At 37.8% G+C, this 72,089-nt stretch overlaps 3 protein-coding genes, 1 long non-coding RNA gene and 2 pseudogenes across 4 annotated transcripts; 3 read left to right on the top strand and 3 right to left on the bottom strand.

Annotated features, from left to right (window-relative positions):
- Nucleotides 1-2,060: 2,060 nt before the first annotated feature.
- LOC145768725 (uncharacterized) lies at nt 2,061-3,116 on the bottom strand. Its single transcript, XR_014288971.1, has 2 exons — nt 2,997-3,116; nt 2,061-2,431 (listed from the first exon to the last, which is right to left on the bottom strand). It is a non-coding gene; the product is annotated as an uncharacterized LOC145768725 (long non-coding RNA).
- Nucleotides 3,117-17,239: 14,123 nt separating this feature from the next.
- Nucleotides 17,240-20,633, bottom strand: LOC145769319 (uncharacterized). The gene is made up of 4 exons (XM_082580915.1): nt 20,343-20,633; nt 19,784-19,931; nt 19,235-19,341; nt 17,240-17,606 (listed from the first exon to the last, which is right to left on the bottom strand). Exons 1-4 carry the CDS (start codon nt 20,592-20,594, stop codon nt 17,352-17,354), a joined length of 762 nt encoding a protein of 253 aa, XP_082437041.1. The 5' UTR covers nt 20,595-20,633; the 3' UTR covers nt 17,240-17,351.
- A 3,029-nt stretch (nt 20,634-23,662) lies between these two features.
- Nucleotides 23,663-24,806, top strand: LOC145769150 (zinc finger BED domain-containing protein 5-like; annotated as a pseudogene).
- A 236-nt stretch (nt 24,807-25,042) lies between these two features.
- LOC145768104 (zinc finger BED domain-containing protein 5-like) lies at nt 25,043-25,714 on the top strand. The gene has a single exon (XM_082579575.1). It carries the CDS (start codon nt 25,043-25,045, stop codon nt 25,526-25,528), a length of 486 nt encoding a protein of 161 aa, XP_082435701.1. The 3' UTR covers nt 25,529-25,714.
- An 11,158-nt stretch (nt 25,715-36,872) lies between these two features.
- On the bottom strand, nt 36,873-37,796 carry LOC145769151 (protein CFDP2-like). The gene has a single exon (XM_082580742.1). The coding sequence runs from the start codon at nt 37,794-37,796 to the stop codon at nt 36,873-36,875; it is 924 nt and encodes a 307-aa protein (XP_082436868.1).
- Nucleotides 37,797-44,185: 6,389 nt separating this feature from the next.
- Nucleotides 44,186-48,384, top strand: LOC145768315 (dynamin-like GTPase OPA1, mitochondrial pseudogene; annotated as a pseudogene).
- The last annotated feature ends 23,705 nt before the right edge of the window (nt 48,385-72,089 follow it).

The following is a 72,089-nucleotide window of genomic DNA, read 5'->3' on the forward strand; positions in this document are numbered from 1 at the left end:
GTGATGGTAGGCGTTGTATGATTGGGACATTGACAGTGGATACGCAATCGTGTAGTATGTGGTTCGGATCAGCACAGGCTTTATTTACCAACGAATCAGATAGGCTACCGTAACGTGTTCCGTATTTGAAGAACCTGGTTTGCGACATATATAGCATCTTAATTGATTACGTACAGACTGGAAATTTGATTGAATAGACCAGTTAAGGCAGTTATGCTGACAAAGGTTATGTTTTGTTTATTTCCTTTGTGTTGTAATTTCCTGTTATCTTAAGCATGCCGTTCTTTGAAGATCAATTAGTCTACTTTGAGACTACTAGCAGACACTAATGCATTAACCGGTTAACCACTACCTTTGTTAGCAATTATCTTTTGTTGTTATTAGCATTACAGTTCATAATCAAATGCTGTACTCTATGTAGGGTTGTGAATTATCTTAGTTATGATTATTTAGTTTGATAATGTCCCAAGTTAAGCGTAAATGGGGTGGAATAAACTGCTGTTTACCACAATGTAACAACACTACAAATATGGGATTTTGTTACTTGTACAAAGTTCCAAGTGATGAAAAGAAAAGGTTTTCTGTTTCAACAGCACAGTGGGAAAAACAGTTTCATCAGGTAAGATCAACACAATAAAATAGTATAATTTTATGCTGTATGTCATGATGGTTGACATTAGTAAAAATTAAGAGCTTATGCCTAGTGAATCACATAATGTGTCACACATATTATGTTTTTTTTTAAATTTAAGCAATAAGCATATGGTGCTCACTGCTACTTTACTCGTATATTGAGAAGATTCACTAATCTAGCATCCCTGTGTAGTGTGTTTGTTTGTTTGTTTATCTTTATCCTGCATTGCGGGAAAGCGGACTTGAGCGCTATGCATCGGTGTACGCTTTTCGACGTACACCTGACCCACGCTGCAGCCGACTGCAATGTCTGTTTCCGGTTGTCTACTCTACTTATGACTTAAATTTGGTACTACCCATTACTCGAAATCGATCACTAGGTAGAGGCAATTATCGTAAAGTTTCTTGCCCAGAGAAACAACAGTAAGTGCGGGTGGCTGAAGTCGAACATGCAAGCTCTCGACTGCGAGCCCAACGCGCTAACCACTCGGCCTCGGCCCCAACGCGCTAACACTAGTTAATTAGTAATGAACACGTGTGCTAATTGTAACATACATTGCTAAATGTTATTTATGATAGGTCATTGATTTTCAGATTTAGTTGGGGATGTCAATAGAGAGAATATGCTACTAAGTAAGGCTTCAGATGCTCTTCTCGTATCGTCCTTACCAGCAATAATTTGGGAAACGTCTGCTACTGGCGCAGATTATGTACCATACTTGCAAGAATAAAGCAGGATCCTCTTGAACATTACTTCGGTCGACAGCATCAAAGAGTTGCATGTGATACTGCGTCTACAGTTCGAATGTTTAGCAGTACCGCCAAAAGTTTAGATATTGTAAAGCACTCTGCAGTGAAGAGATCTAATGTTGAGAGTGAACATTAGACTAACCACTCTGGCATACTGCGCTTTACTCAAAACTGCATAAAACAGTGATTGAAATTGGCACTTTGAGAATCCGTACCTGCATTGAAGGAACTCCGTATCTACAATGCATACTGTATATTCTGGTACAGTAAACCTCACATATAACATACAGTATGGGTATATAAACGAGAATTTTAATCCGCATGGTTTCTTATACTTTTTAGTTCATTCGAATGAATGGGGATTATAAAAGTGGTTTACTGTACTTTCACTGCAACTACATCATTGCCGCATTGGCACCCTTCTGTGTACTTTTTACAGTATTTAAGTTACGGTATAATAGAAAGCCTATTTTATTCTTTATTAAAGTAATGTGCTGTGAAATCAGCTTGAAAAGCATGCTACGATGTTTATTGTACAAATCAAAAACGGATAACAAAATACAACAGGAATCCCCCTTCAATGTTTGCTTTTAGAATTGTTTATACTTTTCGGAGTGCTAGGCCTACGAAGTGCACTGTTCGGCTTATGCAATTGTTTAGCTGTTTTGTTTCTACCATGTAAGAAGTCTTGCAGTGGTAAGTAAAAATATGACTCCTCATACGCATACAGCACTTTTTTTTATAAGTTCAGTTTTTTTTTTTATTTCTGACCATCACAGCGAAAGCAATACATGTCAACATAGCAAGGGTCTAGAAAAGTTCTTCAAAAGCGCCATCGTAGAGGTTCCAGTTAATGAATTGCTGTATACCTTCCACAGTCCAAGTCCGGCAATAAGCTTTCTTTACATTTAGTTTACAATACTCATGATATGCATTAGGCAGATTAAGGTTGTTGATTTCATTGAGCAATATGTCAGTGTAATTCCCCACTTTTCGAAGAAAATTCCCCCTTCATAGGCGAATTTCCACCATCCAAATCTTCATTCAACTGTAAAATACAAATAAATTCAGTAGCCTAATGCACCATCTTCATCAAGTGCCATTAATATCTCCGAACTAAGGTGACCATGTGATGCCATTGTTCTTTAGCATACCAGTAATGTAAAATAAGTCACGTTCAATTGCTATATATAGTATGCAAAAAAATGGCATCCAAAGAAGAACGTTCATTACTGGTATCTCAAAATTATTGAATTAATGCACTTCTAAAGTAGCACCAGCATAATCGTGTATATTGCATAATATGCTTTTGAAAGCTAACTTTTTCAACCTGAAGGCCCTGAAGCAGTTAAGTATTTCATTGGTTAGATTTCCAAATTTCATATTGATAATATTATTATTACAATTTATTTGCATCACACCAATAAGTCCATATTAATTACCATACATGCAAAAAGACAAAAAAAAATACAAGAATAATCACAATATAATAACCCGGTTAACAGATAATGCTGTTGCGGAGAATTGTTAACCAGTAAGCTTTAGGTTTAGATAGTAATAACTATATTTGGTTGAATAGTATTTTGCATGTAAAGAAGTCAAGCTCAACATACCTTATCGAAAAATATAAGATGTTCTTCACTCATGTCTTGAAGAGCTTCCAAGCATTGTGACAACATTTTAATGACTTTTAAGAATTGTATAATTGTAAACCTTTTTGTACACTTATTGCTGCATTGTAAGAAATATATATATATATATATTATATACTGTATTTATGAACATTCTCTATTTGTATTAAGCATATAAATTGTTTTCAAAATCAGGAATGACAGGCCCACAAGTAACATGCTAAAATGTAACATATCTGAAATATTCAAATTGTCAAAATCAACAACTTGGCAGTTCATTTTAAATATGTGAATTAGTTAAGAAATTGGGATGCAACCTAATGCCAAGTTGTTGATTTTGACACGTTATGATAGCCTATAGGTATTTTGTAACATATGTCAAGCAGATCACAAGCAATTAGTAACGGTAGCCACTTCAACAAGAAAAACTTCAGCCATGCCACTGAAACCTCAAGCAGTCATAAGCTAGCCTATGTTTTCTGTGATGTGAAAAAGGGCGAAAAGAAGATGATACAAAGCAAAGTAGTGGTTAACCGGTTACTGCATTAAACCAGTGTTTGCTAGCAGTCTCAAAGTAGACTGATGACCTACAAAAAAATGGCATGCTAATAAAAAATTACAACACAAAGGAAATAAACAAAACATAACCTTTGTCAGCATAACTGCCTTAACTGGTCCATTCAATCAAATTTCCAGTCTGTAGCCTACATAACCAATTATGCTATGTCGCAAACCAGGTTCCCCAAATATGGAACAAGTTACGGTAGGTACCGTATCTGATTCTGCTGTATCTTCCTTCAGCCTAACTAGTTTTAAGTTAAATCTCAGGACTTTTAATATTTATGACATTGTTGCTTTAAATTACTGAACCTACATACTTACCGGTACTCAAATTTGTCTTGCTAATGCTCTTTGTTTATACATTATTTTTGGGAGCGGTTATTTTGAGTATCACAGATTGAAACCTATCACCGTTTTGTTGTATCACATAATAAAACAACTTTATAGACCTTTTTAAAATAACTGTCAACTGAATTAATCGATCAAACAATGTTTTTGGAAATGATGCTGGCTAAGTAGCATCTGCCAATTACGGTACTAATTTCAAGCCTACTTCAGCTTAAAGCTTTCACAAATATTTAGTAATTAATCCCTTCAATTAGTAAGCTGATGTATATACTTGGTACATTGAAACTTATGAACTTTAAAGACCACTACTTCAAACTATAAACTAATCAATTCCTTAGTAATTTGAAAACTCACATCATCTTTTAACTACTTGTAGTCATGCTAAACTAAGCCTCAGAAAAGTAGACCAAACGAATTTTTCTGGATAATAACTGTAACTAACATCCTAAACATTCTACAATAGTTTAAAACAAGTCTGCAACCACAATATCATGCACAGTTTCGCCGTTGATAGTAGACAATATGCCTGTATTTGCATACCTTCCAAGCAGATTCTGTGATTTAACCATAGCTCTCCTAGGTGGCGCTGTAAACAACAACCTCAGGCAGATTTGCCATTGACTTTCCAGACTATGTATATAGTGACTCTGGGCGGCTTATACTGAACCACGATCGAATCGCCTTGAAAAATGCATTGGAAAAAAGCTTCGTCGAGCGGTTACGTTTGAACAACGATTGCTCGTTTTGTTGATTAGATATAAATGTGAAAGTTAACATATGAATAAACCAAGACATACTCTTTTAATTTGTGTTAATTTGATATTTTTATTGTAAAAATTGAATTGCGGAGAATTGGTACAAAATAGTAAAGTTTAAGTTAGCGCTAGATCAATATAATGCCTACTTTAAACTTGCAACCAATTAAATCGGATAGATGCAGTATCGTGCTTTCCCACGATGGTAAAATTTCTCAAATCCGCGCAGAAATAAGAAAGCTACAACACATTTGGTGGAGGCAGTATTCATCGATCACTGCAAACTGTGGGCGGCTTATACTGAACCACGATCGAATCGCCTTGAAAAATGCATTGGAAAAAAGCTTCGTCGAGCGGTTACGTTTGAACAACGATTGCTCATTTTGTTGATTAGATATAAATGTGAAAGTTAACATATGAATAAACCAAGACATACTCTTTTAATTTGTGTTGGTTTGATATTTTTATTGTAAAAATTGAATTGCTGAGAATTGGTACAAAATAGTAAAGTTTAAGTTAGCGCTAGATCAATATAATGCATACTTTAAACTTGCAACCAAATAAATCGGATAGATGCAGTATCGTGCTTTCCAACGATGGTAAAATTTCTTAAAACCGCGCAGAAATGAGAAAGCTACAACACATTTGGTGGAGGCAGTATTCACCAATCACTGCAAACTGTGGGCGGCTCATACTGAACCACGATCGAATCGCCTTGAAAAATGCATTGGAAAAAAGCTTTGTCGAGCGGTTGCGTTTGAACAACGATTGCTCGTTTTGTAGATTAGATATAAATGTGAAAGTTAACATATGAATAAACCAAGACATACTCTTTTAATTTGTGTTGGTTTGGTATTTTTATTGTAAAAAATGAATTGCGGAGAATTGGTACAAAATAGTAAAGTTTAAGTTAACGCCACATAAATATAATGCCTACTTTAGATTGGCAATTAATCCATTCGGGTAGAATAGATGAAGCATAATGCCATCCAACGATAGTAAAATTGTTAAAATCCGAGCAGAAATGAGAAAGCTACAGCATATTTGGTGGAGGCAGTATTCATCGATCACAGCAAACTGTGGGCGGCTTATACTGAACCACGATCGAATCGCCTTGAAAAATGCATTGGAAAAAAGCTTCGTCGAGCGGTTACGTTTGAACAACGATTGCTCGTTTTGTTGATTAGATATAAATGTGAAAGTTAACATATGAATAAACCAAGACATACTCTTTTAATTTGTGTTAATTTGATATTTTTATTGTAAAAATTGAATTGCTGAGAATTGGTACAAAATAGTAAAGTTTAAGTTAGCGCTAGATCAATATAATGCCTACTTTAAACTTGCAACCAATTAAATCGGATAGATGAAGTATCGTGCTTTTCAACGATGGTAAAATTTCTCAAATCCGCGCAGAAATGAGAAAGCTACAACACATTTGGTGGAGGCAGTATTCACCAATCACTGCAAACTGTGGGCGGCTTATACTGAACCACGATTGAATCGCCTTGAAAAATGCATTGGAAAAAAGCTTCGTCGAGCGGTTACGTTTGAACAACGATTGCTCGTTTTGTTGATTAGATATAAATGTGAAAGTTAACATATGAATAAACCAAGACATAGTCTTTTAATTTGTGTTGGTTTGATATTTTTATTTTAAAAATTGAATTGCGGAGAATTGGTACAAAATAGTAAAGTTTAAGTTAGCGCTAGATCAATGTAATGCCTACTGTAGATGAGGCATCATGCTTTCCAACGATAGGAAAATTGTTAAAATCCGAGCAGAAATGAGAAAGCTAGGAGGCACTATTCACTACAAATATTTAAAAATCAATAGCCTTTCCGCTTTTACTTCTATTCCGCGTTTTTGCACCCTTCCTAAAAGTAGTTGGGTTTTTTTTGCATGACGTCAGACATTTTAATGACGTCACTGACCAAGGCGGCCGATGCTTAACCAGCACCCAATTTTAGAGATACATATTTACCAATGTCAACTCTATTTAATAACCTAGAAATAAATTATTCATATAAATAGAATTGAGAATAATACATTACAAATATGCCCGCAGTTCTTATGGTACCCTATGCAGAGTCACTATATACATAGTCTGGAAAGTCAATGGCAAATCTGCCTGAGGTTGTTGTTTACAGCGCCACCTAGGAGAGCTATGGTTAAATCACAGAATCTGCTTGGAAGGTATGCAAATACAGGCATATTGTCTACTATCAACAGTGAAACTGTTGATGATATTGTGGTTGCAGACTTGTTTTAAACTATTGTAGAATGTTTAGGATGTTAGTTACAGTTATTATCCAGAAAAATTCGTTTGGTCTACTTTTCTGAGGCTTAGTTTAGCATGACTACAAGTAGTTAAAAGATGATGTGAGTTTTCAAATTACTAAGGAATTGATTAGTTTATAGTTTGAAGTAGTGGTCTTTAAAGTTCATAAGTTTCAATGTACCAAGTATATACATCAGCTTACTAATTGAAGGGATTAATTACTAAATATTTGTGAAAGCTTTAAGCTGAAGTAGGCTTGAAATTAGTACCGTAATTGGCAGATGCTACTTAGCCAGCATCATTTCCAAAAACATTGTTTGATCGATTAATTCAGTTGACAGTTATTTTAAAAAGGTCTATAAAGTTGTTTTATTATGTGATACAACAAAACGGTGATAGGTTTCAATCTGTGATACTCAAAATAGCCGCTCCCAAAAATAATGTATAAACAAAGAGCATTAGCAAGACAAATTTGAGTACCGGTAAGTATGTAGGTTCAGTAATTTAAAGCAACAATGTCATAAATATTAAAAGTCCTGAGATTTAACTTAAAACTAGTTAGGCTGAAGGAAGATACAGCAGAATCAGATACGGTACCTACCGTAACTTGTTCCATATTTGGGGAACCTGGTTTGCGACATAGCATAATTGGTTATGTAGGCTACAGACTGGAAATTTGATTGAATGGACCAGTTAAGGCAGTTATGCTGACAAAGGTTATGTTTTGTTTATTTCCTTTGTGTTGTAATTTTTTATTAGCATGCCATTTTTTTGTAGGTCATCAGTCTACTTTGAGACTACTAGCAAACACTGGTTTAATGCAGTAACCGGTTAACCACTACTTTGCTTTGTATCATCTTCTTTTCGCCCTTTTTCACATCACAGAAAACATAGGCTAGCTTATGACTGCTTGAGGTTTCAGTGGCATGGCTGAAGTTTTTCTTGTTGAAGTGGCTACCGTTACTAATTGCTTGTGATCTGCTTGACATGTTACAAAATACCTATAGGCTATCATAACGTGTCAAAATCAACAACTTGGCATTAGGTTGCATCCCAGTTTCTTAACTAATTCACATATTTAAAATGAACTGCCAAGTTGTTGATTTTGACAATTTGAATATTTCAGATATGTTACATTTTAGCATGTTACTTGTGGGCCTGTCATTCCTGATTTTGAAAACAATTTATATGCTTAATACAAATAGAGAATGTTCATAAATACAGTATATAATATATATATATTTCTTACAATGCAGCAATAAGTGTACAAAAAGGTTTACAATTATACAATTCTTAAAAGTCATTAAAATGTTGTCACAATGCTTGGAAGCTCTTCAAGACATGAGTGAAGAACATCTTATATTTTTCGATAAGGTATGTTGAGCTTGACTTCTTTACATGCAAAATACTATTCAACCAAATATAGTTATTACTATCTAAACCTAAAGCTTACTGGTTAACAATTCTCCGCAACAGCATTATCTGTTAACCGGGTTATTATATTGTGATTATTCTTGTATTTTTTTTTGTCTTTTTGCATGTATGGTAATTAATATGGACTTATTGGTGTGATGCAAATAAATTGTAATAATAATATTATCAATATGAAATTTGGAAATCTAACCAATGAAATACTTAACTGCTTCAGGGCCTTCAGGTTGAAAAAGTTAGCTTTCAAAAGCATATTATGCAATATACACGATTATGCTGGTGCTACTTTAGAAGTGCATTAATTCAATAATTTTGAGATACCAGTAATGAACGTTCTTCTTTGGATGCCATTTTTTTGCATACTATATATAGCAATTGAACGTGACTTATTTTACATTACTGGTATGCTAAAGAACAATGGCATCACATGGTCACCTTAGTTCGGAGATATTAATGGCACTTGATGAAGATGGTGCATTAGGCTACTGAATTTATTTGTATTTTACAGTTGAATGAAGATTTGGATGGTGGAAATTCGCCTATGAATGGGGAATTTTCTTCGAAAAGTGGGGAATTACACTGACATATTGCTCAATGAAATCAACAACCTTAATCTGCCTAATGCATATCATGAGTATTGTAAACTAAATGTAAAGACAGCTTATTGCCGGACTTGGACTGTGGAAGGTATACAGCAATCCATTAACTGGAACCTCTACGATGGCGCTTTTGAAGAACTTTTCTAGACCCTTGCTATGTTGACATGTATTGTTTTCGCTGTGATGGTCAGAAATAAAAAAAAAAACTGAACTTATAAAAAAAAGTGCTGTATGCGTATGAGGAGTCATATTTTTACTTACCACTGCAAGACTTCTTACATGGTAGAAACAAAACAGCTAAACAATTGCATAAGCCGAACAGTGCACTTCGTAGGCCTAGCACTCCGAAAAGTATAAACAAAGTATAAACAATTCTAAAAGCAAACATTGAAGGGGGATTCCTGTTGTATTTTGTTATCCGTTTTTGATTTGTACAATAAACATCGTAGCATGCTTTTCAAGCTGATTTCACAGCACATTACTTTAATAAAGAATAAAATAGGCTTTCTATTATACCGTAACTTAAATACTGTAAAAAGTACACTGAAGGGTGCCAATGCGGCAATGATGTAGTTGCAGTGAAAGTACAGTAAACCACTTTTATAATCCCCATTCATTCGAATGAACTAAAAAGTATAAGAAACCATGCGGATTAAAATTCTCGTTTATATACCCATACTGTATGTTATATGTGAGGTTTACTGTACCAGAATATACAGTATGCATTGTAGATACGGAGTTCCTTCAATGCAGGTACGGATTCTCAAAGTGCCAATTTCAATCACTGTTTTATGCAGTTTTGAGTAAAGCGCAGTATGCCAGAGTGGTTAGTCTAATGTTCACTCTCAACATTAGATCTCTTCACTGCAGAGTGCTTTACAATATCTAAACTTTTGGCGGTACTGCTAAACATTCGAACTGTAGACGCAGTATCACAAGCAACTCTTTGATGCTGTCGACCGAAGTAATGTTCAAGAGGATTCTGCTTTATTCTTGCAAGTATGGTACATAATCTGCGCCAATAGCAGACGTTTCTCGAATTATTGCTGGTAAGGACGATACGAGAAGAGCATCTGAAGCCTTACTTAGTAGCATATTCTCTCTATTGACATCCCCAACTAAATCTGAAAATCAATGACCTATCATAAATAACATTTAGCAATGTATGTTACAATTAGCACACGTGTTCATTACTAATCAACTAGTGTTAGCGCATTGGGGCCGAGTGGTTAGCGCGTTGGGCTCGCAGTCGAGAGCTTGCATGTTCGACTTCAGCCACCCGCACTTACTGTTGTTTCTCTGGGCAAGAAACTTTACGATAATTGCCTCTACCTAGTGATCGATTTCGAGTAATGGGTAGTACCAAATTTAAGTCATAAGTAGAGTAGACAACCGGAAACAGACATTGCAGTCGGCTGCAGCGTGGGTCAGGTGTACGTCGAAAAGCGTACACCGATGCATAGCGCTCAAGTCCGCTTTCCCGCAATGCAGGATAAAGATAAACAAACAAACAAACACACTACACAGGGATGCTAGATTAGTGAATCTTCTCAATATACGAGTAAAGTAGCAGTGAGCACCATATGCTTATTGCTTAAATTTAAAAAAAAACATAATATGTGTGACACATTATGTGATTCACTAGGCATAAGCTCTTAATTTTTACTAATGTCAACCATCATGACATACAGCATAAAATTATACTATTTTATTGTGTTGATCTTACCTGATGAAACTGTTTTTCCCACTGTGCTGTTGAAACAGAAAACCTTTTCTTTTCATCACTTGGAACTTTGTACAAGTAACAAAATCCCATATTTGTAGTGTTGTTACATTGTGGTAAACAGCAGTTTATTCCACCCCATTTACGCTTAACTTGGGACATTATCAAACTAAATAATCATAACTAAGATAATTCACAACCCTACATAGAGTACAGCATTTGATTATGAACTGTAATGCTAATAACAACAAAAGATAATTGCTAACAAAGGTAGTGGTTAACCGGTTAATGCATTAGTGTCTGCTAGTAGTCTCAAAGTAGACTAATTGATCTTCAAAGAACGGCATGCTTAAGATAACAGGAAATTACAACACAAAGGAAATAAACAAAACATAACCTTTGTCAGCATAACTGCCTTAACTGGTCTATTCAATCAAATTTCCAGTCTGTACGTAATCAATTAAGATGCTATATATGTCGCAAACCAGGTTCTTCAAATACGGAACACGTTACGGTAGCCTTTCTGATTCTGCTGTATCTTCCCTCAGCCTAACTAGTTTTAAGTTAAATCTCAGGACTTGTAACCTTTGTGACATTGTTGCTTTAAATTACTGAACCTGCATACTTACCGGTACAGTAGCCTACTCAAAATTGTCTTGCTAATGCTCTTTGTTTACAAATTATTTTTGGGAGTGGCTATTTTGAGTGCCACAGATTGAAACCTATCAACTTTTGTTGTATCTTTATACACTTTTTTTAAATAACTGTCAACTGAATTAGTTGATCAATCAATGTTTTTGAAAATGATGCTGGCTAAGTAGCATCTGCCAATTACGGTACAAATTTCAAGCCTACTTCAACTTAAAGCTTCCACAAATATTTACTAATTAAACCCTTCCATTAGTAAGCTGCTGTATACACTTGATACATTGAAACTTATGAACTTTAAAGACCACTACTTCAAACTATAAACTAATCAATTCCTTAGTAATTTGAAGTCACATCATCTTTTAACTACTTGTAGTCATGCTAAACTAAGCCTCAGAAAAGTAGACCAAACGAATTTTTCTGGATAATAACTGTAACTAACATCCTAAACATTCTACAATAGTTTAAAACAAGTCTGCAACCACAATATCATCAACAGTTTCACTGTTGATAGTAGACAATATGCCTGTATTTGCATACCTTCCAAGCAGATTCTGTGATTTAACCATAGCTCTCCTAGGTGGCGCTGTAAACAACAACCTCAAAACATGACTTTCCAGACTATGTATATAGTGGCTCTGCCCTATGTGTCTTCATCATATTGATATTTAACGTGAAACAATCTCTTACTTATGTAGCCTACAAACTGAAATTAATTTCTAGCTAAAAATAACTGAAAGGACCTAAGCAAGGTTTTTTTTTAAGGTTTGGTTTGGGTGACCGCTAAGTAGTTTTAAGAGAGCGCAAACGTTTCATTTAAATACCAAAAAATAGCCATATTTGCTTAAGACATAGCGAGAAACAACCAGTACTTTTCTACTGTAGTTGCAAGTCCAAATTTTGGGAAAACGCTGGAGAAATTTGGGGGACCGTTTGGGTCTCCCAAAACACCTTAAAAAACACTGGACCTAAGTACACAGAAAATTATTGGTACAGACAGCATCACCAATCAGTGGAACACTGTTTTAAAGAAGTGAGCAGCAATATGCACCAGGGTTGCCAGGTCCACTTATGGAGAAAACGCCAAACAACTGGTCAAAAAATGCCAAATGACCTAAAACATGCCAAATAGGCAAAACGCTGAAAAATCGAAGATTTCTTCATTACTAAGTAATGGATTCGATAAAAAATGGATAAAACTGCAACAGAGCTCAGCCTACACTTGCTGCTATTGCACAACCTAGCTATCTTCATTCTTGAGAGTACCGTATTCTTCAAAAAAAAGAATTTAAAAAAATGCCAAACAGGATTTTTTCATGCCAAACAACATAAAAAAATGCCAAATTTGTGAAATTTGGCATTAAAAATGCCAACCTGGCATCCCTGATATGCACATTGCACAATGCAGGAAAGGAATTTTATCACAAGCGGACAGTCGAAGAAATATTCCTGAAGTAGGGGATTTCCAAAACGTTGCTGACAGATAAAAATTTTGGTGAGACAAATATGAACCATTGAACCAATCAGAAATTGTAGGGACAGCGTTTCAACCAATCAAAAAGTTACAGGTAAAACGGAGAAAAAAAATCTAAATGACTTGCTAGCCGTCGGACACAGTAAATAAAATCAGGCCAATTTATCATTTTTGTCCGAATTTTAGGCCACCTGGCAACCGTGTTGGTAATGGTATGATCGCGAGCCAAAGCAAGATTAGACTACACCAGATGAAATTGAAATATATAACTCCATAAAAGGGGACCTGAAATGAAAAATGAAAATTTTTTAGTGATTCTTGTGTGTTTAAGTATTATCTTTTTAGAAATTTTTTTTGATAAACCTTTTTGTTTGGTAAATATAACGAAAAGAAATTCGGCCACCGGATTGCGCAATGTGTCTCGTGACGTGACGTCATCGACTGGGCTGCCACTCGATGACGTCATCGGGTGGCAGCCAAGTTAACAGCTTCACGCATTTGCCTTGGAAACGTCGCATCGGTCAATTGTATATTGAGTGTAATAGAAGATCAGCACAAACATTTAAACAAGATGTCTGAAACCAGACAAGGATTTCTCTTTGAACCAAAAAGACGGCGACTTCTTCTTTCGTATGAGAGGTTGTTTTTGGACTACATTTCGTTGGGGTCAAATGTCCGGGCATTCTTCGAGCAGGCACTTGATTGTAGAGTCCTCCAGCGTTGACAGGCCAACTGCCCTTGGAGGAGTAAACGTCGGGCAGTGGTATAGGATGTGATCTGCTGTCTGTTCCTCTGCACCACAGTTGCATGCAGCAGATGTTGATAGGCCCCATTTGTGCATCCAGTAAGCAAAGCGCCCAACACCCGTGCGGAGGCGATTCAACCGTATCCAGGCAGGTCGGCTAAGCTTCTTTCCTGGTGGCATAGGTCCAGCGTCGGGAACAAAGGTGTGGAGTCTGGATGTGTTGTCTGTCCACTCCTCTTGCCAGGTGTTGGCGATCCAGGATGAGGCACTGGTGTTGTGCTCCAGCAAAGATTGTGCTTGAGCGACAAAGGGGCTTCTCGATTTGAGGCGTTTCTTTATTACCGATCTGGTGATGTAGCTGTGGAGCGCGTGGTGTGGCTCCAGTGATCGGCGGGCCAGGGAGAGTGTGGCAGCTTTGCGGCGAAGCTCAGCAGGGGCGATGCCTGAAAGAACTGGTAAAAATTCAGTAGGTGTAGGTTTCAGGCATCCCGATACAATACGCAAGGCGTCGTTGATGGGTTTGTCGAGCAAGTGAGTATGAGCACTACGACACCATACAGGGGCGCAGTAGGCCTACTCCGCGGTGGAATGGACAAGAGCCAGGATAGTGGTGCGCAGAGTTGTTGCTGTCGCACCCCAGCTCGTAACTGCCAGTCGACGAGTCGGCGACTTGACAGCGAAGAACATCATTCTGATTCGTGCTCTGACCTGACACCAGTTCGGACAACAGTCGGATGGAAAATTCGCATTGGTTCTCTATTGACTAACTTAAAATAATAAAAAAGAAAAATTACAACTTTTTCTGGGTCGCTCAGAATCAGAAAGCTTATACAAAAACTGAATTCTGTGATTTTCACACATAACTTGAAGAGTTAAAGTTTTTAACTACAAATAGGCTACGTCAGCACACAAACCAGGTCACTGAGCCTAAAAACTGGAGTTCCGTTATCCCGTTAGTTGCTGAAGAATTTGTTCTTGATTTGTATCAATCACTGCACGTCGCTGAGTTGAGAGCTGTCTTTGAAGTGTTTTGTCCAAACGCATAGTTAACAATCGCTGTTTATAGTAAGTAGGCTATTGTTGTTCCTCTGTTTACAAAATCGGTTGCTTTCACTGTTTCTTGGTTTGATTGGTAGGTTGGAATCTTACAAGGCTTGGAGGAGCAATCGCCTCCCCTAAAGTTTATCTTGCCTCCACAATAAAATTAGTTTTGAATGCTACATTGCATTGACATTGTCTGTGTGTCACATCTTTTGAATGACTTTTCATAAATGTTTAGCTGCAGCCTTAGTTATATTTTAAACAAACTCTGTATTTTAAATACTAAAATGTTTGCCTCCCCAACAGTTAATTTTGCCCTCGTAAAAAAAATGTTCTAGCTACATCACTGTTTGATAGGTTATTCCTGGCAGTTTTGCATAGCCTTCTTATGTAAACAAGACGCTTTGACGCAGGCCCGATTATCGAGATTGGAACAATAAAGTTTCCGGCTGTCGATGTGTTATTTATCTGTGATTTATTCCATTCATTATAGGTGCCTTTGAATGGAAAGCTGGCCATGAAATGCATTGTTAATTAAACGCACACACCCACCGAAAGGGCGAAAGCTGAGCCAGGCTACTGCTGGGATTTTGAGGTTTCTTCCTCCTCTATGTCGAGCGCTTTACCAAGTCGAGCTATCGGGTTTCTATAGCGTGTGATGATTGGTTGTGAGAATGTTTTTCTTTAGACTGAAAAAGCTTTTTCTGACTTAATCCTCGCAGTTTCGCGTAACCTGCGTGGCTAGAGGCTTAAAAGTTTAAACCAATGACACATGAACCATGGTTTTCCTTCTTATTTTTTACAATTAGGTCATTTAAAAATTGGCGAAAACACAAGTTTTAAACGAGTTGAAGAGACCTGGCTGATTGATTGAATTCTCATCGGATTGAGCAAGCTTCTTCGAGAGCTCAACCCTAGCAGTTTCGCATGGTAATAGCCTACTAGAGGCTTTAAACTACTGACGCAGGTCCGATCACTCTGTTTAACAGTGTGAAGTTTCTGAGTGTTGAAGTGTGGTCTGTGAATTGTTTCAAGTTATACAGCAAGTGTCTATGAGTTATACAGCAAAGATCATCGTGATGTTGGCAGAAAATCCAATTTTTCCTGCAAGAATGCTGGGCTATATGTGATGTCTCTGCAGCGCCAGAGAGCTCTGTCTCTGACGTCACGCGCTCCACGTCACTAGAATTGTATTCCAGAAGATTCTGGCCCTTGAGCACATACCGCGGACTGCTCTTCACGTCTCGAAAATTCAACCTAGCAATCAACCTTTTGTAAGTAAGGCGCTTTGCCGAATTCCAACTGTATTTCATCGACACGTAGATTTGCCGTTGTGTTGCGTTATATGATCGTGTGGAAAGCTCGCAATTCCAAACCAGAACCTTTCTTAAGAAGCTTAAACCATGATTCTGCATTATTTTTACTATTATTATTACTAGACTGTTGCTATTGCTTCATTTTATGCTGCAAACATCTTCATCAGAAGTCAAACGGCCACCCCGTTTGCCTTCTTGCGGGGGTGTCTTGTAGCGCCTGCGGCTTTTTTCGTGTTTGCTTTAGTCTAATTGCCGTTGTGAAATTTGTGCTTGGTAGGAATTTGAAACGCTGGCTGAAAATTAGGGCGTTTCTACGGAATTTGCACCACTTATCAGGGTTTGATTTACATACGTAGTTTTACGTTGTTGTAGCGTTGCGCATTTGACACATGCTGCATTGCTTGAAGCAATAAGCCTCCTTTAAATCAATCGTTCAGCCTGAAACACAGTCAGTTTGTCAGTTTTCAGTATGGTTTCTGTCGGCCAGTTGTGTGGTGCCTTATTTTCTCAGTCAGTTTGCCACGGATTCCTTTCTTGGAAGTCACGGTGTTAGTTTAATTATGGTTGTAGTGTAGTTTTTTTTATGTTCTGAATTAGTTTAACTCGTTTTATTTGAATTCAAGGCATTATTTGGCTACAACGTTCCGACGTGGAAGTTCATTCATTTCTTTGCAATAAACTCATACTCGCAAAAGGAGCAAAGTATTGTTTTCAAGATCATCCCCACTACACGCTAGTACCCGGGATGTTGCTGTAGCAGCTACAGCTAGGTATGGGCAGATGTTCAGACCACTCGAGGTCCGCTTCATCTCAAAACTTCTGCTGCTACTATTGAACTTGAGGCATCAAACCCAAGCTAACTCATCTGTTGACGTCATTATTTGCAAAAGTCGTAGGCCTATTTTCTGTTTGTGCTGTAGCCTACTTCGCACTTCTTTCCTACACGTTATAGGCTACAGCAATCGACACGCCAAAATTAAACTGTTTTGTGTTTTTCTTTTGTTAAACATAGTTGCAGCAAAAATTTTAAGTTGTCAAACAAAAAAAAGTAGTCGACCGAAGTCGGCCTCAGTTTTATGTACCCTACTTGTAAAAACACTGGCGTAGCATTGGTAGGCTAACCGAGATTGACAGAGTATCTAAAGTTTCCACTTATTGTTGCTGTGACGATGCCTGCTGACTATACATCTCATCCACTCATCGTCGCAGCACAACTTTTTAGCTCTATAAGATCAAACCCAGAAAGTCTACCCCGGCTATCTCGAACGATAAATGTTGAGTCACCATTTTTATATGCAATTATATTGAAGGTCATCATATTTTCATAACAAGGATCAAATAAAGAAATTAAAAGGCACTGGGCAAGAAAATTGTAAAAAAATGTAATAAAAACAAAAAGTTAGGCTATGTTAAACTAAATCAACATGAAAGAAGTTTGTACAACAGTGTATGCTATATAACCAAGACCACATAATAAAGCACAAAGGGACATTGTAATTTCGCGCTGGATCTGTTTGTTTCCTGGCTTTTCTTTATCTTCCTTTATGATTTCACCTCGTTTGTTTTTATGAGGGAAAGCTTGTTCAGGAATTTGGCAACCAAGAAATTTACACAGTTCTGGCCAACCTTCAGAACACTTGTATACAAGCAGCTTGTCTTTTGGAGCAACCTGGTAAACATAAGTTATAATAAAATTGCGTAGATCGTTGCAACCTGTGCAAATTATGAATTATACAATACAGATAAACAGCTTTGTTCAATAAAATTTGAAATGTTGTGATTAAAGCACCAAAAAAGTAAACAAATCCTTATAAAGTATTTGTCAAATGGTAGGCCAATCATTTTTCTCTTCAAACACATTAGCCAGAATCTAAAAACGACTTCGCTAAACAGCAGAATATGTACGCTATGTTTCATGCTACTATGTACATAAGTTGTAGTCTATGCATATTCGTCACTTCATAGCAATACTATAATTAAATTATCTCATGCATGTGGTTACCAAAAAGTTAATGGGCTGCTCATCAATAGAAAAGAACCAAAGTAAAAGGGATGTAATTTTGTAGTATCTTATCAATGTTAATATAATCAAAATAAAACCATCCGCAGATACTACAAAGCCATTGTAACCCCTTGTTGTGTTTAGAAACGTATGGGTTTGTGTAGATTATTTCCCTTTTCCTAAGATATAGCATAGATATCTTACATATATGTATACAACATATATGTAAGATATCTATGGATATAGTGGCTGATGAGTAACAAAAACGCGCGAAACTGTCTTTGCAAGCAATGACGGATAAATACGTCAGGTGAAGCGTACGCCAAAATGTCTGTCACAGTTCCGGTTGTCACTTATGAAGGTTGTGCTTGCAATTAATCAGCAAAACTCGCAATCGTAATTCTATATTCTTCGCTTGACAAATTACTCAGAATAAGAGTCAAAGGAATTAAATAAGTTGGAAAGTGAAAGCTAACTAAATTTCACGATTTGAAAATGAAAAAACGTTTAGTTAATCATTCGGCAATCATATAAATGATAGACAAAACGTTTTTATTTGGAATCGCGGCAGCAACGTAATCAATGTCTTAGACCAGCAGCCAAACTAAGTTTTTTTTTTGCTACAAATGCAATTTGTGGCACTAGGCAATAGGCATGCCCTCAGCAGTAGGCTATAAAGCTACAACCATATAGGCTATGCTGCACCACAGCCGCTGTTCGGCATATATTGTTTTTCGTTATGATAATCGGAAATAAAAACAATGTGATTGAATTAACCGATAGCAATGTGATTGAATCGGACAACAAACAAGCAGAATTTTACAATATAAACGTAAAAATTTCTTCAATAAATTTTCATTTTTTGTCATCAGTAGAGATTGCTTTTCATAAAAAATAAAACTAAAATAATTTGCCTTTATTTTGACACCTCTTGTATTATATTTTTCCCACCTTTCCTATTATCTAATATCGAGTTTGTGTCAGAATTATTGTTTCCAACTATATTGCTAACATGGTAAAGTTTTTCTAATTCTACTTTTATTTATTTTTATGCTATAGCCTACTTTTTCTAATTTCTTGCTTGTTCTCATTGAAGATAATATCGATTTTCTGGTTGCAATTGTTTGGAACCGATAATTTCAATTTATTTTTTTTATTTTTTTTGTGCTAAATTACAGATAAAAGCTGTGGTTTCGTCCTGCTTGGCTGTGTGCTTTTGTGATACAATAAAAGCGAACTTTCTGTCATAACTCTGTCAAAATGCAGATTACAATCATTCAAGAAAAAGTTATTACCTGCATGACACGTGCGTTGTGATTTCTGTAAGAGATTCTTAATGCTTGCTCATTGGGGATGTATGTTTGCCAAGGGCTTATTGGCACCGAGCCAAAAGCTATTCGAACTGAAAACACAAAAATTATATGCATTAATGGTAACTAAACATAACAGGAAAACACAAAATTCGAAGCTGGCAACAGTTTTCTGTCAGCTAAAGATTTGAAAGATTCAAAGTTATCAATAGCAATAAAATTGTAAAAATTGCTTTTGAAAGCAGTTGCACTTTTGTAACCTATTCTCTGGTTCACGAGATAATGTAGTCTATATTAGATCGCACACTATGGTTTCTTTCAATCTACCTTGTATGCGAAACCGCAACAAATGCTCTATCGCTCTTCAATCAGTTAAATCAGGTCTGATTAAACGCATATCGAAAGAATACATAGCCTACTTAGATGCAAAAAATGTGAGAACGAAGTGATTATAACTATTGCTGGTGTGAACCTATAAAATTCATGCACTACACAAAACAACAGAAATTTCATTATTTATTAAAATTTTCTCACTTGCGTTATTGAGAAAAGATTGCAGTTTTGAACAGTGAGGCGACAATTTGCTGATCGTGCTGTATAGGCCACAGTTTGCCAACATTTGCAACTGGTTTTTCATGCTGCTGTACCATTCGTCTTCTGAGTCCCGAATCATCAAAAGAATCTAAGAAAAAGCAACAAGATTAGCGATTGTATGACATTCTTAAGCGTAGTTTTTGCTGCTTGTTTACAGCAAAAATGTAAGTAGCCTTAGGAACAACCTATTACGTTGATGCAAAATAGAAGCATAAAAACAATTACACTTCTCAGGGTGCAATGAACATCCTTGAGAAAATGTCCTTATCTTTCTTTCTATGAAATCATTTTTGAATATGCCTGACCATTTAATGGTTTCGTTTCTGTTTTGTTATTTGCGATTTTGGGGCGTGGTTTTACGATCACAATACGTAGCACCAAAGTGGCGCCTCATATTGAGTGGGTACTAGGTAGGAATACATTCATCATTGTTTTTCAAATTTAGTTAGCTGAAATTTATCAAATTGAAGTTATAACACAATTAAATATGTCTACAAACTTTTGCATCTGGAAAAGCTTTGTGCATTTCTTCCCAATAATAACACGCCGGAACATCACAAGTTGCATCGATCTTTGAGTACATCTTTTTGAAGTCTTTTGATGTGCCTCCAACAGTCATTATTCTTGTCCATTCGTCATGGAAGTCATGAAAATTCTCTTCCACATCATATACGGTATATCCAAGTATTTCAAGAGCGACTTTAATGCTCTTCGTACCTGTCTTTGGCATTCCAGCCAGGATTACTTTCATTTTGCTATTATTACGCTTAAAGCTTTTACATGTGTCAAATTAAAGTAATATCTGTGACACAAATTCCTTTGTTAGAGTGTAAAATAAGTTAACAGTTAACTAAATATTAGGCTAGTAATAAAAAATACATTCCACAAATTACAAATTCGCTACATATTAACTACTTTATAATCAAGCATTATCGTTGTTTAACAAATTATTGTTTGTACTTTTGTAACATCCCTGTCAGGCTCATTGCCCACTTACCACGGTCTGCCAACGCCTATTGACATCGAATTTATGTCTTTAAAAGTTGGAATGTCATAATCACATAACACATCATTAACTTTCCCAAACAACGCAAACCATGCTTCGGTTTCATCGGTTTTTAAATGCTCTGCAATGTTGCAGGCTATATATACACTGACAGGCTTTTCTCTCATTATTGCATTTTCAAGTTTATTTTGAGAAGAATACGAGCTTACAGGCATGGAATCGATGGTGGTGGGATGACCGCAGATTTTTGTGAACTGACTATCTTTTCTTGGAAGTGATAGAAAGCTTCAAGTCGACCTAAATCTAAGAAAACGGAAAACGTCGTGAGAAAGGGGAAAATGAAGAGATGTTTACTTTGCCACGTCGCAAGAAGGCCATAAATTGGAAGAGACAAACTGGATCTTCACCTAAACGCATATGCGAAAAGATACTTTTGTTTCAAAAAAATACTTAGAAATTAGTCTGAAAACTCGACATACTGTATTTGCAAACTTGAAATAAGCAAATTTTTCCATGAACCTGGAAATTAACCTACTCCCTTTCACACCTGATTGGTGCGTCTGCAAAACAAATCTTGGAAATCAGCAAAGATCATCTAAAACCATGCCGCTATCTACTGTGTTATTTTGTTTTTGTCTAACTGCGTAGTGTTAAATTAAGCCTATAGCATCATTGTAAATCAAAACGATTGATCAAGAAGTCTAATCAGTTACCACAAATCACTAGACTGTAAACAGTTTCTACCATATTCTGAATTTCAACGTCGTGTTTTGTCTAAAAATAACCGGTATTCTATCTTCATTTTAAACAAAAATAAACCAGGAATAACCACATGTTCAACATTCTTCCGATGCATTTTGTCACAGCAACTTGGTACAACGCCTTATATGCTTTATAAATCGTGTTATGGTGTTTCCTAGCCACAGCAATGCTATGACTTACAACGGAAACTGGTCATGTCACATCATCCGCGTGCATTCCGTTTTGAACTTTCAGAGTGAAAAGCACCGTCCTTTTGTTCAGCGGCTGAATCCTTTTAACCACTTTTTAAGCATTTTTAAAATTGATAATTGAAAAAGTGACTATCGATATTCCAATTTGATAATTTCCCACTAAAAAGCGTTCATCTTTTGTATGGCATCGGCCATCGGCATCGGCCGAAGATTGAAAAGTTTTTGGCCGTGGTCCGAAAAGCTTGACCACCCTTAATTTAGAGCCTGGCGGTTACAAAAATTCTCAGCCTTCTTTTCCTTTACTCTTTGCTTCTTTTGCTTACAACTTTTCGTTTACCTTTTCTATTTATCTCAGGGGTAAATTCACCCCAAGTTAAAAATTCTTGGTTTAGTATCAGTGGCGGATTCAGAACGTAATTTATGGGTGGGCCTAGGAAGTATCTTGGCGAGCCTTCACCAATAATGCCGCTGCGGGCCAGCATACAAAAACTTAGTGTTACCAAATATCTCTTACAAATGCTGTGAAAGAGTGATGCCACAGACAATTCAGTGCCACTTGGCAGTTCTAGTGTTTAACATTAACATGTTTTTTTTTCATGAATCTGATTTCGGGTGGGCCCACTGTCAATCTGGGTGGGCCTGCACCAATCAGGCCCACCCGGTAGATCCGCCTCTGTTTAGTATGTTGATGTTTTGTTAGGTTGGTCAACGTGAGGTTGGCTGTTGAAGTACACTTCCGAGCTAATTTATTATTTTCTCATTCATTAACTTTGCTCCAGTATCATATGCAAGCCATAACGTTCCAATACACTGACCGACTTGTCTTCGCTCCGGACAGCAAAAGCCGTCATTTTTACATTGATTCAACGTGACGTCACATGAAATCAATGTACTGTAAAATGACAAATTTTGCTGTCTGGAGCAAACTTTCACATATTTTGTAAATTATAGTAAAATTCTTAACAGTTGTGGGTGAAAGTAAAGAGCTAAGTATTCGTGAAACGTCACCTTGTTTGAAAAACAATTCTATCTAATTTGGGAAGAACTCATCAGAACAGATGATTAACGTTCCAGTGAAGTTTTCCGGAAGTCAAATAGTTTTCTTGATTTGATCACGCACACAAAAATTATTGTTGTTATGCTTGCACCTTGTTTAAACGTAGTTTGCCGTTTGCACAATATAATAAATACGTGTGGTGCTGGTGAGTCATGAGAGCAAGGGGCTTAGCAGCGTAATAAATTGTTTCATGGTAACCATGCCCTGAGGAGATAGGCCTAGATCACACCATCATATCCCAAGGTTTTATTCCCACCCCAAAAAGAACATTTTTTTTAAAAACAAACTTTTTGCCATCTGCTTAGAAGTCATGCTTTGCAAAGTATAAGTTCAAACGTATAAGATGCTGAGAAAGCAGATTCACAATGGCGAAAGCTTTATCGTTTATCTAAACCAGGGGTTCCCAACCGGTGGTACGCGTACCACTAGTGGTACGCGGTAGCTTTTCAGGTGGTACGCGAGCAGCTCTCCGTTGCATGCGATATGTAGTAGTATTGTCAAATAAAGTAGGCCTATTGCAACAATTATTTAATTTTGAGTTTCTAAAATATGCGAACAACACTTTTATTTCTTTCCGTACTAAATTCTCTGCACTCAGTAAGCTACTTTTGTCGATCTTGCTCCCTTCTGTCATTGTTATTAATACAACGCTGCTGTGCGAAATTAATGGTGTCTGTGACGAAACTATTATGTGTGCAATGTGGTCTGTGCATTTGCAGAATTGCGTTTATTTTGATGTTGGTTTTCTGACGTCTAGTGGCTGAATCCTGAACAGCATTACATTTTTGACTAAATATTTGAAAATGTCGAAGCGAAAGTATAGCGCAGATTATATTAAGTATGGCTTCATTGCTATTCAACATCGTGGAGATAGCTTACCTCAGTGCGTGATCTGTATGAAAACCCTTTCAAATGCAGCTTTGAAACCAAGTTTGCTTAAGCGGCATCTTGAGTCTAATCATGCAGATGCAAGATGAATCGAGATAAGAGTTATTTTGAGCGACTTGGGGAGAACGTGAAGCGACAGCGCATGGATCACACAGGCCAGTTTTACCGAAATAATGCCGGAATTGTGAAGGCATCCTATGAAGTATCTCTTCTGGTGGCCCAAAACAAAAAATCTCATGTCATGGCGGAGTCACTCGTTTTGCCAGCAGCAAAGATATTAGTTAGAAATTTGATTGGAGAAGAGTCAGTGGCAAAGTTGGATAGTGTATCGCTTTCTAACAATACTGTGAAACGACGCATTGAGGAAATGTCAGTTGATATCACTGACCAAGTGCAGGAGTAAGAGATTCGAAGTTTGGATTTGCCTTTCAACTTGATGAATCCACAGATGTCACAAACTGCTGTCAACTGCGTGCCTACGTCCGCTTTACACAGAACGATGCTGTAAAAACGGAATTATTGTTGAATCATGAGGTGTCCACTACATCAAAAGGAAAAGATATTTTCAACTCTTTGGATAATTTTTTCAAGGAAATTGAACTGGAGGGGTGTACTATATCATGTACTATATCATGTACTAGGGGTGTACTTGGTATCATGGGCCAATCCTATAGATGTTTGCTGGTACACCCCTTCATTTTCTTTAAATTGAACTGGATTGGGGAAATCTTGTCGGATGTACGACAGATGGGGCTCCCTCTATGCTCGGTAGAAAGTCTGGATTTCAAGCCCATGTCAAAGCTGTGTCACCTCGCGTCATAAGTGTTGACTGTTTCATACACAGGTTTGCTCTTTGCACAAAGGTTCTTCCTGCAAAGTTGTTAATGTGCTTGAACAGGGTAGTCAAAATCGTAAATTTTGTTAAAACATCAGCTTTAAATACTCGATTGTTTAAGGTTCTTTGTGAAGATCTCGGCTCAGACCACGCTTGTCTCCTCTATCACACAGAAGTGCGCTGGCTCTCTCGAGGAAATACAACTAAGCGTCTTTTTGAAATGAGGAATGAATTACTTTTATTTTTCCAACAGAAAGACCATGAATTTCAAAACGATCTGGAGGACGAGGAATTCATTGCAAGATTGGCTTATTTGTCAGATATATTTGAAGCTTTCAATCATTTAAATCTGTCATTTCAAGAGCAAAACTGCACTGTCGTAGACTTTGTTTCAAAACTGGGAGCTTTTATCCGAAAGGTGGAATTATGTAGGACAAATGTGGAAAACAAGCGCTATGGTATGTTTAAATTTCTGTCAGCCCTTGAAATGGAAATCAGTGATAACTTTTCCAGAGAAATTACCCAGCATCTCTCGCTGCTAACTGCTGAATTGCAGCATTACTTTCCAGATACCACAAGCTGCCCATACATCACAGATCCTTTCTCAGTGAACCCAGCCGACCTACCTGTCGGTACAGGGGAACAAGAGGAACTGATAGACATGCAGGAGGATCAGACAGCAAAAAAACAACGCAAAGAATGTTCTGCAATAAACTTTTGGCTTAGTATGGCTTCTTCATACCCAACGCTAGCTTCCCACGCTGTTCCACAACTACTGATTTTTCCTTCTACTTGGGAATGCGAGCAGGGATTGTCTATTCTTATGAACATCAAATCAAAAAATCGAAACCGACTAAGTGCCCCTGGACATGACTTCAGATGTGCTATTAGCAAAGTTATGCCACGCATCGATCAACTGGTGAAAGATAAACAAAAATCTCATTAAATTTAGTTGTATTGTGTTTAGTTGTGTCTTTTTCTTTGTTATTCTGATGCGTTCTGTGCTGTGTGGTGTAATGGACTCTGTGATGTTTTGTTGGTAATTTTGCTACTTTCGCTGACTTTACATCCAGATTCATCATCTTGCAAATAATTTAATATTGGATCAAATTAGTTGTTTTGAAAATAGTGGTACGTGTTGACAATCCGTGGTGGCTAAGTGGTACAAGAACATAAAAAGGTTGGGAACCCCTGATCTAAACATTGCGTTTCTGAACATGACTGATTTTATGAAGTACCGGGTATATCTAATGTGGTGGATCCATTCTAGTCTTACACATTTTTAGCCTTCGGTAATCTAAACCTTCGCTTTGTCTTACCTCTAAAGCAGGGATGTGCGTATGTCTAAATGCTCACAAATTTCTTAAAACAAATCTTTGCTTGACGTTTGCAAAAAGACAAACAGAAACTCTAAAGGTTATTCGCAGTCTTTGCACGTTAAAAAAAGAAACTCTTTTCTATGTTCTATTTTTAAATCACGCTCAGTTCGGTCAAGCACTTGTGGGTGTGTAATGCACTAGCATTTCACTGCACATAATTGCCAGCATTTCACTGCACACAATTGTCGGAGCCCTTAAAACCCAATGATAGCGCAACTTAGACTATACGTACAGCCTGTTCTGTGGAAATTGCATGTCAGCTACGCTTCCTTTTATAAGTTTATGCTTTTAAGGTTCAAACAAGGTAACCATATGCTCCCAAACCATGGTTTGTCTCAAACCAATCACATTTACATCTCAGTTTAATCGTTGAAAGTTGTTACATTTTGGAAAATACTATTTTGTGCAGAACCCCGCTGGATATATCGCAAGTGTTTATTTGTCTTTTTATTTCTTCAAAAATAATGAAAACCTTTCCTTACTTCAAACTATCACAAGACTGTAAAAAGGCAAAGACTAAAAGTTAAAGTAAACTTAAAGACTAAAAGGCAGAGTTAAGTTTATGACTTTGGAAAGAAAACAAAAAGCGAAACCGTATTCTGCGGATAGGATACGACACAACACAGTTCACACACCTCTTATGTTCTGATTAGTTGATTTGATTCATCCATAAACTTCAGATTTAGTTTGGTTTTCGAACCCTTCTACAGTAGGCCCTATGCTATTTCAATATAGACGAAATGCTTTACTCTACTAAAATGCAATCCAAAGTACATAAACAGATTGGTTGGCGGGTCAACTCTTTCCAACTGAAAATGTCATCACGTTAAAATGTTACCGGTTTGTGGTCGGAAAATGTCGCTGTGCGTCGGGGTTTAGAAAATTTTGAAAGATGGTTTAAAACGAACCGAGCTGACCTTTTTCGTGGCGTCTCTTTATAAAAAGTTTGTAATTTCCCTTTCAATAAACCTGGAGTAACTCACGCGGCGGAAGCCAATCAACTCATTTGACATTTTCTGCAAAAGCGAAACAAGCGAAGTCACTTTTGCTTGAAAGGTTTTTCTTCAAAATAGGCTACTGTTTATCGAAGTTTAGTAAAAACGTAGGTTACTCACAAAAAAAAGTAGTAAAAAAAAAAGTAAAAAAAAAGTAGGTAAAAAAAAGTAGATTAGGCTACTCACAATTGACTACACTTTAACACTGACTTACTCCAAACCAAATACAATTAAAATCATATGCAAACATGCAGTACATTGTTTAGTGGCTGTACTTTGCAAACGTTGTAGTACAAGGTTTGGCGGCTATGATGCAAATTTAAGATAGTAATTTTCAAACACTGTTTTATCGATGCATATTTCAAGTTTTGGTTTTGCCATCTTTTCCCTTTGTTGGTGCCAAATTCGTGTGTTTACTTCTTCGTTCTCTGCATGTTCACGCCAGCAATAAAAAATAAAATTTAATTTAATTGAATGCAAACACGACTACTGCAGACTACTATAGCGAAGCAGCAGGCTTGTTACATCATAGACTGAAAACAAATAAAGATTGAGTACCCTTTATCGATTTTGCTTATAGGCTACCATTTTGGCATTTCATCTAAGTGTCATTGAAGGTTTTTGTAGTTGGATGTTTGCGTGCTTTCGATAAGAACTGAACCAGCGACCTTCAGAACAGATGCTTAGCTATACCCACTTCGCCACGCCGTAGTAGGCTTTGTATTTACATTTATTGTCGTGTGAGTTTTAAATTGATTTTACATCATTGAATCATGGACAGATCATGCTTACAATTATTTTAATATAATTATCAAACAAGTTAGTTTAACTTTACGTATGGCTATAAATAACATCCAACTCATTAAAGATTTACAAAAAATAGCTAAATTATAGTAACCGTGCCTTGAAAAAGCAGAAACACTTTGACAAAACATCAATAACACATTCATTATTCACATCGGCTACCAATAAATCAAAATATTTTTCCAAATTTGTGGTTGAAAAATGAAACGTCGACTCTACAAACATCATGTCATTTCAACTTTTCAAATCTCCAAATGCTAAAGTTTGTTTGAGGGTACAATGAAGGCCGATACTTACTAGCTGTTTCCTCTAAAAATTCTCAACCCAAATGTGCAAATGCTGCCAATGCGATGACACACCAGCTTGTCTTTAAATATCGGTGTTTGGTAAACGTCTTTTTTTTATTGAAAGTAAAAACGCGAAAAAAGCTTTAATTTTGTGCAGGAAAATTGTTTTTTAACATGTTCAAACTATATTGACAACGTATTTCGATACGAGCAACTTAGGAAAATTTTCTGTAATTCGTCAAGCTGAAGCTGAACAAGTTTCAAGCTCGTTAGGATCGGTGCAGTGTCCGACCTGCTTCTGGTTTGTAAAAAAAGTAGAAGAATGTATTTTCTTTCAAAACCAAATTTTTTCATTTGATTTTTCTCAAAAATGTTACATTGAATAGGATGTTATTGCTCGACATTTTTTCTTACTTTTGTTATAAAGGTAACAACCGTCATAGCAATTCTCAAATAAGAAAGAGCAAGTTTTTTTTTTAAACTAGCATTGACTACAGGAATTTCTTGCAAACATAAACAAAGGTGATCTATAGACTATCAGAAATAATTTATAAACATGATTTCTGAAAAAATGTAAGAAATGGAAGGTATCTCATCAAATAAGTTACGTTTCTGAGAAGCTATTACAGTCACCGTGCTGTTGGATTTGTAGACGACCTGAAAACCAAGTTCAACTAAATATATTGTCTGAGTCACCTTCCTTGTAACGTGATTTGAGATCAATCCGTCAAACTGTGGGCTTCTATTTTAGTAGTTTAACATTCCAAGCAAGCGATTTCATTTCTGGCAACGTGATCATGAAGTTTGAGGTGTGTCAAAATTGTTTAAAATTTTAAAACTAATAATTTTTTCAACCATAAACAGACATAACTCAGCAACAACATTACATTTAACATTATAAAAGCAAAAAACAATAAGCAAGCTTTTTCGGCTAGTCATACAACCCTTTTCAAGCCTATCAGAAAAATATTTTAAAAGAAATACTAAAAAATCATACGGTATCACAGCAAAAATATAATTTCTTGCAGGCTTGAAAAGGGCAGAATGACTAGCCGAAAAAGTTCGCTTATTGTTTTTATTTTTTATAATGTTAAATGTACCGTAGTGTTGTTGCTGAGTGATGTCTGTATATGGTTGAACAAAGTTACCTCTCTACCCAAATTGTATAATAACTTTTTGATTCCGATTTTTTCTTTGAACGATCTAAATTGAAATTGTGACCATTAATCAGTTTAATTTTGTTAAGACTAACACTTCAACTTGTGAAAATACCAACAAACCTTTCAAGCACCGAGCAGCCTATTCGTTTGCACAAAAAAGCAGTCAGATTAAAGTCATCCGTATTTTCAAAGTTTAAACCTTCCAGCTGCGAATCAAAGTAGTCCACGCTGTATTTATGCCACTTCGCTGTCTTTTGTTGAGAAAATAAATTGATTTATACTCAGAATACACGTAGTCAGATTTTGTAATCGACATTCTATTCTCTGAGGTCCGTTCGACCAAGAAAGCATTCTATTATCATATAATTCTAATTAATGAAAACGAATTTTGGAACGTCAATTTTGTACAGAGGGTTGTTTGTTGTTAAAACAAATACACCAATGAAATCAATGCTTTTAGACGTTGATACGATGTAACCTGGGATACCTAGCAATCAATATTTTAATCAAAATCTTTTTTCTTTTTAAATTTAAACATTCTTTTTTGCTGAATGTTTATAAAAAGAAAGAGCTAACAAACCTTCCTTTTATTAGTCAATGCTGGCCTACAAATCAAAACCATCAACAGATTGTTGTCAAAATAAAAATAAATCTAATATCAATACTTTGGTGTGTTACCACATCCCTCCCGCTGTTAACCTTATACACAAAAATGCAGACTCATTTCAACTCGATGTGGAGTGTCGTTTTTTGTGACTGAAATTTTTGAAGCAACACAGGAACCTTAGCTACTCGATACGGTATTCATCACGTGGGTTACAAAATTAGCACAACTTAACTTATTGACTAGTGTTGTAACTGAAGACTATTGAGTATTTAAAGATAAAGGTGAGTCCAATACTTGTTCCAAGCATCAGGAGACGAGAAGATAAGGTGCTCATTGTACTAAGCTTTCGGCACTAACGAGAGTAGGGTGGCCAGTTCCTTTCTCTCAGCCGCCTTTCCTTCAGCAACTATGTCCACCCAATTTATTACACCTTCGGTAGAGGTGAGCGGTGTGTTTTTCAACAATCAGCTGAAGCTGGGAGGCGAACCAGGATTGCATGATTAAAAAGCGAACGCCTTGTCCGCTGCCCCATTCCACGTTGAGTACGGTACAATATTTAGAAAGTAAGAAATATTACAAATATGCACAGGATAGGACACGCTGAAGCCTACTTTCAAACATAGATGTTGGATGCCTTCAGCAAGAACTAAAGCCTTCCAATAGCGGTCCTCTTCAAAACAACGTCTTTGCTGCAAACTGAGATCTTGATTATAAATACAACGGCTAGCATTCCAGATGAGTAACTAAGAACAGTGTTATGTGTGGGTTGTGTGTTACTGGTTTTCGTTATCAACAAATATGTATTTTCAGGATATAATTTTCTTGGTAAATTTGATATGAACTCTCATTTTCAAGTTAAGCCGACTTAACTGGCTTATGTTTACTGTGAAGCGCAAAATCTCGCGGTAATAATTTCTGTTTAAAAGATTAGGCAAGTACCTGACAATAAGATATTTTTAATGCAATTGTGGTTAACGGACCACACATCAGCCACAATACAATTACGATGAATCAACGTTATCATATCTCATTCGTGATGTTATGGACACATATTCCAACTTAACCAGACAATTTTCATTGATTAGATTAGTGTATCTTCTTGTATTGAATGATTTTGTTGCCAACAATCAAGCACGTTTGTACTTTGCAGCTTGAGAGATATGTTGTGTAGTATTTCAGCGCATGGATTTTGGTCGTGCACTTGCAAAGACTACGGGCATGTTTGATGGTACGGAATCACATGTCTGGAGTCGTCTGACCCCAAAGAACTCTCAGTTAGACTATCATGACACTTTGCGTCTGATTTTTGGTTCATTCAGTTCGCTTTACGCAATACGCTATGCCCTCAATGAACTCTTCTGCCAGGGCAGCATCAGACTTTAGGCTAACTGCTATAAACGATACTAAGTGCAGCAGTAAATGTAAGTTGCACAATTCAGAAAAATCTTATCATGCATAGTAATAGATCTATTTTGCTATCTAAAGAGTGACTTATCTTCAGACAATTTGAGAATTCTACTCTGTCTCTCTGCCACAAAATTGCAGTTTTTTGTTCAATAGCAACTGGTCTATCAGTAATAGCCTACTTTTATCACGATAAAACGATCTAAGACGGATTACATGTCGTCCTCCACAAATAACGTACGTCAGAGTCTTTTTTTGAACCAAATTTCAGCTGCTTTGCAAAATAGCAATTTTCTCCGACGTACACCCGACCAGAGATGGGCGTGATCTTGATCTTGATCTTCAAGATCACTTTTTTTTTGGTGATCTTGATCTTGATCTAAGATCACTTTTTTTTGTGTGATCTTGATCTTGAAGAATAATAAGATCAAGATCACTTTAAAATTGAAGTTTACTTAGTAGATAGAGGCATTTTTTTAGAACTCGTACTGTAAAAAGTAGTTAGTAGCAACTACTAACATAAAGCCACTGTTAATATGATATATGTCCAACAAACGACGATTTAAAGTCTCCATCTAATCTGGTCAGTGTTGCCATTTCAAAATTGAAAAAGTTTTCTGTGTTGGTCATAATAAAGAAGTCAACTTCCGTGTACTTTATGTTGACGTATAAGAATATTAAAGAAATATTTGCTTTCTTTGACCCAATTTTAGATGTTTCAAAAGTCTAGAATGGCGGTATTAAAAAATCTGGACTCTAGCCGACTTTGGTCTTGTAAAGTGGTTTATTGCAGCAAATCAACAAGACTTGTTTAGGATCTGAGTATGGAACGGTTTGTCTGAGCGCAAACCTCTGAACTTTTTTGATAGCAGACAACAGTATCAAGGTTGCCAGATGGGTAAATGGTGCAATAAACATTGACATATTACAGTGAAAGTTAAAACTACATAGTAACACGAATAAAAACTCTCACATGAACCAGACAAAAATTTGGTAAAAAATGATGCAGTTCAAAGTTTATTTTTATTTATTTATTATAAATAAAAAGTATAAAACTAATGGCAAATTTTGCGACTTTTTCAGAACTACTGTAATTAACCTCGGCCTTGGGTGTGACGTTGCGATTCTACGCAAACTACGTCAACAATTGATAGGCCTAATAGCAACAGTCACTAACTTATCACAATTCTTAGGCCAGCGATCGAGTAGTTAAAAGTAAAAGTTAGCAATACCAACTATATACCTTTACCCAGGTTGCTCATAGTAACTATTTTTTGCAACATCATTGATCAAAAACTTCATTTTTTTTTCAAGTACAAAAAAAGTGATCTTGATCTTCAATCCCATCTCTGCACCTGACCCACCTGCAGCCGACGGCAATGTCTGTTTCCGGTTGTCTACTCTACTTATGACTTAAAATTGGTACTACTCGAAATCGACCACTGGGTAGAGGCAATTATCGTAAAGTTTCTTGCTCAGAGAAACAACGGCAAGTGTGGGTGGCTGGAGTCGAACATGCAGGCTCTCGACTGCGAGCCCAACGCGCTAACCGCTCTGCCACTGCTATTCCCGAAAAAAAAAATTCAATCACACATATTGATAAGAGAAGCAATTGAAAAGTAGACATGCTTCGGTTGGAGTTTTTTGGTTAATAACACACAGCAACATTGAAGTCATTAAATCCAATTTCCCCAACTTTGTTTGTGTTGTTTATATAGTATAATTGTCTCCCTGTAAGATGATTTTCGTATCGCGATTCATGTCAGTTCGCCTTTCGAATAAATAAAGAGCATGAGTTTGTCACAATATTTTAAAAAGTACACCATGAAAAAGAGGTTAAAGAGCACTGACCTAGGCTATCGGCGGTGTCTTCAAGTTTTCGACTCTATGCTGATACTATCTTATATAAGCCTACTTTCTGTTTTAGTCGTTTAATTTGTAGAATTTAGTATTTTTCATCTTTAACATGACATAGGCCTAACTACGCCTAGCCGACTGCGGACTATCTGACTTTTTTTCTGTAGTTAGGTGACCATGAAATTAGGCATCACTTACGTTAAAAAACATTAAGCTAAAATATTCACATCACATCAATCTCTGCAAGATCATGCATTGTCAGTGCTGTTACCTGTTAGGTACTTTCGCAGCTCAGCTCAATAGTTTACCAAACAGAACCTATGTTTAGTATTGATATTTGTAATCTTATCGTTCTGCTGCGCATTATCGACCGAAAATAATCAAACATACTGTAGGCTATATTCTAGTATGCTTGATGGCCTGCAGTTGATCTGATAAAGCGACATGATTCATGACAAATGCAAAGCAAAGGTTCGATCGGAAACTTACTGTGTAGTGTGTTTCAGCATGTTCAGATAGCCTAATGATAGAGTTGGCTGCGTTTCAACTTCCTGTTTGTGAAATCATCACAATTCAAAATCAATCACTACAATCGCATATTGCGTGTCCGTATAGCTCAATGGATAAGCGTTTCGCTTTCTTACATAGAAATGATAGAAATGCAAGTTCAACAACGCGTTTCAAGAAGTAACCTATAACTTTCACTTCAGCGACACCTCGTGAATGAAATAAATTCATTAGAAATAGCTATACAAATGGGATTCAAAGCTTTTACAAAACGAAATGTTATTTTCCATAAGAAACTTCCTTTTTATTCCGAGAATAAACATTCCCACACGCTAACTTTGACAGGGATCTGGGGCTCATGCAGGTTCTCTGTTGGTCATTTTTGCGTTTCTTTCTCTGTAGTCCCGGGTTTCTTTACATCACTTTCTGTGTTTGCTAGTGGTGGGATGGCGCAGCGGACCAGACTCTCGCTTTGTAATCATTCAATTCTAATTCGACTCTCGGCTCAAAGTAGCTGTTGAAAAACACCGCTTACTTCTATCCATGGTGTAATAAGTTGGTTTAGCGTGGTTGCTGAAGAAAAAACGATCGAGAGAAAGAAACGGGCCACCCTACTCTCGTTAGTGCCGATGACTAAGTGCAATGAGAACCATTAATTTCATCTTTAAAAATATGAACAAATAACACACACATAAAAAAAACAAAAATTTATTTCTACGGTACAAAGTCAATGAGATTTTTGACATTGTTTTCCAGCTAAGAGGTTATCAACATTTGCATTAAAGGACGTTGTCTTGTTTCTTATGATGTTTGCTAAGTGTTTGTCGGTCAGTTTGTTTCTTTCTGCAGTTTTGATGTTTTTCATGGATAAAAATTACTGCTCGCAACAATATGTGCTGCCCTACATAAACAATAATTTTCTGGACAAATTACCTAATTTTATAAATTCATTAAATGAATGTCGTCGTCGTCGTCGGCTCCAGCTCGTGTCCGAGCATTGGTTTTGTCTTCAAATTGAATTTGGTTTTGGATGGTGATGTCGTATGTGGCTTTGGAGGCCCAGTCTATGATGGAAAAGACGTGGGCAAAAGTCACATTGTATGGAGGGTGGGGGACATGGTAGTTTTAGCTTTTCTTTTCTAGTGTTTCGTTTTTTTTGGGCTTTTTGTATCCTGTTTTTTTCAAAAATTTCCGTGCCTTCCCTAATTCTTTTTCTCCGAATTGATCTGTCGCTAGCAAGTACTTCCCATGAATCCAGATCAATATTTGCATGGTTGAGGGAGACTTTCAGCTAATCTTTGTATCTCATTTTTGGTCTTCCGGGGGGTCTTTTTCCTGTCTCTAGTTCACCATAAAGCATTATTCGTGGAAGCCTCGTTGGGTCCATTCGTATGACATGCCCTGTCCAGCGAAGGCGGTGTTGCAATATGGTGGCTTCTAAACTGGGCAACCTAGCTCGATCAAGGATTGCATCGTTAGTAAAACAATCTTCCCAACGAGTACCTAGCATTTGCCTCAGTTTCCTCTGCTGGAAATTCTCAAGACGTTTGATGTCACGGCGGTATAATGTCCAGGTTTCACAAGCATAGAGAAGGGTAGATAGAACGACTGCCCGGAAGACCATCATTTTTGTGCGGATAGATATAGCATGGTTGTTGAAAACACGATGGTTAAGTCTTCCATAGGCACAGTGAGCTGCTTTCATACGTTGTTCAATATCCTTTGCACATGTTGGTGCTGTTGAAAGTATGCTACCAAGGTAAGAGAAGTAGTCTACTTCACCTAAAGGTCTTTCGTTGATATTGATCTCTGGGGAGGTGTGGTCAGGTGGCGTTTGGTTGAGTATCCTAGTTTTATCAGTGTTAACTTCCATTCCAAAATGCTCATAAGAGTTGTTGTAGATGGTGGCTATCGTTTGGAGATCATCAGGAGTAAAAGCAGGTGTGGCATTGTCATCGGCAAACTGTAACTCATGAATTGTATGAGCAGAGGTTTTCGACTTGCGAGCAAGATTGAAGAGCCCTCCGTCCATGCGACAGCGCATTTTGATACCAGGGGAGGTTTGTCGGACCTCGTTAAGCATTGCAGCCACATAGAGTGAAAAACATGTAGGTGCAAGAACGCATCTTTGTTTGAGTCCACCTGTAACGGGGAATGGGTCGGAGAGGGTGTTTTGGTAACAGACTCTGCCAAGCATGCCATCATGGAGAGCACGGATCAGGGTAATAAAGTCGTCAGGGCATCCAAATCGAGCAAGGACAGACCACATAGCAGGTCGAGGAACTTTATCAAATGCCTTCTTCAGGTCCCAAAAGATAAATGAAAGAGGTTGTTGTTGTTCTTGACACTTTTTTTGGAGTTGTCGAGCACAAAAGATCATATCTACAGTGCCGCGAGAAGGTCTAAAGCCACATTGGGACTCTGGGAGTACGTCCTCAGCTAGCGTGATAAAACGATCAAGGAGAATGCGGGCAAAGATCTTGCTAGTGATGCTGAGGAGTGAGATACCACGGTAGTTGTTACAATCTTCTCTATCTCCTTTCTTAAACACTGTAACTATATTCGCATCTCTAAAGTCGCTTGGGAGTGTTTTTGTTTCCCATATCATAAGAATCAGCTGCATTAGGCGGTCCTTTACCTGGGGTCCTCCGTAAAGAAGAAACTCTAGCGGAATGTTGTCTGGTCCCGGAGCTTTGTTTTTCTTCATGTGTTTGATAGCCTTATTGAGTTCATTAAGTGTAGGTGGTGTGGACATCCAATCGCGGGTGGGATATTGTGGAGTATTGCGGAGAAGGTCACTGTGAGGAGATGGGTGGTTATTTAACAATGCTTCAAAATGCGACTTCCAACGACCAATGATTCCTTCGGTGTCAGTGATAATGTTTGAGCCAGCTGCGTCTTTTAGACCCCCCACTGATGACTTAGTCGGTCCAAAGATTTCTTTCGTCGCAGCATAAAAGCTGCGCATATCTCGTTGGTCGGCATATTTTTGCAGATCTTCAGCTTTCTGTTGCCACCACTTGTTTTGGGCCTTACGAATTCCTTTTTGGCATGCTGTGGCAGCTTGTCGATGTTTTAGTTTGTTGGTTGGAGAAGGATTATTTTCAAAAGTGAGTCGTGCACATCGTTTACTTTCAATAAGGTTGGTGATTTTTTCGTCGTTTTCATTTCATCATTTCTTGTGTTTGTAACCAATTGTTGCTTTAGCTGCAGCGGACATTGCGTCTCGGAGTGTAGTCTATTGGTCTTCAACTGTGGCGTTATCTGGAAGGTTTAGCTCATGCAGGTTCTTATGCAATAGCTTCTGCAATAGCTTCTTGGAAGGATTGCGAGGTGTTGGGATCATGAAGCTTGCTACAGTCAAATCGACGATGGGAAATATTCGCCGAGATGCGTCTAGTTGGTCTACGGATCTCAATGTTCAGGCGGCATATCAGAAGGCGATGATCTGTCCAGCAGTCATCTGCTCCTGGCATAGAGCGTGTGATTTTCACATCTTCTCGGTCTTTTGTTCTTGTGAGGACATAGTCAAGGGTGTGCCATTTCTTGGAGCGAGGGTGTCTCCATGTAGTCTTACGACGGTGAGGTAATTGGAAAAGAGTGTTTGTTACGTTTAGATTTTGTTCAGCACAAAGACCCAGCAGAAGTTCTCCGTTTGCATTGCATTTCCCAATACCATGATGGCCTATGACACCCTTCCACATGTGATGGTCCCTGCCAACTCTGGCATTGAAGTCACCTAGCACAACAAGTTTGCCTAGATAGCGAACGTTTCGGATAGTATGTGTGAGCTGGTTATAAAAGGAGATCTTGTCTTCATCTTCAGATGTGAGTGTTGGAGCATAGACTGAGATCAGGGTGAGATAGCGTTTCTTGGTGAGTGGAATTCTTATCGTCATCATCCGTTCATTGATTATACTTGGGACAAGATTGTGTTGGTTTACAAGCTGGGAACGGATAGCAAAACCTACACCATGAATGCGCGGTTCGTCAGTGCTCTTTCCTTTCCAAAAGATGGTATAGCCAGATCCATTTTCTCTTATCCTGCCCTCTCCAGCAAATCTGGTCTCGCTGAGAGCTGCCACATCGATGTTGAAGCGTGCAAGTTCTTTACATACCAAAGCTGTGCGACGTTCTGGTCGGTCATTGTTGCTTTTGTCTTGTAGTGTACGGACGTTCCAAGCACCCAATGTGAAGGGTAGCTTAGTAGTCATAGGTATATGTGTAGGTCGACGTCGACCGCTATTTTGGTAATCCGCCAGCCGCGGCAAGCTGGCCAGATGAGATTTGCGGTGTCCGATGTTTACCCCACCTTTTCTAGGGGCTTCCCCATGTGGGGTGGGCTGCGGGAATCCTAGATAGGCCAGCCCAGACACTGGTCTTGCTACCGGAACCCAATGTCACCGCAATTCATTGGGAGACGATCATCATAGATCCGCCGCCAATGTGTGAGACCGGGTTGGAGGCTTCCAACTCTACCAAGCCTGCCCCCGTTACCCGTAATATCATCGCCATTGGGCTTTGTTTCGGTCCTGATCCAAATTGAGACAAAAACCATTCGCTTGTGTGGTTGTTTAAGGTGGTCGTGACTACGCGAGGGCTACGCACACACTCTTGGCCAGCTCCATGTCCACTGCGGTCCAATAAGATCGGAACGTGCAGATTCAGGGGAACCGGTTGCAACGGGCTTCCGGGTGCTCTGTTCATTGAGGCCCGCCTTACAGGATGCCTGCCCGTCAGACACTGCCCTCTTCCGCCAAAAAGAGATTGCCGTTGGGGACTTTTAACGAAGAGGCAGTCCCGTTGGGGACTGCCTCTACGAAATCGGAGTGTCTAGGGAGCTGACTTTGTTCAGCCCCCATCTCTATGGAGATGCCTCAACGTGGTGTAGAGGTGAACCCAGGCTGAAAACTAGGCTTACTCCTAGAAACTCCTGGGGCTAATAGACACAAATGAATGTAATTCTTTATAAAATAAAAGAAGAGCGTGTTTTTGGACATCCCTGCAGCGTTGGACATCCCTGAGCTAAAGGATAAATCAGGGATAAATGTATGAATTTTTGGCAAACTTGAAATTATTCGTCACTGTTGGACTTATTCTTTTATGCTCTTTAACAAGAATTAAACAAAGTAAGCGAAACATAAATTGAAGCTATCAATAATCATCATCAAAAACGCCAAAGATGTTGCCTTCCTCCTCCTCTTCTATGTCTTATCCCGTTTCGTCTTCATTGTACGAGCATTCCTCTTCTTCGGTAGCCTACCAAATATCGACGTTATGCAGAAGTGAAAAAAAGTCTATCGTTTAGTCTTTGGAGTAATTATTATTTAGATACGAAAAAGATATGAAACTGTCTTTGTATCTTAAGCATAGGCCTACTTACTATACTAACACCATGACATTCACCATCAGTGCAGCTGTGTGATCATAAAACGTGATGTTTATTTTATGCATGTCAACTTTGGTGTAATTCCTCTCATGCCTCCATCAATCATTCACGTAGGCCAATTGCATACAACGATGCCTTTCGTTTGTTACATGGCTTACCTCACTATTCTAGTGCCCGCACTATTCAAATTGAACAAAACATCTTGAGCTTTGATGCAGTAGGCTACTTCGCAAATCTCTTTTCAAATTTTTTTGTAGATGTCAATCTTCAAAACATTGTTAGCTTAGCCTACATGAATGCTCTCTGCAATTCTAACGCTTTTGTCAAATCGTCGTACTTTAATTCTGCCATTCACAGTTTAGCCTACTTGCTAATAATTTTCCGCAGCAGCATTATCTGTTAACTGGGTTATTGTGATTATCACTTGTATTGTTTGTTTTTGTATTGTTTTGTTTTGCATGTATCTGTGGCACCGAGCCCCAAACAGCGGACCACCTTCTTGTTTGCCCTCGGCTTGCCACCCGGTGTAGTCGGTGGGACCTGTCAGTGTAGGCTATAACTCCGTTGCGGAAGAATTGTCGGCAGCAGTGGCCGAGTGGTTAGCGCGTTGGGCTCGCAGTCGAGAGCCTGCATGTTCGACTCCAGCCACCCGCACTGGCTGTTGTTTTTCTGGGCAAGAAACTTTACGATAATTGCCTCTACTCAGTGATCAATTTCGAGTAATGGGTAGTACCAAATTTAAGTCATAAGTAGAGTAGACAACCGGAAACAGACATTGCCATCGGCTGCAGGTGGGTCAGGTGTAAGTCAGAAGGCGTAGGCTACACCGATGCATAGCGCTCAAGTCCGCTTTCCCGCAATGCAGGATAAAGATCAACAAACAAAACAATGTGTCAATCTGTGGTGTATCAACGAACTTTAGAAGACTCGATAGAAGAAGAATTGTTTGCTTCTGTTTTTGCATTTTTTATAGTAAATGTGGGTCTATTGGTTTGATGCAAATAACTAATAAATAGACAAGCAAAACAAAGTAGCCTACGGTAACCATAGCGGGTTTAGCACAATGTAACCTATTAGGCTAGCCTACATACAAAACAAAATATCTCACATAATGACTCAAACGTTTTCGACACGTAGCCTACGTGTGTCCTCATCAGGAATTAAATCTGCAATATACATAAAAAATTTGAGTTTGAGTAATTATGTTAGATGTTTTGTTTTGTAAGAAATACATTATTAAACTCGCTAAAGTTAGGCTACTTTGTTTTGCTTGTCTGTGGTTCAAAAATGCAAACTCTCTACCAAAGCTTTATTAAATAATGAATAAGTAGTTGAAAAGGAATGCCACACAATGATGAAACTTACTCTAAACAACTGACATGTTTTTAGTAGAAAAATTATTAGCTGATTTGGCTGGAAGCTCTGAAAATCTCAAGATTTCAACCGTTTATGTTTCATCTTGATCCTGGGCCAATGCTGAGCGGAATGTGATTTTTTTTTATGGTTTAGGCATGTGACAAACAACTAGAACACAAGTTTCATGTGATCTGTTTCTAGCCGTATAATTTACTCGTCCTAGTCATTCTTGTATCACTTTTTCAGTTTGTGCTTTTCCGTCCGGAGTGTCGTTACAGTTACAGTGTCATAGTTATACTCCGCCCAGTTAGCTCAGTGGTTACGTGCCCGGCTTAAGATCACGCAGTGCAAGTTCGACACTCGGGGTGTGCACTTGAGCAACGCATTTTAGGACTACTCTCCATTCAGCGGCACCTGGTGAATGGAATAGTTTCCCGGCAACAATTCTTCAACAATTGAATAAACTTCACTCTGCCAAACTCTGTAACCGGCCCTGTGTCAAAAACCTCTACAAGTAGCGAAACTACCAGGAATAACCAATCAAGGCTTTGTCAGTCCGAGGATAAAGCTTCAAAACTAAACCCAAACGATGGTGCAAAGTCAAATTTATCTTACAATTTTCATTTTATGTATATTGCAGATTAAAGTAATTGCTGATAAGGACACACGTACTTGTCGAAAAATTTTGAGTTATTATGCTATTTTTTTGTGTATGATACATTATGTTAAACCTACTAAGGTTATTTTGTTTGTTTGTTTAAGGTTTAAAACTACGATTTACGCCACGGTATCAACTTTAAAATTTTTTATCAAATTTTGTTGCATCTTGTAAAATTTCATAAAGTTTCTGGCAACACTGTATTTCTGAAGCAGTTTCATTTGGAAAAGGAAATTTGTAGCTAAAGGAGGAAATGAGAGATTTTGCAAAAGAAATGAAACAAGTGTAGGATAGTTTCAAACAAAGAGATGCATGCATAATTCATCATGAAGTCGCGTCCAGCGCAAGATTATTTTACACCATAGGTCAGCTTCAATTTTTGCTTCCCACTGCTTCAGGGATATCTAGAGAAGGGGATATGAAGGCTCGCAGCGATTGCTTTATTCTCATGACACTACCAGGGTGGTAGTTTGTAGTGCTTCAAACATGTGTTTTTTTTTTTAAATTGTAGAAATTTTTGTAGTGCAGCTGGTACAATGAGCTACAGAAGACAGTTAGCAAATGTTACGTAGAGCATATTTAAAGAATACGGTACTTGTTTACAAAGACAGTTGAAAAGTTACTGTACCAGTAAGCTGTTTTTTTCAACAAAGCCTTTGCAGTAGGCTAGATGTAAAGCAAGTATGATGGCTATCCCTCGTCTTCGAGGATGATGGCTTTCGCGATAAAATAACTCACCGTTAGCATCTAGCCTACAACAAAGCCTTTGCAGTAAGCTAGATGTAAAGCAAGTATATAGGTAGTTGAATTAACAAGCAACCATGAGCATGTTGTGAATATCCAGGCCTGATTCTAATAGCGCAATGCAAGTTATCATAACAAGATTTATTAAACTACTATCAGTGCCAATTGTCATTTTACGATAAACAGAGATTATTTACGATAAACAAAAGCCCTTCTATTGTCAGATGTAATAAAAGCCTTTGTATCCCCTTCTTTAGATATCCCTGCACTGCTTTTGCAGTTTGGCCAAATGCATGTAGGGAGCTGGTATACAAGTACCCACCCCCTTGGCAACTCATGACGAAGAGGAATTGACCAAAACATGTGGATTGAAGTGTGTGAACAGTAAGGGAACGTTCAAATATTACGTAACGCTATCGAGGGGGAGGGGGGTTTATGCAAAGCGTTACGTTAGCGTCACATCGGGGGGGAAGGGGTTCAAGCAAAACATTACGTAACGCTTTCGAGTACGGAATGGTAGTTTTTTGTGCTGAATTTGTAGTGAAAAAGCGTTACATGGGGGAGGGGGGGATTGAAAAAAACGTTACGTTGGCGTTACATGGGGGAGGGAAGGTCAAAAATTCGGAAAAAAAGTGTTACATAATATTTGAACGTTCCCTAAAGCAAAGGTAAAGTAGTTTCACTCTATATGTTTGGTTGAGTCCTGTCTTTGTCATGAGTTACCAAGGGGGGGGGTTTGTATACCAGCTCCGCATTTTGTGGTACGGGTAGTAATGAGCTCAAAATGTGCGATAATTGTATCAGATTACTTGAGGTATAGAAAATGAAAAATAAGATCATTTCAATATTTAGCGGCAACGGTTCTCTTGAGGTATGTGCTTCAGCAATGCATTTCAGGACAACTTTTCATTTATAGGAATATATCCCTGGCAACAACACTTCAACAATTGTCAAAAACTTCACTTTGTCAATCTTGTTGACTGGGCTTGCGTCAGTGGTTCAAAGCCTTTACAAATATGCTATGCTCTCAAAGAAGCATTGTCAGTCCGAGGATAAAGATTCAATCAATCATCTGTAGTAAATGCACATGTAGTTCACTGCTGGAAGATCACTGACTTCCGTATAAGAATGATACCGTGGTCACTGGTCAGTCTTTTGGTCATCACTTGGTAATTCGTTTATTCAAATATTACATCATGCTATTTTCCACTTAGAGTATGAAGTTTATTGGAACCATCATACTGACCGTAGGTGATTTAGCCTATGAAATAAGCGCAAATCATTTTATAACTCTTTATATGAATTACTCCCATTCTTTTTGATTGACCAGATGACCACGTTTGGTATGATATACCAAAGTCACTTGGTGGCTGGGAGTTGTGGTTGCAAATATTTATGAGTCGGTAGCATACAAAACTTAATGTAGTTTGTTGAATTCGGCACAGCTCCACATTCAATTCAATGCACAAATGCCATAGACTCTGCCAACCCCACAGACCCGAAGGTGTCGAAACCTGAAGACTTCACTCTCAACAGATAGGCCACACCCCCAACATGAGGATTAATTCATAGTCTGTAACAAAATCGGTTAATGATAAAATAGCAGAAAATAAACATATTATTTTTATATATACCATATATACCTGTGGAAGCTACACATTGGAGGCAATGTAAAAACCATGCAGTTATCTCAGTCAAGGTAACCCACATGAAATGTATTTAATTTGCCATGTAAAATAACAACCATTGTCAAAATGTCATCCAATTTAAAAGTTATACTTCCTGTAGATGACTATTTAGTATTTATATCTTATTCTTATTATGAGAAATTTAGGTTAGATTTTGTCAAGCTAAGCACAATGCATGATAATGGGTATACAAATAATAACAAATTCACTTCAACTCTAAAAGTAGGATACTTCCGCTGCAGTTACACAATCCTGTTTCACAGTCACGACCCATCATTTGAAAACCCTTGACCTAGACTGTGACAATAACTTGTGGTTCATTGAAGTCATCACTGATTTTCATCTTTATCCTAAAAGCGTTGACTTAAATGCCACTTTTTACTAATTATATTCCAAAACTGACACAAGACCCATTCTTTTATCAGATGTCGAAGCATGCTAAAATGCTCACAAAAGCTTGCATTTTGATCAATATAATATATATACACCTGTTAGGACAGGGATTGGACTGACAAGAAATATTTCCGCAAAACTCATTTACTGAAATCATTTCTTAATTCCATACTGCTGTACTCAGTAAGGGAATCTTGTTAAGATTGTATGTCTGCTAGTATTCAGTGCTGTTGAGATCATAAAGAAATCAGTGTACTCTAAGGATGAACATTGAATAAAGTTATTAGTTATTATCATTACTTTTTCAGGTTTCAAATTTATAATGAAATTTTTCAGATAATGGCTTGAATGATTTGTGTGTTTGTATGGGTTGATTTTTAACATGCATTTTTGGAAAAATATACAGTGGTCTTTTTTGTATCATCATCAGTATCCTTTTTTATTACCGTTGCGTCACAAATCTTTCACACATTTGAAACTGAACTGTTTAAAGTCGAAAAAAATGCATTTTTTGTCATCCTCTGCCAATGCTGTACAGTTTATTCCTAAACGGCATATTACTAGGTATTTTACAAGGAAAACATTGTTCCTAACCTCCAGATTCCATTATTGGATTATTGGTGGTGCTGTAGGAGTAACTCTGTATGCTAAAAAAAGATACAATGAGGCAAATGTACCAGATCTCTCTTGGTTTAAAAATGGAATTAATAAAACAGATCATGCTTTGGATGAAGTTTTGAGAAAGTTAAAGTTGGCAATGATTAATTCAATGACTTTGAAACAACTCTATTTGGATGTACTGGCTACAATCATACCTCATCAAAAGTTTGATGTTTTAAATATCGGCATGTCATCTTCTCTTCTCTCAAATGCATCTTTTCAAACAGCTATCTTTTACAAAAATCCAACTGATGGTGCAGCTTCAGACAAGGCCAAAGATAGTTCCAGCACAATACAGCAATTACGTGATGAATTAATGAAAACAGAAATGAAATATCAGAAAATTATTGAAAAATTTGAAAAAGAAAATAGAAGAATGAAAAAACAACTGCTTTCTCGAGATGACAAAGATATCTATCGACGCAGAGCTAAAAAATCACTGATTGATATGTATTCTGATGTCTTAGATGAGCTTGCTGATTTTGATATGAATTACAACACTCAAGATCATCTTCCTCGTGTTGTTGTTGTAGGAGATCAAAGTGCCGGAAAAACAAGTGTACTTGAAATGATAGCTCAAGCTAGGATTTTCCCTCGAGGCTCGGGTGAAATGATGACCCGGTCACCAGTTAAAGTTACATTGAGTGAAGGCCCAAATCATGTTGCCCAGTTTCGTGACAGCTCAAGGGAGTTTGATTTAACTCAAGAATCTGAGTTAAAAGCATTGCGAAAAGAGATCGAGCTTAGAATGAAAGCTAACTGCTCTAACGGGAAAACGGTTAGTGGTGACACCATTTCCTTGACTGTCAAAGGTCCTGGAATTCAAAGAATGGTACTAGTTGATTTGCCGGGGATGATCAACACTGTTACCAATGGAATGGCTCCAGGTACAAAGGAAGCAATTTGTAACATGAGCAAACACTACATGCAAAACCCTAATGCTATCATACTGTGTATTCAAGATGGTTCTGTTGACGCAGAAAGAAGTATTGTGACCGACTTAGTAAGTCAAATGGATCCTGCTGGCAAACGTACCATTTTTGTACTTACCAAAGTAGATTTAGCTGAAAAAAATATAAGCAATCCTAGCAGAATACAACAAATTTTGGATGGAAAACTTTTCCCAATGAAAGCGTTAGGCTATTTTGCTGTTGTGACTGGACAGGGCAGCACAAGTAACAGCATACAGGATATTAAAGAATATGAAGAGAATTTCTTCACAAACTCGAAAATCTTTAAGTCCGGTTTACTGAAAGCAAGCCAGTTGACGACTGCCAATTTAAGCTATGCTGTTTCAAATTGCTTTTGGAAGATGGTACGAGAATCTGTTGAGCAGCAAGCTGACTCCTTCAAAGCAACTAGATTTAATCTTGAAACTGAATGGAAAAACACGTTTCCGCGAAAACGCGAACTAGATAGACAAGAGCTGTTTGAAAAAGCCAAAAACGAAATACTAGATGACATGTTGTCTCTAGTGAACATTCCTCCACAAACATGGGAAAAGACTCTTCAAGATAGACTGTGGAAAGGCGTTTCTAATCATGTTATTGAACATATTTATCTTCCTGCTTCTAAATGTGGAGATCCTGGAACGTTCAACACTGCAGTTGATATTAAACTTAAGCAGTGGGCCGAAAAAGAACTTCCTAAGGCATCAATCAAAATAGCCAAAGAAACTTTACTTGAAGAGTTTTCGAGAGTGTTAGATCAAGGAATTTCTGAGTCTAGAGAAAAGTCTTCCAGTGGTTCCTCTGATAGTGTTTTTACAGAATTAAAAACCGCGGTGAGAAACGAAGCTCAATCTCGTCATTCGTGGAACGAGGGTTTTGAGGAGACACTGAAAGTAGTGCAGCTGAATGCTTTGGAAGATCGCTCGATATCTGATAAAGGACAGTGGGAAAGCGCTGTGCGCTTTATTGAGGATAATCTCGGTAACTTGTTAAAGCAAATTGAAAACGAAATGCAACAAATGGTTGGCCATGGCTGGTGGCAGCAGTGGACCCAATGGACAAGTCCTTCACAGGAGCAGCAACAAAGAAATCAAATTAAAAATCAATTGGAAAATTTATTTCACTCGCAAAAACTTCGAGGATCCCAATTAACTAATGATGAAATTACTACTATCAGACTGAATTTGGAAGCTAACAATGTGGAAGTTACTTCTGAATTAATTCTTGATACTTGGAGGTCTTTGTACAGGGAACATTTTCTTCAAAACGCATTAGGGCGCTGCTTAAATTGCAGACGAGAATTTTACCGTCATCATGACTCAGCATTACTACAAGCTCATGGTGATGACGTTGGAGAAACGGTGGACTGCAGCGATGTGATATTATTTTGGCGCATCCAACGAATGCTGGCTATCACGGGTAACGCACTGAGACAGCAGGTTATGAACACGGAGGCACATCATTTAGAAACCGAGGTAAAAGAAGTCCTGGAAGATTTTGGACAAGACCATGAAAAACTGAAAACTCTTTTGACTGGACGCCGTGTTGAGCTGGCTGAAAAACTGAAAAAGGTCAGAGATGTTCAACAGAAGTTAGAAGAATTTGTTGAATGTTTGCGTAAAGAAGAAAATATCAATTAATTTATTTCTCTAGTATATTTTACTTATTTCTGCATTGATGCTCTGTTGTTAAAATTTTATTACTTGAAATTATTCTTCACTTCTTAGATATCAGCTTTGAATTGTCTTTGTTGCGTTTCTATAACGATAAATTGATGGTGATCTTTAAAACAGTTTTAAATTTTTCTGGTTAGTGGTAACACTGCAATGTTAAAATTTTAATTTTTTCAACAATCTAGATTTATCTGCGGTCTTGTACACATAAATTATGCTTTTATAGCTTTCAAAATTATCATTTATTTACTTAGTATTTGGTCTCCTTTATATGAACCTCTTTTCGCTAGTCGAAGGGTTGGGGCTTTACTTTTTACCACCCTTAACACAGTGATAGGTAATCAGGTTAGATGTTATTGAGCTTGGTGCCATAGCCGTAAAAGAATAAAATATTGTAGGGGTGTAATATAAAATGAGTAATATAAACAAAATTTGCCCCAATTTTGTCTTTGCAAATTATGTGCTTTTAAAAACGCAACACTTTGTCTAAATTTGCGACGTTTGTTGAAGCTGCGACTGCCCCCCCCCCCCCCCCCCTCTGCGTCACCATCTCCTACGGCCATGCTTGGGCAAGTGTCAAGCAGTCATTGTGTCAAAAAATAAAACCAGTTTGCGATTGCGTGAGAACGAGAATATTTTAAAATTAAAAATATATATTTCGTTGATTACATCGTGTCAGATAGGTGGGATTCACACCGCACATACAAAACTGTCTTCAGCATCATAACACTGCCGGAAAAATGGCGCATGTTTTTTTTTTTTACGTGTTATTTTCTTTTAGGAATACAATTACTGGTGTGAATGGTAAAAGGAAATAATCATGCGCCATTTTTGTGCGACGTTTTTGTGTGCTGAAAACAGTTTTGTATGTTCGGTGTGAATCTCTCCTTAGACTACTCAGTTTTCATATCTGTGAATTGAACGTAAAATCTTAAAAAATGGCGCGTGCCTCGTGATTAAGATTTTGCTATGCAGTCGACGTATTGTCTCATGAGCCCTACACTATTGTTGAGTGCTACTGAAATGAGAAACGTTCTGAGAATGCGCTGCAAATCACTTGATGTCGCTACTAGGCTACCTGCATTTACGGAGCCAAATGTTTATCTACTGTTGGCAAAGACACCTTTGATCATGTCATCAAGTGGCTTTCACAGCCTAAATTTAATTTGTATTTCTGTGCAAATGCAGTTTTTAATCTTGTTTTGCAATTATCATTGTAAGAGTACAAATCTTTGTAAAACACGTAATGTTCATGCAATACCTACTCGATTTGGGAATTATGAAATAAACAGTTGATAAAACCAAGTGGTCTATGACAGTCGAGGCTTTCTATAACCCAGCCTGTTTGACGAAAACAGTTTGTTGTGCCAGTATGGATCGCACCCAGCGCAACAGTGTTGATTTTTAACACTAAACTTTTAACTAAGGGAACGTTCAAATATTACGTAACGCCTTCGAGGGGGAGGGGGGGGTTTATGCAAAGCGTTACGTTAGCGTCACATTGGGGGGGAGGGGGTTCAAGCAAAACGTTACGTAACGCTTTCGAGTACGGAATGGTAGTTTTTTGTGCTGAATTCGTACTGAAAAAGCGTTACATGGGGGAGGGGGGGATTGAAAAAAGCGTTACGTTGGCGTTACATGGGGGAGGGGGGGTCAAAAACTCGGAAAAAAAGCGTTGCGTAATATTTGAACGTTCCCTAAGAGCTTTTCCACCCACAGGTGTGCTGTTGGGCTTCAATTGGTATGACCACTTGACTTGAGAGTGGCATTTAAACTTTAAACACATTGTTTTCTTCTAAGTCATCATCATCCATTTTGCTTCAAAAAGGCCTGTTCTTCATCCCGAACATCAGGCTCGACCAGTTGTCTGCAGCGACTCCTCAATCTCTATTGTTAGCATTTTCAGGTTTCTTTTTATCATGTCATCCTACGTTTTCTTTGATCTTTTTTCATTCTTCCTCTCTACCTTATTCCAAACTCGCTTTTTCAAATTGTTCTTATCCGTTCGTTCAAGGTGTCCAACCCATCTGAGACGATGACCACGTGAGTACTCTTCAATATTCTCAACATCAATTCACTCAAGACATTATTGGTGTCTTGCCACACATCACCCGAACCATTCTCATCTCAGTCGTTTGCATTCGCCTAATAAATGTGTCCTCTTTATCGCCCAGCATCCACTTCCATAACACATCACGCTTATCACACACGCCTTGTACAACCTTTCTTTCAATCTGTTAGAAACCATTCTGCCACAAAGTGTGCCTGACAATTATTTAAACTTTTTTCCTACCCGCACGTATCCTTACCGTCACTGCTCTGCTGGTGCAATTATCTTTTCCTAACATATCTTCAAGATAGCGGCACTCCGTAGCAGCTTCTATCTCTTCGCATCCCAATTAAACATGCTTCTCGTACGTTTCATCAGCTACAATGCCCTCACATCTTCCCCATTCAAACCACATCCCACTGATCGTTCTTCCAGGAATGTCTGAGCAACAATGCTTTTTTTCAAGTATCTACTGTAGCCTATGTCATCGGTCACTTTGTTTTCGTGGTGATGCTCTGAAATAACAAATTGCATTAAAAAAATGACAAATTATGAAAACAAGCAAAACGGTGGAGGAAAGCAATGTTGCGTTTTGAAAAATTTGTTATTACTGGACACAAATGAAATTACAAACATCCGCCCCGATAGCTTAGTTGGTAAAGGCGCAACTTCAGGAAAACGGAAAAATCAAGTATTGTTAGGTCAAACCCCGGGTTATGCATTTGGCCGACGTATTTTGAGGAACATGTTGTCGTTTAGTGGATGGAATAGTTTACAAATAGTGAGCGGAAACTTCTTTATCTCTAGACTTGCATCATTGCCCCGTTAACAGTAAGCTATGCTATCTCCTACTTCTGCCTCGAACCAAAATATCTTGGGTGACACAATAGACAGATCGCTCACATACCGTACCACCATTTGGTGTCACTGCACAAGAAACTGACATCCCGCGCTGCGCTACTCAAGCGCCTGGCAGGCTTCAGCTGGGGAGCGAGTCCTGAAACTTTGCGTACAGCAGCCTTAGCCCTTGTCTGCTCTTCTGCAGAGTAAGTTACTGTGCACCTGTTAGGTGCCGCAGTGTTCATTACCACAGTGACACTGCCATGGAACTGTGCACAGTGACCGGATGCCTGCGTCCCACATCATTGGACACTTTTCCCATTCTCGCTGGCGTTTACCCTGCTGAGCTTCGTCGTGAAGAAGTCTCTCGGCCGACGGGCACTGGAGCTTAACCATCTTCTCTACCAGAAGATCTTTGCTCCCCCAAACGAGCACCCTCGTTGACAGAAGTTGAGACACCTATTCGTGCCAGCCGCTCAACTTCTGATCAAGGAAGCTGATGAACAAAACATCTCTGCGGCTGTTTGGGCGGACAATAAATTTAATTCTGAATGGAAGTCAAGTAGGCCTACCACCAGACTCCATTCGTTCATCTCCGACACATGCCCCATCGGCCTGACAGTACAAAGACAGGCATGGGTGCGCCTCAACCGTCTTAGTACGGGCGTCGGGCTTTTCCGCTCAATCATGCACCAATGGGAAATGGTCTCTTCCTGTAAATGTGGTCCCGAGGACCTGACCACATTATTAAATGACTGTAGGCTACCATCTTCAAACCACCTAACGGAGTGGAAGGTGTACGCGTCATGAATGATGAAATCAAAGACTGGCTGCTATCTAGTAGCCTTCCAGTGTAGTCCGGGAACATCTTGAGTCTGAGGTGGTAAAAGGATAGACCCAAGACGACGAAGTTCACGGTTATTAGGTCCACCCGCTTATTAAGCCAAATTTGGTCTATTCCGGAATTACTGAACGTTTAGGAGTGCTAGAAAATTGTCCCTATCCCGATGTGGGCTTAATAAGCGGGGACAACCGTATTGAAATTGATATTAAATTGCAAAGTATTTTGCACAAAATTATATGGTTCTGAAACGTTTGGGCCGCGAAGATTTCGAACGATCGTTTTTTGGGTTGCACCAACCAGTATTTGCTGACCCTTGGGTTAAGCAATGGAAATGTTAAGTTTAGCAATAGGCTACACATTCGAGAACACTTGAAATAAAGTAAAAAGTAGGCTACAGTAGAAAATTAAAAAAAGCATTTTCTTTCAAGAAAAAAGTAACACGCTTGTTTGTGGCGTGGTAGGCTGCTAACATGGCATTAGGTTACTTTGCGCACGTAGGGGAAGGTCTAGTTAGTTGAGCCAGAAGTTAGTTGAGCCGACTGACCCCGATTTATATCATTATCGGCATTTTAAAATTGAAATTTAGCCGGCTCAAATGATACCCTAAATTTCACGGTTGAGCCACCCGTTGTTCACGGTTGATCCACCATTATTTCACTTCCAAAAGATATCCCAAAACAGAGCTCAATCTGCATCAAACACAATAAACTCTTCTCTTGAACATCTTGCAAATAAACAATCAAAAAAAGTTTAAACTGTGTATTGTGTCTAGTGTCTTAAAATGAAAGAACAGTGAACACTGAACGAACAGAAATTTATATTTCTGAAAACACTGAGAATCATTGAATAGGAAACTTTGCACAAAGGTGCTTTTACCTTTCTGAAACGATTTCGCGAGGTTTGTGAAGAAAACGAACATTAGCAACCAGTGGCGTTGCTATCGAGAAAAATATAAGGGGGGGGGGGGGGGTGCAAAAAAAATTACCCCCAAACTGGCGCATTACAGAAAAAACTACTCTTATGGAAGTTTAAGGGGGGCAGTGGACCGCTCCCCGGCTAGGACACCAGTTCTACGCATCAATTACAGTACGGTACAACAAAATTAGAGCAGTACGTAAGGACCATCGGCTCATAAACTACATTCCTTATGATAAAGGCATGGCTCAACCGTGAACATTGCAAGTGGCTCAACTGTTAACATCGCCGGCATTTTCAAAATTCATGAAAAATTGCCAAGAACCAACTGGCTAATCAAGCAACGAGAACTACTAAAACAAAAAGTAAGTTACCCTCACCTATCTCAGTATTTCCATTAAGACAACGATGAAACATCGTAGGAAAAATAACACATTTCTTATTTTTCTCAAAACTACTTTTACCTACCATTTTACATTTAACTGCTTCACAATTTTTCTGCTTGTAGAAAATCCCTAAAACTACATGTGCTGATGGACTTCAAGTTTTTCCATATTTTTGTTATGAAACGGTTGACTAATCATGCACGACGTTGCGATAAAACCGGATGGATCAACCGTTACCCGGCTCAACTAACCAAACCTTCCCCTATGGCATGTCAATTTATCCGATTATTCACGAAACCACAATGTTGATTAGCGACCTTGTGCAGTTTGTTTCAGGCCCTTACATTGAACTGAGACCGGAATATGAGAACAGATTATGTTGTGTCTTACACATTAGCGTTTCTTAACATTTTCTGACTCTCGCATCCAAGTCGATTCCAGGAGCCTTTATTGGGAAACGCTGTTTTATATGAATACTTTCTCTTCGTCCTTTATAGATCAGGCCCGGATTTAGGGGGGCAGAGGGTGCAGGTGCCCCGGGCCCCCTGACTTTTGAAGGGCTCCCCTATACGTGGAAAAATGTGATTTTGTGATTTTTTTTTCTTTCAGCCTTTGAAGTTTCTGCAAAATGCTGTGCAGTGCTGGATTTATGCTACTGTAGACGTAGAGGTGGTTTTTCGCGCCCAAGGCGCGAAATTTTTTTGCATGGGGCCCCCGATCTAAAAGTGCCCCGAGCCCACCATCAGCTAAATCTGGCCCTGTTATAGCCTAGATACCGTATAAAAATTGGCAAGTACTATTGTGTAAGTTATTCGCCGCTCCGTTGCAACATACCGTGTCATCCGCTGCAATATATCATAAAAGGAAACTAGCCTATTATGCTTGTTTATGTATTAGCCTACTGTTTGATACATTGCGAAGAAAAAATGTAGGCCATATGATTTACGAGCAATAACACCCCCTTCTGTTTCATTATTGTCAATTAATGAACGAAATGGCGGGCTGGCGGCCGCGCTAAAGTTTTGCCGACCCCTTCTATAAACCATTAGTCTAACTCTAACAACTAAACACGTTTTAAAAAGTTGCCTACGGTAAGCCATGGCCACCTGGAGATGCGGCCTGATTTGTCACATTTTGCAGATTTTGGTTACAGCTACTGCTAGTGCTTGACTGACATTTTTTGAGATGTTTTTACTTTTTGCGGTTTCCTAATGATATAAAACTTTTTTGTTGCCTTGGGGAAGCAATAGCAAATGAGAAAAAGTAAGTTGAAAAACGCAAAATCAGACTGTTATTGAAAATTAACAGTCTGACTAAAATCTTCGAAATCAAATTGTCTTTGTTTTTCAACATGTGAGAATGTTGAAACCTATTGTGTCATCTGGGGAAAAGAATAAAGAAAGCGTAAAAATCTAATTTTAAGAAAACTTTATTTAAACGTTCGCCCAAAGTTAGAAAAACCTGGAAATTTCTGCAAAATGTGACAAATCAGGCCGTATCTTTAGGTGGCCATGGGTAAGCTAAATGGATTTGCCTCCAACCACCTCGGTTTATAAAAAGTTTTTCAAACTTATAAATAATCACAAAGCTTGCGCTTAACTTGTCATCAACTAATCATTCTACATTTCATAGATGTAAAATTTTAAAACTAAAACTGTACAAAAATGTGTTTTTTTTACTCATGACGTCAATCGTGGTTCCGATCTGGGAGAAGGTTGAAATTCTGGCTGCTGTACGTGATGGTGCCAGAGATTGTGGTGCAGCATAGTCCGTACAGTCATGTTAAAATACCGCATGGTTTTTACCATTTCGATCGTGTTTTGTTGTTAACTCAATACTGGTAAGCTTATTGCGTCATTTTGCTTTCTTTGCTATTACAGTTTTTGCGACCGCTCACTCTCTCATCGCTTCAATTTCATAAGAGGCTTTCGCTTATGCCAATGCTTTTCAACCTGGAAAACAACGGTAGGCAAATTACGTTTTAGGTATATTCCAGTTTCCCTTTTGTTACTTTTCCCTTCACTACATGTTTGCGCCAGCAATAAAAAATAAAATGGAAAAGAAATTAAAAAAATTAACAAGTTTTCTAAACTTTTTACTTTGAAGGGTTTGTTCAATCAAATTTTTAATTAAAAGATTTTTAAATTGATGGATTGATCTGAATTCAACTCTGAATTACTTTACTCGCTACCGTAGGCTACTGCTCTTTGGCACTTCAAAACATGTGAATTTTTTTTTTTATTAACTGCAACAACGAAAATTGTTTCCGTATAGGTTATTGTACATGAGAATTCGCATATTTTTTTAACCATCTAAGTTTAATGCAAGTTTAGTGACTCATTTGCTGTTGAATATTTCTAAATATTTTAGACCAGTTAGGCGCAAATTCTTGCTCCATTAAGTCATCAAGTGTCTAATCAAAACAATAACTATTTTTTCTCTTTTAAATATCAGCTAATAAACTCAACAAAACCCCTTTTCAGCTAAGTCGGTAGTAAGATTTTACATAAAAACTCTGAGTGCTTGGGCTGCCAGGTCTTTTTAAAATCCACCAATGGCTACCACCCGCATTAAGCGTGTTTTTCACGATTAGGCCTAAACACACTATTGGTCTAACTCTAATCACTTGGACCAAACTCGCAAACGTGTTGCAAAACCGCCACACGCTTTTTCCTAGTGTAGCCTAAACTTGAACAAGTAGCACACTTCCAAATCATAAAAGATACGTAGACGGGAAGAGGACACGGGAACGTCCAAAACAAACAGGTGAAAAATGAGGCAGACAAAGTCAGACTGAAGGAAGAAGATGCAATGGATAAAATAAGATGGAGAATAGGAATGAAGGCAATCACTGCAAGGAAAGAATCAGCCACTCCCACTAGTCGGGATGAAACCGAATTTGGATGGTAGCCTCTAATGATGAAAACTGTCACCAAAAAGCAAAACTAGTCCCAAAACCGGCAATTTCTGAATTCTTCTGATGATTTCCGAAAACTAGCCCAATTTGTTGGAAAAAAACACTAAACTGGCAATCTTGTAGCAAAGTCAATCAGATAAAAAGATTGAATTAGCATGAGGAAATCAAAGACACAGGGCCATTGCTAATTATAATACGGTTTATTTGAATTATTGCGCATAACAATGAGTAAAAATCGTGGACCATTTTCATCCGCCTCATCCACACCTCGTTTGTAATTCGCGTTAGCCTACATTTTATTTTATTTGCGCAAGTGCGTATACCACCCAGAAATTCGTACAGAAATTCGTAATTCGTAATTCGTAAATTCGTAAATCAGAAATTGGTACATTCTAAAAGCGCGGGAAAAAAGTAAGCAGCAAAGATTTTGCTCTCCAGGTCTAAATATATAAATTGGACTAAAGAAAAACTTAGGCCTGGAGAATAGCTAGATTTTGACAAATTAAGAAAGAAATTTAATTGCGGTCATTTCAGTACAAAAATTTTCAAAATTGATTAAAAACTCGCAGAGACAGAACAATTCGAAGAAACCTTGATTTAGGCCAGCTAGAAGCTATTCATTGAATTTGGCAGCCATTTTGTTATTTGCATTTCTCAATTGGATCGCTCATAGATAATTGAATTTTGAAGACAAAGTGAAGAAAAGTCACAAGATATCTTTTTGGACTTCTTTATATTCCACCTAACCGTAGTCAACCTTCATTTCCACCCCGAACAAGATAAAACCCTGTCCAGGCTTGGTGCTGTAACCATTGACTCAGAAAAAGGTTCTTATGACTATTAAATCAAATTTCTAAAGAAGGATTGAATTTGGACTGTTCATAGTACTGTATGTTACAACTCTGCTTTTGATTTAATTTTCTTTTGTTGGCCAATAGTTTGTAGTTCTGCACTAACTTTTTGTTGTAAATTTCTACTTAAGAAAATTTAACTTAATACGTACCGTACAAGGCTAATCTTTAACTTTCTTGTAAAACATTTTTATTATGACGTAATAATAGTGCTTTTATTTCTAAGTTTTGCTCACATCACTTCGACTTGATTTGTTTTATTTAGTCTTAATTAATTACAAGTTCCTCCGTTGAATTGTTTCTCTTGTCATTCATAAGTAATTTCTCAGTTCTGTTATTTTGACTATAAGATATAAATGCACGTGTTGGTGGTTTATTTACTTATTTGTTTTGTTGTACCGTCATTCCGTAATCTTTTGTATCCTATACCATTGGTTGTTTATTTATCTATTGGAAATATTCTCTTTGTTGCAATGTCTGCTGACCACGTAACTTCTTACTCAAAAAACTCTCTCTCTAGTAACAAAAAATATTTTCATGACCAGAAAACATTTACTACGCCTGCGAATCTTGCCACAGAAAAAACGTCAAAGAAAACCTTTGTTACCACCTCTGAGTATGCAGATGTTGCTGAAATTCGTACAAAACTAAAACATGGATCAAAAAAACATTTCTCAATATTTCACTTCAACACGGTTAGCTTAATAAAAAACAAATTCAAATTAGAAGAACTAATGACTCAGTTGGATTTTAAACCTAATATAATGTGCATAACGGAAACAAAATTAAAAAAGCAAAATCCATTAGTTAATATAGATGAATATAACTTTATACAAGCTGATTCTCCAACTAATGCTGGTGGCGTTGGAATATACATACATAATTCAATCATTTACTCTGAAAGACAAGACCTACAATTTATAATCGAAGACTGTGAAAACATGTGGATAGAGCTATCTCATAAAAATTCTAAAAAAATTCAAAAAGAACGTTGTGACTTCTTCGTTTTGGGTGATTTCAACATTGATTTGTCCAAATCCAACAAAGAATCCAGAATTTCTTCTTATTTGCAAGCTGTAACTGCTTTGGGATGCTCAAACTTGATTAATGTGCCTACCAGAATTACCGAAAGTTCGTCAACATTACTTGATCACATTTATACAAATAACAGTGAAAGTGCACAAACTAATGTACTGACTTATGATATATCTGATCATTTACCAACATTTTTATTAATCAAAACTGTGCCACACAAAATGAAAAAACGTCAGTATCTAACAAGAAAAATCGAAGAAAATAAAATTGATGGTTTTTTGAGTGATCTTTCAGATGAGCTTGAAAACCTAAAATTAACAACAAGCTATCAAAATATTAACGACAGCACTAATAAATTGATATTTATAATGCAAACACTAATCAACTCTCATTTCCCATTAAAAAAACTCAGTAGGAAAAAGTCTGGATTGTACAATAAACCATGGATCACAAAAGGAATGCTAGTTTCAATCAAACACCAAAATAAATTATTCAAACTTTGCTACAAAAAAAATTGTCCTGAAAAAATAACTTTTTATAAAAAATATAGAAACAAATTAACTCACATTAAACAAATGTCAAAACAAAACTACTTTAAGCATCGCTTCAATGAATCGAGACACGATTCATCAAAAACATGGAAATCTATCAATGAACTTCTTCAAAAAAAGAAAACTAAAGCGAATACTCTTCCCAATGAACTTATTGCAGAAAACATTTCATTCAAAAATCATGAACAAATATGCAACCAACTTAACTACCACTTTACACACATTGGCGAAAAACTAACTTCACACTTACAGCAAAAGTCAAACTTTGATTCATTCATGGGGCCTCCTTTAAAACAAACATGTGCGGTATATGAAGCTGATGAAAGTGAAGTCGAATGCCTAATAAACAAACTGGATGTTAAAAAATCGGATGGACCAGATGACATCTCTTCTCGAATGTTAAAGTTATCAAAAAGTATTATTGCACCTCATTTAACTAAACTTTTTAATGCATGCTTGAAACAAGGAATATTTCCTGACGCTCTAAAAATTGCAAAAGTTATTCCTGTTTTCAAGAAAAACGCAAAGACAGATCCAACTAATTACCGTCCTATTTCCTTGCTTTCAAATATCAGCAAACTTTTAGAAAAAATCATTTACAAACGCTTGGTGAGCTTTCTTGACAAATTCAATGTTATTAATGATCAACAATTTGGATTTAGGGAAGGTCATTCTACAACGTTAGCAATAAGTAATCTTTATGAAAGACTAATTGAACTCAAAGAAAAAAATCATTACGTTTACCTGTTATTTCTTGATTTAGCAAAAGCGTTTGACACCGTTAACCACCAAATACTTCTAAAAAAGCTGGAGTGTTATGGCTTGAGAGGCTTGATGGGAGGCCTTATAAAATCTTACTTACATAACCGTAAACAATATGTTTCTGCTGATGGCTTCAAATCGAAGCATGAAAATATCGAAAAGTCGGCAGCTGTGGCCGAGTGGTTAGCGCGTTGGGCTCGCAGTCGAGAGCCTGCATGTTCGACTCCAGCCACCCGCACTGGCTGTTGTTTCTCTGGGCAAGAAACTTCACGATAATTGCCTCTACCCAGTGATCGATTTCGAGTAATGGGTAGTACCAAATTTAAGTCATAAGTAGAGTAGACAACCGGAAACAGACATTGCAGTCGGCTGCAGCGTGGGTCAGGTGTACGTCGGAAGGCGTACACCGATGCATAGCGCTCAAGTCCGCTTTCCCGCAATGCAGGATAAAGATATGAAAAACAAACAAACAAACAAACAAACACATGTGGTGTTCCTCAAGGATCTGTACTTGGACCATTGTTTTTTCTGCTTTACATAAATGATTTGCCTCTTATAACAACTTTCGATTCTCAGCTATTTGCTGATGACACTGTTTTATTTACTTCAGCAACATCTATTTTGCAATTGCAACAAAACACTGAAATTGAGATGCAGCGTATCTCTGATTGGTTCAATGCAAACAAATTATGCATCAACTACTCCAAGACGTTTTACATGCTACTTGAACGAAAAGGGGGATCAACTTCAAAACTAAATGTAGTCTTAAACGACACAAAAATTCAAAAAACAAACAACATCAAATATCTTGGCATATTTCTTGATGACAAACTAAGTTGGAATTATCACATTGAAGATCTATCTGGGAGATTGGCGAAAATATCTGGAATATTTTATAAAATTAGAAACTACACAAACAAACACAGCATGTTAACACTGTACTATGCTCTTGCACGCTCAATAATACAATATGGCATTTTATGTTGGGGTTCAAGCACACAAAAACTGTTCAAGAAAATTTCAACAATGCAAAATCGAATCATTCGTACAATAACCTTTAGCAACAGAAGAGCAAAACTTTCACTACTGTACCAAGATCTCGACATACTTCCTATCAGTAATTTGCATAAATTAGAAATTTCTAAATTTGTTTTTAAATTTAAAAATATGCTATTACCTGGCTACTTTGAACCTTACTTTCAGGAAATTACTAAAGTGCATTGCCATGGCACGAGAGCTTCTCAAAAAAATCACTTTCATTTACGTAGTGTCAGCTCAAGAAAAGGTCAAGGCAGTTTGAAGTTCTTAGGCCCAAAAATATGGAATGATTTACCTTCAGAAATAGTCGGGGCTACGAGTATTAAAACTTTCACGAAAAAACTTAAAATTCATTATATGAATAAACTTGATCTGTGACTGTTTTTATTGTCACAACATTGACGACTGTTTCGCAAATTGTTTTGGTTTGAACATTGTTGGTAACCTACTACGTAGGCCTACTACTCACGAACTGGTGCTACGTAGGCCTACTGCTTATCAACGGCTGTCATCTTATTAACTGTACTCAAGTCGGCTTATGAAATGACTGATTTTATTAAAGTATTAAGATGTAAACTATGATTAGGCCTACTTTTAGTGTTTTTGCTTTGTCCTTTATGCTAGCAGTTAACAGTTGTTGTTTTTGCATAGGTGTTTTTTTTTCCTCATACTACTTTTGTAGGGCATGATATTTTTGATGTTTGAATAAAACCACAGGAATTCACCTTTTTGTTTTCATTTTCACGGAACTAAAGCTTATCTTGTTTTCAACGTAATGCCGATGCTTTACATTTGTCACATTAAAAACACGGGAAGCAGCTGACTCGATGACTAATATAGTCTTTCGCTGCTTCCTGTCTGTTGTTGAATATATATATATATGTTTGTACCGTATACTATTTTTCGCAACAGACAAAATAAAAGGTTTCTCTCTCTCTCTCTCTCTCACCCCACAGGTTAAAAAGCACTGGCTTATGCCAATAAATCAGTTTCATGATCTTATGTCGCAATGCAAAAGAAGCGATTTTGTGAAAATAGAATAAAGAATTTAATTCAACAAAAGACAGCTTGTCACTCTACACCTTAGGCCAGGGGTTCCCAAACTTTCTGTTCATCGGTACCCTTTGGTCAATTTATAGATTCGCTCGTGTACCCCCAAAATTTTCTCATATTTTTGGCTTTAGAAAGTTTAGATATTGCAACAAATTCACAGCAGAGCTACATTAGAAGACTGCATACAAGATATTTTGTACCAATCAAAGCCCACAAAGTTATTCATAACAATGTAATCCAAGGTTAATCAGTCAATCAAACAAACAATAGGCTATATCGGCTGAATAAGCCCAGCAATCCTAGCTAATGTGATGGATGAGCCTGTTTTTTAGCAACAAGCTCATTAATACGAGGTGAAACATTAGCAACAGCGCAACGAAGATCATGTTCAGGTGTTTTGAGCTGTGATCTGACGACTGGTCGACTGTATTTGCTTTCTAGGCTAGCCTTTGTAATTACGGTTCTCATAGCAATCAATCAGCTGTTTTGTCTTGTGTGGTGTGATTGGACAAAATAAGTCATGTGAACTTGGTAGTTACTGTAGCTGTAGTTAAAGCTTCTACTGGGGTGAAAATGTGACTTACTAAGGAGTTCTTAATCTCAGGTTTTCAAATTATTAACATCATCAGGTGATAAAAAATATTTTAAGGCAGATTAGAAGTTATTGAAAGAATATCCTTATACTTAATCTAATGTACCCCTTGAAAAGTCGAAATGTACCCCTGGGGGTACATGTACCCCAGTTTGGGAACCCCTGCCTTAGGATAATGGTTGAAGGAGTGCATGCAATGAAAACTGTTAAAAATAGTTAGATGCGGCCAGTTACTTTGACGCAGGGTTGCCAGATCTAAAATAGCTTTGCCTGCCAAATGTTTCATAAAAACTGCCAAATTTTTCAGGGTTTCAAAAAAAACTGCCAAAAAAAATGCCAAACTGTTAGTGTTAGTAGTTACTTGTCCTGTTAGTCAGAAAGGTCATACACCATACTATTTGGTGCTACATATAGCTCTGTCTGATGGTATATTGTCTCAATTTAACTTGATAAACCACTTAGTATGAATAATAAAACACAAACTGCATGTATCAAGCTAAATTAAAACAAACTTTCAAAGGTTGTACGCGGCCACATAGTTGGAGCTATCAAGCATCAATCAAGCGCAATCAGAGGAAGGTGATAAAGACCAATTGGCCTTGTAGTGCATGTTTTTACAAGTGGATGTGGAGCTATTCTGGCATCCGATGGGTTTTCACATGCATTTATAATATCAAACAGCTGTCTGAAACTTTTGTATCGCAAATATTCTGTTTGAATAAGCTTAACTGAAGGTGATCTACAGTGGCGTATCTAGGGGGGTGGGGGGCAGACCACCCCGGGCGGCACGTCTGGGGGCGGCACTTGCAGACTACAATTTTAGATTTTGATTATAATCTGATAAAAGAATGCCAAAGAATGCCATAGAATGCCAAAGAATGCCATATATAATAGGGTGGAGTGAAAAAAGAAAATTTTGATTTTTGCTCTGTAATAGCGATTAAAAGTTGTAGTGTGGCTTGACTATTAAGCTTTGAAAATTTCAGCGTTTTAAAATAAAGTTTTCGTCTGCCGCAAGCAAGTTCAAGATTACAAGGGATGTGCTGATTAAATATCACAATTTGCTTCAGATTTTTTTCCGCAACAAAACCATCGCATGTGACGTCATAGAGGATATTTCTTACGATTCAATTAGTCCATTTAAGCAACATAATCGGAAATATGCAATTCTTAAAAAGGGCCTGAAAAAGCCATTGCAGCGGTTTGTATGTCTGTTGCATTTTAATGAATTACCACTGAGACACTTGATGCATTATCTTGATGGAGTTACATCTGGTCCACTAAGTTTTTCTGGCTCCATTGGTAAAAAACTTGAAGACTGTGACAGTTTACCAGTCACAGAGTTTGAGGCTGTTGATATTCAACTGCCTTCAATTGACGTGAGCTTAAGCACAGACCAGCAGTAGCCTACTGTACTTGTATGGCATCTGTAAAGCAATTAGCTCAGGGCGTTGTGATGCCAAGCTTGCCTATTGTAATCCAAGAAAGATGAATCACTCCAGATGGCTGACAACAACCAATCGCATTTTGAAGCTTTATGTTTCACGAAACAATCCCTGTAAAATCTGAGAGCGTTGGTCTTCTTCATCGTGTATCACACGGCCGTAGCCCAGAGCATCACGCAGGCTCTTGCTCTATCGTTGAACTCGGCCAAATCCTGTGCAGAGCACCTTGCTTTTAGGTCAGGGCATTCGAGTAGATGTTGCATCGTTTGCTCCTGTCCGCATTTGCAACTTGTGCTCCCCATGGAATACCCCCAGTGTCTCATCAAGGTTTTACACCTGCCAATACCAGTTCTTAAGCGGTTGAGGCATCGCCAATACTTCCACGGTTCACGTTTTCTGGGAGGAAGGCTCTCCATGGGTGTGAGCTCCTTATTGGCCAATGTCGGTCCGGCTGCCAGTCTCTCCTGCCATAGTTGAACCCGCACATTGGCGGCGACATCGTCATGACCTAATGGGACAACTGAAGCAAGGAAACTTTTGGTGGAGTAGCCTACATTGCCAAGTTATACGCTCCAACGTGGTTTGCAGTGAAAACGCAACCTTCCTGTACTACTTACTGTAAAGGAGCTAAACACTTTGTTTCACGTAGTTAAAAAGTCGCGCTGTCTTAGCGCTGAACTAAAAGCAATAGTTGTCCCTGGTATCAACCGAAATGCCTTTTTTGCTCACCAAGAGAACCTATTGCTGTGGATGTTGGTAGATGAACGTCTGTACAACAGAAAATTAGCACTGAGAAGGATACTTTCCAGAAAACAAGGTCATGGAGATTCCATTCGTCTCTTTAAAGTTCCACTCTTGATCTTTGAAGCAAACGAATACTTTGAACTGATTGATTGGCAGCATACAGAGAGATATGAACTACCGCTAACTCGAGACATACGGGAGAGTCAGTTAATGTCCTTCATTCAAGATGCTGCAGCTCCAGAGCTTGAATTTCCTAGCTATCCGTGTCACACGCAAGCCATGGAAGGGGCCGTGCGCCTCGTTATTGAAGCAGCATCTGCGGAGTGTGGTCAGAAACAACGGGACGGATTCATTCGAAGTAGACTACAGTCAAAATTAGAAATGCCTGTATTCAATACAAAACGAGAGTTTTTGGCAAATGGAGTGCTTAATGAGATTTAAACTCATGGGAGTCGGCAGAGAGGGGCACTTGTCCCCCTGGATTTGGGATTTATAAACGTTTCTTTCCTTATGAAAACGATACTTTCAAAAATGTTTCTTACCTTTGGGCGATAATATCTTTTTCATCCAATTTTCTTCGAAGTAAACCAACATTTTTCCAGGACTATTTTTTCGCGCTTTCGGAAACTATCGCTAAGTATGCCTTGGAAATATCTTTAATTGTAACGTTTTCGCTCGTGCCGTCCAAATTTACGTTACATTTCATCAATACACTTAGCTACGTTGCACTCGTTGTAGCTCACAAGATGAAATTTGGCTTAAAAGATGTTTGCCCCCTCCCCCTGCAATATTTCTGCCAACGCCCATGTACTGTATAAGCTGATGATTTAAAAAGCGTTTACAATATTTATATGGGATCAAAAGTAAACAGGCAACCGAAATCTCAATATTGTCATATTAAGAAAAACACTTTTCTACTGTAGTTTGCTTTACCTTCATTGCACATACTTGCTTAAACTGTGGTGATGAACTTGTGAAAGGAACAGAAATTTGAAGAAAATAGCTTAAAATCCGTGTTTTTTCTTATCAGTTGATCATATACATGCAACAAACGTTCTAAAAGACGTATTTTCCACTGCATTGCAACGATTTATGTGTAATTTACAACTCTGATATTGTTAGATAGAAGTACCGAAGGTAGAAGTTAGATAAAAGTGACGATCTGCTAATTGTGATGACGTCATAGCTCCAAAATACCAGTGAAAACTTCAATGGACTTGCGGCAGACGTAAACGTTGATCAAAATCAAAAATATTTCAGCATGTGAATACATTTACCACATCACAACTTTTAGTAACTATTACAGATTGATTCTATCAACTTTCATTTTTAACCTATGTTTCACTCCACCCTAATATATAATATACTGCATGCAGGCCCGGATTAAGGTCAAATGGGGCCCCTGTGCTAATGAATTTTATGGGCCCCTTACCAGCTTACGTGGAGCGTAATGGAAGTAAACTGGTTTCGCTTGCAGAGGAAACCGAGCTTAGGTAGGTTAGATAACTTTGAAATGGCACGTGATCAATGATTAAACAAGCATGTGCAAATTAAGTCAACAATGTTTACGTTATAATGGATGCAAAATCACACACATTAAATCAACGAAACCGTGCAAGGGAAAACATTGTAGCAAGGGACCAGGCGCGGATCTAGGAGTTTTTTTCGGGGGGGTCCAGAAAATTTGAAAATCAATTAAACAGAAAGAAAAAGATAAAACAGATGTGAAAAATGATACTACGACTGTAGCGTAGCCAGGAATTTTGAAAAGGGGGGTTTTGATGGCCGGCGGGCGAAGCCCGTCGGCGTCTTCGCCAAAGACGACACCTAGCGGAGGGAGGTCTGGGGGGCAGCCCCCAGAAATTTTTGAAAAATTACTTTGAGTTTGGTGCATTCTGAGAGCATTTTCAACAAAAATGTGGGTATAAATATTCCTGTAAAATGGTGCTGTCTGGTGGCATAGCAAAAGGATAAGATCATGTTTTCTTCGGATTTTTCGGTAATAAACCTAAGTCTCTATGTTTTCTTGTTGCTAATTCTTGGCTGAAATATTTGAATGTTTAGTATTGGCAAAACTCGCTCTTTTAATGCAGTTTCGTTTAAAATTAGGAAAACTTTGTTTTAGAGACATAGAGACTGAAAGCACCATTCTCAATATCGTGATGTCACACGCGTGCCAAAGGGGGGTTGTAACCCCCCTCCCCTTGGCTACGCCACTATACTACGACATATACGATATGCCATAAAATAAAATAGACATTAAAAGAAACAGCCATTTCATCAATTGTGAATGTTTGAAAAAATACATTTTGTTTGAATAAAAATAATTGCTAAGCATGCAAAGTAAACTTGAAATCTGGTTTAAAATCCTGTATGCAGTGTCCATGACCAATTGGATGTTTGTATGTTTGCAAGCATAGACGGCAATTGATTGAAATTATAATGAAGGCTAAAAACTATAAAACAGCCATTCAAGGTTTCAGATTGTTTCAACTGACGTCATTTAGTTCAGCATTGGTTTCAGCTGAGTCAGCTCCAACAAATGTTGCTATTAAAATGCATTTACAGTTGTATAACGGAATAAAGGAGTCTGATCGATGGATGATTTTAACCATAATTATACCGTAACAAACAAAAAATTACCTCCCCCCCCAGATAAGTTAAGTCCGCCGTGGGACTAATATCAGCTGTTTAGACGTACATCAAACGATTTGATGCGGATACATAGAATTTCAACAATAATTCCTCACAACATTTCGGGGGGGGCCCGGGCCCCCTGGGCCCCCCCCATGAATTCGCGCCTGCAAGGGACCACTGTTAGTAGGCTACTGCACACTACACTGCAAATTGCAATGAAAGATTATTCTGAATTTCTATTCTAAACTGCTCTTTCATTCACTACTAACTACCAATAGGGTTTAGAAAACTAACATAAAATTCAGTCGAACGACTTTTTTCTGGCTTTCTTTGCTGCAAAGTCTGTAAGGATAGCATCAAAATTAAGAAGTCGCAATTTATCACACTCTATGCTGAGAAGGCTCTGATTAGCCAACCGCTCTTGTGTCATTGTAGACCGAAGTACGTTTTTGATTCTTTTCAGCTTAGAGAATGATCTTTCTCCAGAACAGTTAGTGACCATGATACAAAAAACAATCTAAGAATTGTTTCTACATTAGGGAAAGCAGCTTCAACTTTGTCATTCTTTATTATCTGGCACATATTCAGGAAAATTTTGTTATTTTATTTTATTTATTTCATTTTTAGGAAAAGTGGGGCCCTTTGTCTGCGGGGCCCCTGTGCTTTAGCACACCCTAGCACAATGGTTAATCCAGGCCTGACTGCATGTACGGTACTGGTGAGGAACTTCCGGTACCAATACAGCAGCTCAAGTCAACGAAATTCCTGGTAGGTTGCACAGTGACCGTGTGCTCTTCGAGACAATAGCCTCCCGTATAGGTTTATAGCCTACTGCCTACCTGTATGTCAACATGTTCAGCCCAGCCAGCCATTCATACACAGTACAGCATACCGGTAGGCCAAATACGTTCCGGTTCAAATTTCTACAAGATCTCTGGCCTAAGCTATGCTTTCAACTCAAACAGTGCGACTGCGCATCATTAACCATACCCTGTTAACACTTACTATTGGCAAGAAAATAATGTCAAAACCGCATCCCTCCAGCTGCCCAGTCCAACTCCAACTTTGGTTGGTGAATGGTGACTGGTGTGACTGGCCAGTGGCCTCTGGTCTGGAGCTTCCATTTCAATAAATTAGGAATTCGGAGTTTCCAGACCATAAATTAAAGTTTTTTGATGGACTTTCATTAATAAAAGTTTTTTAAAAAACTGTAGTGGTAAGTTGTACCGGTACCGTAATAATTACAAAAAAATGCCAGACACAAAAATAAAAAATGCCAAAAAATGCCAAACTGCCAAACGTAATTTTCTCCTGCCAAACGCTTTCAAAAAACGCCAAATTTGTGGAATTTGGCAGGAAAAACGCCAATATGGCAACCCTGCTTTGACGAGAGGACAAAAGACCTTTGGCTCCAAGCACGGGATGATTTTTAGGTAGCCTAGGCCTGGTATTAAAGACACTGCTAAGAAGGCTCTTTAAATGATGTGCGCTTACATCTAATCCATTATTTTTTGAGTCAATTAACTCTTGTTTTTGGAAATAATCAGACCTGATAATGGTAGACTACTATAGTAGCCTACTGGGATGCGTAGCCAAAAGGCGAGAGCCCTGGTTCGACGTTCGATAGGGCGCCTTGCCTAAAAAAAGCCCAGCCTTATGAACTTAAGAAATTGATTTGGATGCCTCTGGTAACACTGGATACGCTTTTATTTCCATCTGGTGTTGCCAGGTGGAAAATTTTATCAAGGACAAACTCAAAATTAGAAAAAAGTTTAAATTTGGGAAGCTGTATCAGGAATCAAGCCATCTATTAAAATTCAGGAAGAACCCGAAAAATAGTTCTTGTAGCTTATTTTTAATGAAAAATTGTCAGTGAAATGAAGTTGTAATTGAGAAATTTGCAAAGCAGCTGTAGCCTGTAGGACGTAGTCACGTAGGCTATTCATTTGATGGTGCGTAGCAATACTGTTTTATGTATCATCTGCAGCCGCACACGATGAAAATTCAAATAAGTTAGAAATAGGCTATATTTGGATTTTAGATCAATATTACTTCTTGAGGTATACATTTTCACTAGGCTAACCTTTATCACAAGTAAGCTTAGATATTGCGGTTTTCAGTGCATGTGAAGAAAATTTGAGTGAGAGTATTTGTAAACAACCTTTTGATGATCCTTTTAGATGGCTTTTTTTTTATAAAAATAGCCTAAAACGCCCAAAGAGAAACGTTTTTTTTAGCTTACGCGGCATTGCATGCCGTTTTATGGTGAACTTATTTTTGGAATCGCCTTTTACTAATGAAACAGAGATTTAGTCTTTATAGCAGTGATTCCCAACCTTTTTGACCTTGCGGCACCCTACAAAGAGATAAATAGTTTGCGGCACCCTGGCAAAACTGGATCAATTTTATGAGGTTTCTGTATTTCAAATAACTGTATGAAATAACACAGAATGAGTTGTACAGTATATGGCGCGTAAATAAATGTATTTATTCAAAAGTCAGTGTGAAATTTGGGCTTGACTTCTTGCACAAAGTCCCATAATATCTGGGGACACATTCGATAAAGCCACCGCATTTCTTCTTTGACTATAAGCAGTCGTTCTCGTTTTTTAGTTTTTATTTTCGTTAATACGGAAAATCTACTCTCACATTAGCTATGACGTGGAAAACTGCAGCAAAAGCACAATAGCATTCTTTCCAACGCAAGGACAAGGATGTTCATTTCGAATTTTTATCCAGAACTTGTCAAATTTTTATCCAACAAAAGTTTCCAATATTATAATGGTTCGCAAACAATCGTGCAATTTTATAATCGTGCTGGGTCACACAATCCGATAATCCATCACTGCAATTTGACTTTGTGCGCCGTGAAACGCAAAAAAAATCATGAAGCCTGGCAATAATCATGCGTTTCAAACGTTTTTATGGAAAGAACAGCAACGAGTCAAAATCTCTTTCACGCTGTATTTCCTGGATGAGAAAACAAAAGCTTACCACGGATTAGAGTTAAAATAAATAAATAAATTCCGCACTTAACAGGTTAAAATAAAGAATGGGCCGCAGTATTACAATATCTCAATATCTCTCGGCACCCTTGAGCATTGCAATTGGCACCCCAGGGTGCCGCGGCACCCTAGTTGGGAACCACTGCTTTATAGGCTTATACAGTTCTATTTGTGACAGGTTACAGTGTAGGCTAGTTTTTAGTCTAGACAGCAAGAGCCTACTTTGTAATGTTCAGAGTAGAATTCAAAGATGAATATTATAGTTGTTAATCTGACTCGATCTGGAATCAAAAACAGACCTACCATGTAGACCTACCAGACCTACCAGAGCTGAAATTATTAACTATCCTACTCGGCTACTGAGCTGGTTGTGAAAGGGCGAAGAAAGGCGACAAAAACTAACGTCATACTGTAGCCTACATAGCTTATGCTCAGGGCCGTATTAACCGCCCTCGTGACCCCCAGCCGGGGGAGGGGGGAACGGCTGCCCACTCATTTTAATTTGTCTAATGTCTAATTTTGCATTTAAATGCCTAAAAAGTGACCAAAGCAAGATTATATTTGTCAAAGTTTTATGGCAGGCAAGCCTCCACCACACCTCCTTTCCGTTTCATTTATCTTGACATTTACTTTGCATTGTATTGTTCATTTATGTTATAAATTTTAATTTGCTAAAACTTTGGTCCTTTCCCAACTTTTCTCTAGATTCCCTCTGCATTGTTGGCATAGCCTATTAACTATTTTTTTTTATAAAATCTTGAAAGTTGTTTACTTTTTGCTAAAATGATGAATGTAATTTTTCCCCAAAGCGAAAGAGTTTGCCGCCCTAAACGCTTTCTCGTGCTATTTTTAAGAGCAATCACTAAATGTAGGGGCCCACTAGTGGATTTTGGAGAGGGCCAGAGATGGTGCACACACGGCCCTGTCTATGCCTATGTTATTTGAATACCTAAAAAAACGGAAAAATCCCTAATCAAACAATAACCTACCGAACAAAACGTCAAACTAATGAAAGAAGAGTAACAAATTCTGAAGCCAATCGGCCTACCAAGAATGCGCGAGCTCATCATCGTGCCAAGAGCGCAAGCAGTTTTGGTTTGAAATTATGCATGTTAAAAACCGTAAAGAAAGGTAGGCTACGGTAGCCTAAATGAAACAATAATAGTAGACTATTTCACAAGATAGGTTACTCTTCGAAAAAAATTCCTGGACATTGTTTTATTTTATTTCGACACCCTTTGAAGGTTGGGGGGGGGGGCTGTCAATTCAACTTTTGTGTATCAACAGTTATATCTCTAAAACCACTGAGGCTGCGACTACGAGATTTCTTGACTTTTCCTAACTTTTATTCACCTCTATTGAGCTGAAATTTTGAGCGAATAAAGGTTATAACTTGAGAGATATAGGCTAAGGCATTTCTCAGCACATCTTCTGAAATATTTCAAATTCTATTGTTCAAAATTTTCCCACCAGCTGGATGAAAATAATTAATTTGGCCCATGTCTCGTTAATCCTAACTGTTTCACAGCGTGAAGGGAATTGGCTGTATGCGTAGACCTTTTGTTCTCACCACGGCTTATAAGCGACGTCGATACAGGAAAAGCTTCAACTTTGATACGATGAGTTACCGTCGCTTGCAGTTGAAATTGCGTAAAATTAAACACAAGACTTGGTGCCAATGCATCTAGCGCGTCAATTGTTTTTTTGCAGACAACGATGTCCTTTCAATCAAACAAAGCATACAACGTTATTGCAATGACTCAGCGTCATTTGGAGTAGATTTGATGTAAAATGTGAGATAAGTATTGAAAGTGATCGATTTGTTTCTTTTGATTGCATTTTCCTTTCTCGTGACATATTCAACGTTGTGGAATGTTTCTACTAGATCGCTCTGTTTGGGCCACAACTAGAGTTGTAAATGCAAAAAAAACGAACCGTTTTTTTTTTAAAAAAACGTGTTTTTTTTCAAAAAAAACTTGGGCCAAAAAAACACGCGTTTTTTGTTTTTTTTGTTTTTTTTCATATTTTTCTAGAAAAGTTGCAAATTTTTTACAATTTGCAGCTTAATTTCATTACAGTGCTCTTGAAAAACATTAAACTAGTAAAATTGGTTTTATTGGTGTGCTGAAATACCTAAGTGTGTGTGCTTGGCAGCATATGTTTTTTGCATAGCCCTTAGCCTACGTTGTTTCACTTTCTTTTTCATTCTCAGGCATGTTTGTGGCAGTAGACCTGACAAACATTGTATTAATGCAATTTGATACATGACATAATGTAGATGAGTTAATTTCTTTTTCCTTTTATGGAAGTGCCCTTTATGGAAGGTAGCCTACGATGTTAGTATACCGGTAGGTCTACATGGTTATTCTTGTACACACTCAATGGGTTGACGAAATTTTGGGAAAAACAAGATGGCAGTATTCAGAACACACATTACCTTGTTTGTGGTAATTTACTAATGCAAGCTATTGCCAATAGCTTGTTTAAACATGTTTTTAAACTGATAGCTTAACAACGATGAATATGCTTTATAAATGTTGAAACAGAAGTATTCTTTTTATGTGTTGTAAGGTCTTAGACACTTTGTCATTGATAGTTCCTGCAGATCATTTGTGACATAATGCAAGAGATCTTATCACTGATATTTTTAGCTGTCAAAAGTAAGTGCATTTGTCAGAAAAGGTTTAGGTTAATGTTCGTTTCAAATGCCCACCACCCATGTTAACTATTGCTAGTAACTACCAACCATGAATGAAGAAAATTTCCCTTTAAAGTGGAGTTTTTCAGCACTGCTCAGTGTTCACATAGTGAATAAATGCTTCATAATACTTTTCCTGACAAGAATAAAGTTTTACCCATATTAGGTACCGCAATGCAGGATAAAGATACAAAACAAACATCAAAGATGAAAACTTATTTTATTTGGGAACTACGCTGGAGTAAAAAGGACTGAGAATTGACTTCTTGTCGTTACGCACCAATAAAACCATGATGCGTAACTTTAATTTTTTTTTTATTGGGTAGAGGAAAGATTGATGAAAAGTTTGGCAAAAACAGAAAAGTGCTAAAGTCTCAAGGTCCTGCAAACTACAGTAGTTCAATTTGGATGGATAAGTGCAACCATACTTCTTTTAAAAATGTCTATGACAGCACAATGGTGTAGTTAAGGGAAAACAAACATGACTATGACATCACAAAGGAGTATTGAACCTCTTCAGGAAAAATAAAAAACATCAAAATGTTTCCATCTTTCTCTACATTTAAATGTAATTTGGGCTAAAAGTTGGGGCTTTAGCACTGCACTGCTTTTGCCAAACTTTTCATCAATCTT

The sequence above is a fragment of the Aplidium turbinatum genome, chromosome 4, assembly GCF_918807975.1.
Source record: "Aplidium turbinatum chromosome 4, kaAplTurb1.1, whole genome shotgun sequence".
Taxonomy (NCBI): Eukaryota; Metazoa; Chordata; class Ascidiacea; order Aplousobranchia; family Polyclinidae; genus Aplidium; species Aplidium turbinatum.

Bases quoted from the DNA above. Each gene is read 5' to 3' on its own strand.
- LOC145768104 (XM_082579575.1), top strand. From the start codon at position 25,043: ATGTTTAAATTTCTGTCAGCCCTTGAAATGGAAATCAGTGATAACTTT.
- LOC145769319 (XM_082580915.1), bottom strand. From the start codon at position 20,594: ATGAAAGTAATCCTGGCTGGAATGCCAAAGACAGGTACGAAGAGCATT. The intron at 19,932-20,342 runs GTTTGTAGACAT...GCTTTTTCTTAG, and splicing joins AAGCTTTTCCAGATGCAAAA to ATTCTTTTGATGATTCGGGA. The intron at 19,342-19,783 runs GTGAGAAAATTT...TTGTGTTTTCAG, and splicing joins ATCTTTTCTCAATAACGCAA to TTCGAATAGCTTTTGGCTCG.
- LOC145769151 (XM_082580742.1), bottom strand. From the start codon at position 37,796: ATGACTACTAAGCTACCCTTCACATTGGGTGCTTGGAACGTCCGTACA.